Genomic DNA, 72,089 nt, shown 5'->3' with positions numbered 1-72,089 from the left:
AGATTTAACATCGAATTTTCTATTTCTTTGGAAATTAACAAGAACATCACGGGACGAACGTCTGACGGAGTTGACGAACATCTGACGGAGTTGACAAGTTTAACTGATTTAGGTTCTAGACCACCTAGGATCTTGATTCTGGTGACTAATCATACATTTTCAAGGATGTGGGATACATTGGTACTATTTAGATTTGTCCTGTGACCATGGTAGACATTTTTCAAAATGGCCACCAACTTTCTGTTATTTCCCAATAACTCAAGTTCTACACCACCTAGGATCTTGATTCTGGTGACTAATCCTACATTTTCAAGGAGGAGGAATACAGTTGTACTATTTAGATTTATCCTGTGACAATGGCAGCCATTTTCAAAAATGGTGGACCTGCTATTATTTTACCAATTTAGTCAGGGAATATGATCAGAATAATGTTAAATCTGTGAATACATTTCTTACCAAGAATTTTTTCACCAATGTGTTTGTAAACGTGTCTACTAACATATCCCACATTGGTTTCTATTGAACATTTTTGACAGCTGCTGAAAGTTGGGTACCATACCAAGTGGCTATGGCCAAACTAGGGAGTCTATATGGCCAAACTAGGGGTCAAATCCCTTGGGCTAAATTCGGCCATATATCCACTTGCCCAAATGTGCTGACCTCATTTTGTGATGACGGCTATGGCCGTTTTCAGCTCAAGGAGTGTTCTTCGTGCATAGCTAATGTTTTGAATGCATTCAGAATCATGAAAACTCCCTAGTTTGACATGTCACATGCTACTTAAAGCATAATGAACATTTTGCCTTATATAGGTTGTTGATGGTACCCCAACTTTCAGCAGCTGTCAAAAGTTCCCCTAGGGTGGTTGAATATAAAGCAATGTGGGATATGTTAGTAGACACCCTTCCAAACACATTGGTGAAGAAAATTCTTGATAAGGAATGTATTACCAGATTGTATTAATATCCCCTGACTAACTCATCTTCTAGACCACCAAGACCCGACTTCACCAACAGAGACCCGATTGACAACTAAACAACAAGTTTGGACAGCCCCACCAATTAGTGTTACGGAAAATAGCAAGTGTCTACCCTAGGCCCAGAGGGAGACACAGAACTTAGATGCGGCTCACATGTTGCACGACTCCTCAACAAGCTGCCACCAGAGATGAGAGCTGAATTCTGCCGCACAATGCTCTGCGGCCCAGGAGCAACCAACACCATGTTGGAGTTCTCTGAGTGGTTGAAGCACGAGTCCTAGCCATATAGCCTGTGCAAAGGCAAACACCTTGAAGACCTGCTTGAGGTGAACAGTGAGCAGTGAACAGTGAGCGAAAGACTGAAGACAGAAGACAGAAGATCTGCCTTCAGGACTATCAGGCAGGATGTGCAGACACTGAAGGCATCAGTGTCGTTCTGTGTCCCCAGCATGTCAACCAAAGCAATGTTACCAAATCAAAGGAGCCTTCACCTCAAGTCACCTGGGGCTGGGTGAGAAATCGTATCCTGTATCTAGCCTCACAACTAAATACAGACACTTGGCCAGACTGCCGTTTGAAAGGGTTAAACCCTTCATCCTGATTGGGGAAGACCACCCCACCTAATCACACCAACCGAACAAGTGAGGTTGGGGCCTCCAGGTGGGCCAGCAGCCATCTGCACAAGACTGGGCTGGACCCTGCAGGAAAGCAATCTCCAGCCAAGACAATGCAAGTTGACTATAACAGAGCCCCAGAACACAGAGGTCATGAGAAGGATGGAGAAACACTGGCAGGAGGCCACCAAGATCAACGCCACACTGCAGTGGCCAGTGAAGTCAAACTGTGCATCTGTACCTGAAAGGGACAAGTCAAAGGCCAGAAAGCCCACCTCCTTTTAATGTCCTGTCAGTAGCAACTCAACCTGCACCTGAAATAAGCCCTGACCCCTCCCAGAGAAAGTTCATCCTTGAAAATGTAATGATTAGTCACCAGAATCAAGATCCTTGGTGGTCTAAAACTTGAGTTATTGGTAAAATAACAGCAGGTTGGTGGTCATTTTGAAAAACAATTGCTGCCATGGTCACAGGACAAATCTAAATAGTACCACTGTATTCCTCATCTTTTAAAATGTATTATTAGTCGCCAGAATCAACATCCTAGGTGGTCTAAAACTTGAGTTATTGTAAAATAACAGCAGGTGGCGGCCATTTTGAAAAACAATGGCTGCCATAGTCACAGGACAAATCTAAATAGTACCAATGTATCCCACATCCTTGAAAATGTATGATTAGTCACCAGAATCAAGATCCTAGGTGGTCTAGAACTTGAGTTATTGTAAAATAACATCAGGTGGCTGCAATTTTGGAAAATGGCTGCCATGGTCACCACGAGACAAATCTGTGATGGCCCTATAGCCAAAAATGTTCCTTAAGGCATGCTCTAACTGTGTGCCAAATTAGAATACGTCCCATTATTCAAAAACTATAATTTTATTGTTTTAGGAACACTTTTGTCAACTCCGTCAGATACATGTCAACTCCGTCAGACACAAAACCTGACGGAGTTGACGTCTGACGGAGTTGACAAAATGTCATTTGTTTTCATCTTAACCCTCTGTAGTACAATGTAGCCATTTTGTTTTTGCTTCATTTGTTAGCTAAACCTAACCCTAAACTTTTATAATAAACATTATTTTGGAATTCTTAACAAAGATCATAATAATGTCCTGACGGAGTTGACATGTAAAAGCTGTGACCACCCTGATATCAACATTGTTTGTTTAAAATATCAAACAATTGACTGCTTGTCAGACCAGGTGCTCCACTGTTGCAACAAATACAAACGGGTCTTGGAAAAGGAGTCTTCAGGCTAAATCTGTCGACAATATTTTCTGATTAATTTAAGACTTTTAAAAAACCTGACGGAGTTGACGGGAGACGTGGGACACACATTTGATATGAGATATCTAATGGAAAATATAAATTAAAATTATTGTGTATATTGTTTGCTATGTTGTTGACAATCTACTTTAATTTAGTATGTATATTTATGTGATTGTGACAGTATTAGACACTTTTTTAGCAGTTTGAAATTATGACCACTTGCTGGGGACAGGCTAAATACAGGCGTTTTTGGGTACAGTGCCTGCTTTTAACTAATTCAGATGGCATATGAAAACAATTATAATGAAATTAATGGCATAATAATACACAACTGTATTACATTTAACTTTGCAAGTGCTTTTATTTTTATTAAATTAATTTATTTTTAACAATAATAAGGCTCTTATGTGTGGGACATGTTTTTTCCACTTTTGTCCCTCATCTCAAGAATGAGTGACATACATTAGGCTCAGTGTTGGGCAATATTGCTTAGGAGAGTAATATGTTTACTTTACTTAATAGTCCTTAAAAAAGTAATAATATTACATTACTTTAATTACTTGGAATCAAGAGTAATATACAGTAGTTACATATTAGGCCTACTTTATATTACTTTTCACCCGGGCCCCTTCCACCCGCAAAAGAACACAATCTGTTTAGCCAGCTCCTTTTACAACTGAATCCAATGCATTAGAATAAGAAGTCTCCAATCAGCCAAACTGAATAATTGCAGGATATAAAACAAAAATTGTCAACAGTCTCTCATCAGTCTTTTTCTGCTGCATATTCCACATTTTGAATTCAACAATCTGAACTGCACACACATGGCTGCAGCATCTCAAAACGGACAGTATATATTGTATACATATAACAAACAATAAAATAAAGCAACAGTCTCTGACCTTTTTGAGGCAGCCTAGTCTCTCAAGACAGACTTGATATTATATAATATTACATATTACTCCCCCCCCACCCACCCACAAAAAAGGAATGTACAACAACACAATCTGTTAAGTCAGCTTCTTTTAGAACTGAATCCAATTGTTTTGAATACCAATATTAAGAAGAGTCACCAATCCGCCAAAAAGGCTATAAAATAATAAAGCAGCAATCTCTCTCTACCTGTTTTCAAACAGCAGCCAACAAAACAAAAAAGTAATGTGCCAATCTTTTGGTTTGTTTCTTTGGGGAAAATAAGATCTTGTAGGAGAAGGAGGGAGACCCGCACACTGCCACTTGCTGGTTCAAGAGCTTAAAACGTAGCCTGCGTTATTCTTCGGGAAGCGACGCTGCCACAATACGTAGGCCAGGGTTCCCCAATTAGCGGCCCGCGGGCCATCTGCGGCCCGCGGGGGGGGGGGGGTCAAAACTACGTTTGTTGCACGGAGCCTAGCGGTCGCAGTAATGGCGCCAGCCTGTACTTCTCCTCGGCTTGTGAAATAATAACAATCAATCCGACAATACACACACACCATTAAGCTGACACAACATCCGGTCGCTGTGTTTTGGATCTTCAAAATAAGGCAATATCCTATCTTGCTACACTAATTGAAAGGGGGGTCGACTGTTTACACGTCCGCCTTTGTTCGCCTTGTCCTACCAAACCACACTCTGTTCGCACAAAATCTCTCCATGCACAACACCAACTGCATGCCTGTCCAGACATAACGCAATGTTGCATCCATGCAACTGTCATAATTACCCTACAGTACAGTTTGTATTTGCATGAAATACCATGTTGCGTAACATTTCACTGTGATGCAAATTACATCATATTTTAGGACACTCCCCTTTCCACTGTGCGCACGCACGCGCACACACACACACTGGTCACCTGGATGGCGTGGCGTGGCGCTAGAGTGAGACCGGTCAAAGGACGGTCGAATTGTACTGTTAAAGTGCAATGTTTCGGTCATTGGACCTTCAGGCAGTGTGCGGGTCTCCGTCCTTCTCCACGTTGCTTTGACTCCTATGCACCTGCAAGTAAGTCGAGTGTGCGGAAGTCTTCTCTTCAATGGGAAAATAACATCAAAATGAGATCCAATTAATTTATTATAATCATGCTCACTCCAATGCTCACACGAGAAAGATGTCAATGTGGATTTGGAGGGGTATGACTATGAACTGTTCGCTTTGAACAGGACTAACAAAACTGGAGGAGGAGTTGCCTTGTATGTGGACACATCTTTAACAATGTGTTGCATAAAGGTCTAGAAGGAGTCGGATTAGTTTGTTCTGGGAGGTTTGAAGCTTAGTTCTTCGTGACATTGAGATGCTAGAGAACCAGGAGGTACAGGCGTAGTCAAATATGGGCTGAATAAGAGCTCCAGCTAATGTCCTGAGAGCCCTCTTGTTAACAAAGGAGGAGATTCTCCCCAAGAATCTTGTCCTTTGATTTAATTTTTTGATCGCCCTTGTTGCCATGCCTTCACCTGTCAGCTTGTTGTCCAGGATACAGCCCAGATATGAAATCTCTACTTTGCTAGCGATTACAATGTCGTCAATTCTGACATTGAAATCATTTACCCTACTAAGGGAGTGGTTAGACCCAAAAAGAATGGATTCTGTTTTACCAAGAAGCAATGAGAGTTTGTTAAGCCAAGTTCAGATTTTGGTGAGTAACGACACAGAACACTCGAAGCCATTGCTGCCCTCAAGACGGACCTTAATAGACAATCTTGGAATGAGGTATAGGCCTACAATACTAACGACCCAAACAAATCATATGATGTCTTCTTGACAACACTCCTAGAACTATATAACAAACATTGTCCTCTAAGAAAAACCCTTAATAAACACAACCACAAACAGGATACCCCGTGGATAACGAAAGGCATCTGAAATGCCTGCAAAAAGAAAAACGCATTATATAGAAAATATATCAAACAAAGAACTAAAGAAGCAGAGACCCGATATAAGACATAAATAAGGGGGACGGCTTTATACAACATAAGACCTAGAAGTACTGACACAAAAGGCAGATGCCTATCCGTAAAGGGGGTTAAATTATGGAATAATCTAGACAAATAATAAAAAATCACACCCGTGTGAACTGAGTGGTGCAACTCCCCTCTCGCGATTTCATTTTACCAGCTGCCTCGTAGAGGCTGAGTGTTGCCAAGCCTGCATATTTCCAGCCTAACGTGGATTCATTCACAGTTGCTTGCCTGGTTTGGTTTTTGGAGGCTGCTTAGCTTATTTCTGTCACGACAGTTGGCAACACTGGCAACCATACTGCCGAGTACTTTTGATTGCTGATTGGCTGCCTCGTCTCCAGCAAAGAAACATACTGCCGAGTGACGAGTACTTCTGATTGCTGATTGGCTGCCTCGTCTCCAGCAAAAAGTCACAAACACGCACGCACGCCTGGAAGCCACCGCTCACTCCACAAAGTATCATCTCTACTCTCGCCTACTCATGCAGGAGACACAGTGTACTGGAGGAGGAATTGCGGCATCACGCTTTTGCTTATTCCTTCTAAATCTCTGTAGGCCTATATAAAATATAGCTCACTCAGCGAATCTCTTAGTTACATCAATATTGTTCTTCGACAATAGTTGGTTTGTGCCCAAGTATTAGACAGTTCGCATTGGCTATTTTGCCTGCCATGCACTGTGACGCACCTTCCCAGCCATTATCCATGATTGCAGTGGTTTCAACCAGTCCCAGAGCCAACTAATAGAACAGTTACGACATTGAGGGGGCAAATAACAGCGGAGCGCCGCTAAAACGGGGCAACAGACTCGCTGATTTAATGGGTAACAGACAGTAACACATTTGAGTCTCAGTGACTGTACTCGCGGACTCCCACGCATACTACCGCGGACCCCCTCCGCCCCGCGCCAAACTCCTCTGGGACCTCCACAGCCCACAGCCTCTACCCGCGGACCCCCACGCAGGCTACCGCGGGACTTCTTTAGACCTGCCAAGCCTGTCAACACTACCGACAGCCTGTGCGTGCGGAGCGATGCGAATCATGTGATATATGATGGTTTGGAGAATGGGCGACCTGAGCGTGTACAAATACAACCAAATGGACCCATAACTCTACAAAATTTTAGACTCTCGTTTTACAACAGATTGACATGTCAATATGTTCGGGTGTCAATCAAACCAAGTGGAAACCTGAATACTCATAGTAGCCAATTTGAATGCAATCTGGTCAAACTGACTGATACTGACCGAGGCGAGACCGAGTCAAGACCAAGACCAGATTATTTTTCGTTCCCTCTTATTTGATACAGGTACAGAAAACAATATTGATCTGAAACACTGCAAATAGATTTTACTGACTTTGGAAAAGCTCAAAATTAGGTATAGCCTGTACAGCATGATTCATTAAAATATTTATTTTAAATATCAAGCATAATAATCCGCATACAACTGTCCCCCAACATTTAAAAAAGAAAAAAAAGAAACAACAACATTAAGGGCTCTAATTTGGTCCGAGCTTTCTAAAGCCACTATTTGGAGATTTAGCATTGGGGAAGGGCGGTTCCCCCACTAAAGTAGCTATTTTGGTCACCTGCCTAAATACCTAAAATACCTGGTGCTTTGTGCGTTACAATAATGAAACCAATCAAGTGCCACATGCCATTGTCTTTAAGAGTTCCATTATCCATTGCCCGTTATGCCCAGTGCTATATTGCCTGAGTCATATAGGCATATATTAGTGATGCAACGTTACTCAACGTTACTCAGTTTCAAATTATCTAAATTCCAATAAAAAAGGCTGTAGACATAAACTCATGGGACCTTAAGAAATGGCTTATTTAATGGTTACAAAATGGGACCACGTGATATGAATATGAACAGCAAATGAACATGGATAAAAGCAGATACAGTACGAGCTGTTATCTTGCGAATCACTCCATACGTCCCAACAAGAGTCCTGACATCGGCTAATCAGTCTCTCCTGATTGTGCCTGAGCCACATTTCAGGACCAGAGGAGATCGCTTCAAGGGGGGGCGCCCGTTGAAGCGGTCCTGAAATGTGTCTCAGGCACAATCACGAGAGACTGATTAGCCGATCAGGGCCTGCGCTGTCATTGTCTGTCCTGGAGAGCTCAGACATGTTTTTACTTTTTCAGTATAGGCTATAGAAATATTTCTGTCTCTCTGTGACCTTGATAAGCACAGCTAATGTGCACACTCTTAAAAGTAATGGTAAATGCTTTAAAGGTCTACTTTATCTCATCAATAGCCCATGGAAGAGCGATGTGTTGCTGCCTTGAAGTATCACTTGTGCTTGTGTCTTTTGTGGCCAGAATGTACTATAGTATAAATCAATCCCGGCCCCCCTGTCAAAAATAGCTAAAATCCCTAAAACGAAAGAAAGCAGCAAATGAAAAACAATCACGCTCATCTTTTACTTTCTCTAACAACAACGTATGTATGTATGTATGTATGTATGTATGTATGTATGTATGTATGTATGTATGTATTTGGTTAAAATGGGTAGGGTTTAAAAAAAGGCAAGAGTTTGCTCTGGTGCACTGGCCTAAAAGTGGGTCCTTAAAAACTGCTAAAACTTCTGAAATGTATGTATGTAGGTATGTATGTGTGTATGTATTTTAAAAGGGGAGGCTTTTTTGTAAAAATCCCTGCCCGCAATACCTTCATATATTTAAAATGAGTCCAAAATAGGGTTACCAGTGAAGGGCAAACTGCCTATTCACTGGGGACTATGCAAGGCAGAGGCGTCCACCCCCCTGAGTCCAAGTTTAAGCTAGACCGCATACCTAAAATTAAGTATGTATGTATGTATGTATGTATGTATGTATGTATGTATGTATGTATGTATACATGTATGTATAAATGCACCGAATAAAGTTTACCATACCTTACCAAGGTTACACATCACATAATTCCCTGCAAAACTTTAAATGGCTTCTGCGTGCGTTCAGGGTTATGGACAGGGTTAGTATTAGTATTCAGCGCGTTGGAATGTCATTGCGTCGGAATATAGCGGGTTTCGACAAGCAAGATGAAAAATTCACAATACAGCCTCCATCTGGGATCGCTCAGGGATTGGCGTTGAACCGTCTTGCGCCCGGGTCGAACCAATCAGCGGCAGCTATGGGTGGGATCTTGGGGAGGCCCGGTGTGATGCCATCGAGAAGCGCCTGTTGCCATTGTATGTCCTTATTTTCCTATAGCGCATTAAAATTGGAAAATCGTCTTCTATTTTTGAAAGCAAGCAAAGACATGACCTGTCCTACACATCCGACGCGATAGTGATGGGGGGCTTTGGGGTGTTCAATTATCTAAAAGTCCAGGAAGAGGTTGTAGACAAAGGTTCAATGGAACCTAAGACATGGCAATTTAATGAATACAAGGGAACGGGTCCCAGTGTTAAACCTAATGCTATCAGGTGTTCGTTTTGGTTTGTTTATTTTCCTGCTGGCGTAGCTACAGCTACGACATGACATCCTGATGGCCCCATCCTGCCAAGTAGCTTAGGGGTGGCCTTCTTCAGTGATTGGGCTACAAAGATCCCTGATGCAAGTAGCTTGTGAAACAAGTGTGCAATGAGGTGCTTTTTTGTCTTCTTGAAAACAAGTTATGAAGAGTGTCAGTGACACAGTCTTAGTGTGCTCTATGCAGGACACTCATTGATGGTTGTGACTGTTGCCATAAAACAACGCTGGAACAGACGGTCAGGTTCTGGTGGCTGGTTGTCACAGTCCAATTTTCCCCTCAAGAAGTGTTTCCGAAACCCTTGGGGACCGCCATGCTTGCTGGGTTGACTTGGTCCTTCTAGTGGGTTGGATTCAGTTCCTAGAAGACAGACACTGATTGTTAAAGTCACAATGTATAACTTTTCCTTTGTGTTTTGTGACACCGCTTGTAGATATTTGTAATTACATTCTGGAGGAGGGGATTCAAGAAAAAACTGCTTTTATATATACACACAGAACTGTACAACTCCGGATACTTCCACCTTTGCAAATACTTTAATGTAATTTAATAACTTTAAATAATTTCTGCTGCCTGTGAGGAACTTTTGGGAGCCCTCCCCTTTCAGGAGCCGTCACATCCCCCCTTCACAGAGGACGATGTCAGACAGCTGCTGGCTAGGTGTAAGCCTGGCAAGGTGTCAGGGCCGAATGGCATCACAAAGTGGCATCACAAAAGTGCTCAAGCTCTGCGCCATGGAGCTCTCCCCCCATCCTTCACTCCATCTTCTGGGAGTCCTACAGGACAGCAGCCGTACCCACCCTCTGGAAAACATCCACCATCATACCGGTACCCAAGAAACCCCGTCACTGCCTGGAAAGACTGATTCTGAACATCATTCTGCCAGCTGTCAGGTCACAGCTGGACCCTTTCCAGTTCGCCTATAGGGCCAAGAGGGGGACAGAGGATGCTGTGGCATGCCTCCTTCATTCCCTTCAACACACATTTATCTTCGGACAATGTTGCCACTATTCTTTTTGTTGATTTTAGTTCTGCTTTCAACACTATTCAACGCCATCATATGATCAAGAAACTGCACCTCCTCAACATTCCTCCACTCCTCATCCACTGGACTTTTTGAGTATAGACCACAAACAGAGTGAAACTTCACCCTTTTTGCAAAACAATATATGTTAATGACGTTTAGAAGATTTCCACTTTCCTGAAGGTCTTTATGTGTGTAATATGTGGTTTTAGATATTTTAGATTTTAGCAGTGAGCCCAGTGTCTCTGATGTCATGGACACTGGGCTCACTTACTTCCTGGACTACATGTTGTCTCAGTAAAGGCCTATTTGTCATGATCTGTCACTCCACAGACCATGTCTCCTCCCTGGTCAGTCCCTCATTCCATTCCCTCACACTGCACACCTGTCCCCAACTCTCATCAGCCCTGCAGTGCTTCCCATTACACACCTGTGAACCCTTTGCCATTATCCTGCTGCCTATAAATACTGGACTCATTGCACACACAAACTGTCAGTACATAAAATCATTGTCCGGTGCTCCTCTTGGTGTTCCTCTGTCCCTGGAAATCCTTGTTCTCCTTCAGTAAGGCTTTTGCATTTCTGGACTTCCTGTGTTTGCCTTGTGCTTTGTTTTGTTTTGTATTTAGTCGTGTTTAGTTTTGCCTTTTGGATTTTTGTTTGTACTTTTGACGTTTTGGACTTTGGGCTTCCCTGAGCAGATGCTTGCTTTCCTATTTTTGTTTGTAAGCTAAATCTGCCATTTTTCTGCTTTAAAGGTATATTCAGTGATTTCTCTCAAAAAACCTTAGGTTTCGTTTTTGGCTGTGGGACCAATAAGTGATATTTGAATTAAGTGAAATCACTGAATATACCTTTAATAAAACAGTTCTTGAAACTACTTTGCTTGTGGCTCTGCATTTTTGGGTTCAGACATTCTGCTACCGTGACAGTATGTACTGACCAAAAATGAACCCAGCAGAGCTAAACATTTTCCGCCATAGGGTGGTGGACTTTGAGTTTTTGGTTACTCGTTTCATGGCCTCTCCCCCCAATCTGCGTGCTGAACTCCAAGTGGAGATGTCTACCCAGCAGCAGTGGTTAAAGGAGAGGCCATGGGTCAGCCATTTTGTCCCCCACCTGGATGTGGTGCGGGGAAGGCTTAAAGACTTTTTGGACACCAGCACGTTTCCCTGTGCTTCCCAGCCAGCTCACTCCATTAGGGTTGGAGTGTTCAGCCTGTGTCCCACTAGCCCTGATTCTAGCCGGAAGAAGACCCAGTATATGGATTTATTTCCCGATCTTCCCAGTGGTGATGAAGTTCCGTTTTATTCAGAACAACTTCACACTCAAAATCCATTTTATGGCACCCGTCTGGCTCGGGGAGGTCCCCGTTGTGTCAATAGGCAGGGGGGTGTCTCCCTGGGTCTCCCAGCCACCAAGCCCACCCGCCCAGCCTGTCCGGACAGTTTGGGGAACCGTGGGCCTTGTAGGAGAAGGCATGGTCGCCATGGTGGCCAACACCACCAGGAACCTCCGCCTCCCAGTTCTCCACGGCCCAGCCAGCCCAGCTCTCTCCTGCCTGGCACCCCGCTGCCTGGCATCCAGAGCACTGCACTGCCCAGAGTCCATAAACCCTTGCCAGCTCTCTGCAGCACCCTCCTCATCCCCTGGGTGTGCAGTGTTCTCTGGGGTCGCAGCACCCTCCTCGTCTCCTGGGTGTGCAGCGTCCTCTGGGGTTCCGTCTCCAGAGTCTGCAGCATCCTCCTCATCTCCTGGGTGTGCAGCGTCCTCTGGGATCCCGTCTCCAGAGTCTGCAGCATCCTCCTCCTGTTCTCCGCCTGCAGTCCCGCCTGCAGCTCCGCCTCCTCCGCCTGCAGTTCCACCTGCAGCTCTGGCTCCTCCGCCTGCAGTTCCGCCTGCAGCTCTGCCTGCAGTCCCGCCTGCAGTCCCGCCTGCAGCATCTCCGGCGTTGCCTTCCGAGCCTGCAGCATCTCCGGCGTCACCTTCCGAGCCTGCAGCATCCCCGGCGTCGCCTCTGCCTGCAGCACCTCTGGCCTCGTCTCTGCCTGCAGCATCCTCTGGGGTCCCGTCTCCTGAGTCTCCAGCGTCGTCTGCAGCGTCTTCTGGGGTCCTGTCTCCAGCGTCGTCTGCAGCGTCTTCTGGGGTCCCGTCTCCTGAGTCTGCAGTGTCGCCTCCCGAGTCTGCAGCTCTGCCTGCAGCCCTCCCTCCTGAGTCTGCAACTCCGCTTGCAGCACTCCCTCCTGTATCTGCAGCAATGACTCCTTCAGCTCCAAAGCCTGCAGCATCCCCTGTGGCTCCGCCTGCAGCACCCCTGGCGTCACCTGCAGCATCACGTGCAGCATCCCCGGCGCCGCTTCCACGGTCCTCGGCCCCGTCCCGGCCTTCTGGCTGCCCTCCTGACGGCACCTCCGCTGCCCCGTCCCGGCCTCCAGGCCGCCCTCCTGACGGCGCCTCTGCTGCCCCAGGCCGCCCTCCTGACGGCGCCTCCGCTGCCCCTTCGCAGCCTCCGGGCCGTCCTCCTGACGAAACCTCTACGTCTCAGCCTCCAGGCCGCCCTCCTGACGACGCCACCGCTGCCTCGTCTCGGCCTCCAGGCCGCCCTCCGGATGACGTCACAGCCTCGTCTCGGCCACCGGGCCTGCCCCCAGACGACAACTCTACTGCTTTGTCCCAGTGTCCAGGCCGTCCCCCAGACAGCACCTACTCAACTCGGGACCATCATTCAGGCCGCCCTCCTGAATTCCTGTGCCCAGCCATGGGCACATATCCACAAGGAGGAGTAGTGCACCAAAGCATTATGGGAATTGTAGTCCAGGAAGGAAGTGAGCCCAGTGTCAATGAAATGCGAGACGCGTTATTATGGATCCCACTGCAGTTCTAGGCAAACCCCGCCCTCGCTGCTCTGAAGCCCCAATGACAGGAAAACCCCACCTGTATGTTTTGATATCTCAAGGAAAGAAGGAATCTCCTGTAATATCGTGAATTTACCGTGATGAAGTGAATCTTGATCCATTTAACTAAAAAAGACGTTAGTCTTGCAAAAGAAAGAAAGACAAAGAAAAACAGACGTTAGTCTTTTCTAGAGGCCAATAATGATATGCCTTATGGCTTATGCCACCCAACTTGTAAATAGGAGTAGTCTATGTACAGTAATTAGCCTATATGACAGCCACATTTATTATATAATTTATATGGAGCAGATTGATGGTCTAACATTGCACTGGAATAAGGTAAAATTTTATATTTTGTCCATAAAGTAATACAGCATACAAATATTTAGACAGGTACATGGGTATCTTGGTGGTGTATCGAATCTTGTGGACCAGACCCATTGCAAGATGCTGTACTCTGTTGTCGAACCCTAAGCCATTCTAGCCTTTCAAAGTGGGTAGTGGTGAGGTGGGTTCGGGGGGTGAGGCCAAGTAGGAGCCTGACCAGTTTGTTGTTTGTTTTAAGGGCCTTTGAGGTGCTGTGGTACCAGACGAAGAAACCTTGCACGAGGGCGCCTGTTAAGGTCTTCAAGGTGTTTTTGTTGACCAGATCCTGTAAAGGAATCTTGTTCTTTGATTGACTTTTTTGATTACGTTGGTGGCCATTTTATCACCGGAAAGATTAGCCTCCAGGATGTAACCTAGGTAGGTAATTTGATCTTTTTGTGTGATACTATTGTCACCCACTCTAACCAAGAAGCCATCTGCCTTGCTGAGATTACTATTTGATCCGAAGAGAATGGATTCAGTTTTTCCCAGGTGTAAGGATAGTTTGTTATCAGCGAGCCAGGTGCAGGCTTAGGCTATATCAGCTGTTCTGTGCACATGCCGCAATGCTCACATAGCGTGCGAGTGCATGTGCGTGCGTGTGTGCGTGTGACAGGACGTACCGGGTGTCACGTTCTGGTGGTGTGGTGAGGACCCAAATGCAGGACAGCAAGGCAGGCATAGTTCAAGATCCAATATTGGGGATTTATTACAAAAACTGAGAAAACATCACAATCACAAACTAACACTGAACATGAAGTGACACCAAACAATGACTCGAGGACTGACTGGGGAACAAGACTAATATACACAAGAGGGCTGATTACACATGAGAAACACCTGGGGAAGACAACTAGAACACAACATAGAAATACAACACCTAGACAAGCAAAGTCTGTGACGATTCTGTGTAATTAAAACATTTTATAAACAACTCTGTGACATTTTTTTTAAACGTGTGGTCTTAGTACCTGCTTCCCTGAGAGTCAACCCATTGTCCAGTCCTTTGGGTTTGGTGACGATGAACAAGTAGCACAGGACACAAAGTGTGATGATGAATGCAAGGAGAACCACAGCTGCTATAGAGAGGCCCACAAATGCTCCCACACTAAAACAAAAGTCAGAAGGTCCAAACAGAAGAAATATCATTATTATAAATCAGTGGTTCTCAAACTTCTCAACTTGATATTTGGCTCCAGAGTAGACCCCCTTCTGAATACCACGGACCCGGACACAAGATTGTTGTTGTTCAAATGTATTCAAAAATACTTTAAAAAAAAATAGTAGATCTACAAGCTCACATTTCAGATATAACTGTGTTTAAAGTGGTTAAACTGATTATTATGCTATAATTACAAATTTCCCTGGGGTCCCCCTGGAACCCCATCATAGACACTGAGGACCCTTGGGACGGACCCCACTTTGAGAACCACTGGCATAGATGAACAAAATAACATGTATTTTTTAGTTAGTTAAACAAACTTGAATAACTCAAACATGTGCCTGAGCTTAAATGTGTTTTAGAAGAGAATTTCTTCCACCACTGGATATGAACAAGGCAAATCCAAGATGGCTGACACTCTGAAACACTACACAAAACGTGCGTGCGTGAGTGCGTGTATGTGTGTGTGTGTGTGTGTGTGTGTGTGTGTGTGTGCTTGCGCGCAGCCGTCCGTGTGTGCTTGCGTGCGTGGATTGTGTGCCTCCACTCATGACACGCTCCATATATGGCTGTCTCCATATGTCGATCAGACATCATCAAACCCTCTACACTCAAGACACATACTGTATGGAGCGTGTCATGAGACAAATTAACCAATTTGGTACAACACATAGATCTCCTATATGTGGAGCTGACTATCATCACCTGGATCTCAATGAAGATCACAACACTGACCTCATCAAACCCTGGATAGCCATAGCCTGGGTAAACCCCTTCCCCCTCACCAGATTTGCATTCAGCCTGAGGAGAGATGAAATGTTGTCCAGCAGGGGGAGTGGGTTTACCCAGGCTAGGAATGAGCTGCCTGTGCAGTCTGCACAATAAGACAAGCCCCCACCCTGCAGGTGTTTAAATTACGCCTCAAGACGAATCTTTAGCATTTCCAAGCTGTTGAAAGTGACACTGTGTAAGTTGTTTGTTTTTAAATTAAGTTGTGGTTTTTATAATTTAATTGTAAAGCACTTTGCTACAACGTCGTTATTTAAATGTGCTATATAAATAAAGATGGTATGGTATATGGTAAAATGGTGCAGCAGTATTTATTTTAACCTTTATTTAACCAGTAAAAGCACATTGAGACGGAGTCTCTTTTACAAGTGTGAACTGGCCAAGAGGCAGAAACACTTCAATGCGTACATGTCAAATTTCACAACAGCCAAATAATACATCCATCCATGATACCTCAAGAAACCTATGAAAAGTATACAACGAATCTCTACTCTAACAATGCATTAACAATGACCGGGAGCAAGACATTGTGCTCATGCAGAGTAAATACACAATGTACATTTTAAAACAGGAAAAAATAAATATAAGGGCTTATGCAAAGACTAGTACACATCAGAACATGTGCAGGTGTTGGCAGTATAGATTATGTAAACGAGGTAAATTTCAATTAAAATAGGTAGGCCTATATTGGCAATGGAAGATTTGCAGTACATTATCTCTTAAATTATGCAAAGACTAGTACACATCAGAACATGTGCAGGTGTTGGCAGTATAGATTATGTAAACGAGGTAAATTTCAATTAAAATAGGTAGGCCTATATTGGCAATGGAAGATTTGCAGTACATTATCTCTTAAATTATTCAATTTGGTTATGTCCAAGCAAATTCTTTCAAGGTGACATGCTCTATAATTGATGTGTAACATTAACAACATCAGAAAAATGTGACTGTTAAAAGCCTATTTGCCTGAAATGTCTTGCCAATTGCTTTATTCTATTACATCGATTAAATTGAATTCCCAACTTATGATGAATTGAATACACACTGCAGTGTTTTTTGTTTTTTTTGTTTTTTCAAACTGTTAATTCAAAAGTATATTGAATCAATCGATCAGTACCCTCTATGTATTCATTTTATGTTTTTCTTTATAGCCCAGCAAAAATATCTCCTTTATAACAACTGAAAGAGTTGTTATAGTACTATAGTTTGTACAAATGCATTCATTCAATCAACAGGTATGACCTTACCTCAGCCACCACATGTATCCATATTCATAGGGAAAGAAACTGTTGACATCATCACAGCAATACTTGCGGTCATTAAAGCCACAACAGTAGAGTGCCGTACTGTCACTGCCCGACTTAGGACATCCGAAGCCTTCCACAAACTCTTTCTCTGTGGTGTAATAACTCTGGCAAACTGAACTAAACATGTTTTTCCTCCTATAGGAATACGCAAATTGTGAGCTAAAACGTACGTGAACGGTCTTAGATTAATTGAAATATCAAGCAAACTGAAATGATCTTCTCTCTCTCTCTCTCTCTCTCTCTCTAAGCGGGTCTCCCCTCAGCTGCTTCCTAATGCCGATTGGCATTAATCAAATCACGCTTGACTGACATTGGCTGGCCGAGAGGCACGTGCCCCCCCCCCCCCCCCCCCCCCCCCCCCAAAAAAAGGAAGAAGCGACACAAAAGAAGAAGAAGCAATCTCCTGAAATGGGTCAGAAAGGCCTGCAGGCTTTTTCTCTTGAGAGGGCACACTGACCCCCGGACAGCCCATGGAATCTCTCTCTCTCTCTCTCTCTCTCTCTCTCTCTCTCTCTCTCTCTCTCTCTCTCTCTCTCTCTCTCTCTCTCTCTCTCTCTCTCTCTCTCTCTCTCTCTCTCTCTCTCTCTCTCTCTCTCTCTCTCTCTCTCTCTCTCTCTCTCTCTCCTCTCGGAGCTCTCATGGTCCTGAAGAAGCATCCCTCCAGGCTATGGGTCCTATAGGGCCCATGCACGCTGTGGTTTGTTACAGTCCTGAAGAAGCATCCCTCCAGGCTATGGGTCCTGTAGGTCCCATGCACGCTGTGGTTTGTTAACAAATTGACAGAAAAGCCAAGGGATTTTTTTTCTAACCTGTACACAACCTTTATACATATTTTAGCGTGATGATTAAGTTGAAAACGAGTAATACACTGTCTGGATGTCATCTTGAATTGGATTAAAAACGGAGGATTTTTGACACATGTATTTTTCATTTCACTACACCTTTAACAATCCAGTGTCTATACACGTTGCACGCACGCAACACACACATGCACGCGGGCGCGCGCTCGTGCACACACACACACACACACACACACACACACACACACACACACACACACACACACACACAGTTTGATTAGAAAAGAAATAGGATTAAACAAAATATTGGCAAAGCTAAATTGGTCATGCAATTTCTGTGACTACCCCCTAGCTGTGTGTCGGGATGACCAGTTGTGAGCGACTGGATTGCTCAAAACTTGGTGGAAAGAGTACATTGTCTCCCTCTCCTGACAGAGAGAAGTAATTGCAACCCACTGCAAGTGTGCTGGTAATTCATATGGGGTTAAATTATTTATTTTTATTCTCAGTTAATAGCCCTAGAATGTCTGTGATCTAATATACATGATTTCATGTATTCCAAATCCACAGCCATAGATTGTTTCTATCCACACACGGTTAGCAGACTGACCTCGTCTGCATTTAAACACTCACCCAATAATTAATTCCTAAGGCTTGGAGTCGTTTTGGGGACTAGTTTCATATTAAATAGTAGTAGTAAAATACGGACGACATTCTCTCCAGCGAGGGGCCCGGAATGAATGCAGGGCTGAACATATCAAAACTTCCTTTAGGAAGCAAAACTGTATGGGCCACATAAAAATTAGGTGGTGTGATCAATTACCACCTGTCAATTGTGTGCCCCATATACGTTTGTGCTTCCCAAACATCAACTTTTCCCAAAGTGTCCTCATGTAAAAGTGGCGATATTTTTTACTTAAAACACGTTTTCTGCAAGAACTTTCAAATGGATATGAAACTATAGAGCACAATATCTGACTCCAAGTCTTAGGAATTAATTACTGCGTGGATAGCTAGGATCAATTTATTGCTCTGTATTTGGAATACATGAAATGTATGTAAGATCACAGACATTCTAGGGCTATTGTTATTGTTATATTGCTATTGTATTATTATATTGGAAAGTTGATTATTTGGAAAGCCACACAATAATGTGGCTGCTATAGAAGCGTAGCAGAAAAAGTTAAACCAAGAGTCACTTGTCCAACGGACAAGTAAGATTTTGATGCACTTGTCCGGAAATATTTATTCATTGTTCTGGACAAGCGGACAAGCCTTAATGACAAGCCCTGCTCGGGGTAAGTATAGCAGAATAGAGTTCTGAGGCTTGGTAAGTTGCTATACCACTCTATTGTAGAATATCACCCACAACATCGCCAGAAACACACAACAATGCTGTTCACTTGACAAATACCCATCAACTATGATTAATTTCCAGCACTTTATAGTGAATATCACTGCCTCACTTGTAGGTACAAAACTACCCATTTTCATATATATATATATATATATATACATACACATACTCTCCAATTACAGGCCCATTTCCAACTTGCCCTTCCTCTCCAAGGTACTGGAAAAAGTGGTTGCCGCTCAACTCCAACAACACCTCAAACACAATAACCTCTTCGATAAATTTCAGTCAGGATTTCGCACAGCCCACAGCACAGAAACAGCACTGGGCAGAGTCACTAATGACCTCCTGATGGCAGCTGACAATGGCTCCCCCTCCCTCCTCATCCTCCTCTTGGACTTGTCCGCAACATTTGACACAGTAGACCACACCATCCTCCTCAACCGTCTCCACTCCTGATCACAGAAACTGTCAACGCACATCTCTCCATTTGTCCTTAATACTAAACGTGCTTTAGCATGCAAGCAGAACATGTCTCCACTAGACCAACACATGAGCAAGAGAGATCAAGGTGAAGACAATGTGTGGCTCAAGCCTTGAGCTTTGACCAGGTCTCTCCATTGACCTTTCAACTTCTCCACCATGCAAGAGGGTCCTCTTTCAGCACGTCAAAAGAGTTAACGTCCAGGTATGCATCCGGAAGAGGGCTCATGAGAACAAGACCATGGGTTGCATTTGAACTCTTTGAATTTTAAACTCTTTGAATGGTAAACTAGAGCCTCTATGGTTTGAAGGTGACCTGGTAAGACGTAGGAGGGGCCCGGACAGGAGTCCACCCACATAGCCTGTAGAAGTCCTTCCACGCGCCAAAATAGTACCTCCCAGTCCCGGCAGAGTAGTTCGGGAGGAATGGATTGTGTGGCCCTGGTTTTTCCCTAATGGGACTGATCGAGGGTATAGCTACTGGGACGTAAGTCGGGACTTGATCACCCCATGGCAAATGTCACACTTTGTTGGAATATGATCTTTATTGTATGTATATATATTTTATTATTGAGTACTCTTATTGTGAAGTAACCCAGACCGGAAGTGCCTATCAACTATCTGTGTATATAACCGGTGTAAATAAATATGTCAGTGATGTGTGTCGTACTGAACCAGGGGCCTGTTTCACGAAACTTGGATTAGAGATTAAGCCGGGATTTAACACATATCCTGGCTTAATATATCCTGGATCAGCGATTAACCGGTTTCATGAAAGCTGGTTAATCTTGCCAGATTAATTTAACCAGTTAACCTGGATATGTTGAGGCTTGATTCGGTTTCATGAAAGTGATGCTACATTAGTTACCATGGAAACTAATGCTTTGGACTTAGTAGACATTTATAGGCAGATAGTGGCATGTCAAAAAATCACTTTCACCTAGAAACTCCATTCACACTTTGTAAAATTCAGTTTACTGTGGAAACAGATGCTGGAACTTTTTACTTTGAAATGTTTTGTAGTTTCTGAGTTATTTAACTTAAGCAGTCAAACTGATCACAAACCAATGATGTTTTCCAGATTTATTCAATTATTCTGGGTTTATGTTGCCTTATTTGTATCGGTCTGCATTAAAGGACTAATTTAAGCACTATATAAAATCAAATAACCAAAATATATAGGCTGCACAACATCATGACAGCTTGTGAGCTTGTAGATCAGCTGCTTTTGGTGAATGTTCCCCAGAATAGGTTTGATGTCGTGCAAGTGCACGGTTAAGAAGAATTATTATATTATATTATACTTTTTTTGTAAAAGTGAAAACCACTAAATATTACCATTACTCATTGTATTACAACATATTACCATTGTAACGTTTCACCCACTATTGAACCCATGACCCACAGTTAACCAGTCTGGCCCCTGTCTGGACAACAACCCCCTTCCCCAAAGGTAGCTCCCTCAGAGGAGGGATTTATGGCCAAATATCACAATGCGACAATATCATTATGCTTACAATATTAAGAATTCTGTTTTAAGTTAATAGTAGTGGTAAAATGTAAACTATATTTTTGGGGTAGTTAATCATTCAGTCTATCCACTATTGAGAGTATGTTCTCTCTTTAATTACAGCAGCAGTATTTATTTTAGAAGCTTAAGTCTTGAATAGATTAGTAAAGAATAAAGATACTGAGATATACAAAAGGGGGCAGTAATGCAACTATTAAGGATGCAAACTGCCATAATACCGCATGAAGAAGAAGGATCAGTAAATCTGTGTTCTACAGAATGGGTCTAGAGACAAAAAATCAGGCTATCTATTCAGCCAGGCTTGCTGATCCCGGCTCGCCAAATCCGCCAATTCTGAGCCTCGCTTGGCTTTAGTGGAACGGAAAAAACCAGGCTGTAAAGACCAGGATTGAAAAAGCCTGGTTTTGGCCTAAATCATGGATTAGTTCATCCAAGTTTCGTGAAACGGGCCCCAGGGGCCCGTTCCACGAAACTTGGATTAGAGATTAAGCCAGGCTTTAACACATATCCTGGCTTAATATATCCTGGATCAGTGATTAACCGGTTTCATGAAAGCTGGTTGATCTTGCCAGATTAATTTAACCAGTTAACCTGGATATGTTGAGGCTTGATTCGGTTTCATGAAAGTGATGCTACATTAGTTACCATGGAAACTAATGCTTTGGATTTAGCCTGCTCTGGACCAGGCTAACAGCCAGGTTTAACCTAATCCTGATGTCTTTACTGTTCATTAAGCAGTCAAACTGATCACAAACCAATGATGTTTTCCAGATTTATTCAATTATTATGGGTTTATGTTGCCTTATTTGTATCGGTCTGCATTAAAGGACTAATTTAAGCACTATATAAAATCAAATAACCAAAATAGAGAGGCTGCACAACATCATGACAGCTTGTGAGCTTGTAGATCAGCTGCTTTTGGTGAATGTTTCCCATGAATAGGTTTGCTGTCGTGCAAGTGCAGTGCACGGTTAAGAAGAATTATTATATTAAATTATTATTATTATTCTTTGTAAAAGTGAAAACCACTAAATATCACCATTACTCATTGTTTTACAACATATTACCATTGTAACGTTTCACCCACTACTAGTCCTACATACTTACACCTAGAAACCCCATTCAAACCTATTTAGGTTCATCCTACGGTGGACATGTGTGCCTGAAAAGGAATCTTTGAAATGTTTCATAGTTTTAGAAATATAGTGCTTTCAAATTTGAGACATTTATAGGCAGATAGTGGCACTACACTTATATCAGTGAAGCATGGCATACAACATCCTGGCTGGATCACTGTATATCGACAGCCGACGCTCATGACAGTATAGAGAAGGTTGAGATCTTGTATGATCTGGCCACAGCAGATCACATGCCTTTCTCTATGACTATAAATATTAAGGGTCTACCTGAGTTGGCCATCAATGATAGTCCAGAACAAGCAGTCAAACTGGACTGGGCAAAACTCACTGAGGAGGACCTACACCAGTACAAATCACTGACTGATGGTTACTTAAATAATATTACTATACCTGTTGAAGCTACTACATGTGGAAACATTAACTGTAAGGATGTAAGCCATTGTAGAGCCCTGTGTAATATGTATGACTCTATCGTCAAGTGTTTAATTAATGGAAGCAATCCTTTTAAAAGAAAAAAGAGTAAACATCATAACATGAGACCCGGATGGAATGTCCATGTCCATGATCTACATGTAGAGGCTAAAAGAGCTCTTAAATGCTGGGTCTTAGCTGGTAAACCTAGGCATGGCCCTGAGTGTGACCACAAGAAGCAAGCTAATGCTAGATTTAAATATGCTATACGCTATATTAAAAGAAATGAACAGGCCATGAGGGCAAATGCTATGGCTGAAAAGCTACAGAAAAATAATGTGTATGAGTTCTGGAAGGAAGTTAAGGTGGTAAATAACAGTAAGATGCCAATGCCTTCTAGCATTGATGGTACTACAGGGTCAGAAAATATTGCTGAGCTGTGGAGAAGACATTATGAACGTATCTTTAATTGTATCAAGAGCAATGTTTTTAATATTGGTGAGGTTACACACACTGATGGGGTGACTGTCACATATGACAAGGTGAACTATGCTATAGAAAAATTAGTTCTTAATAAAGCATGTGGCAATGATCAGATCTCAGCAGAACATCTGAAGCATGCTGGTCATCGAGTATCAGTACTACTTGCAATATGTTTTTCAGGGTTGTTGTTGCATGGCATACTGCCTGATTCTATGTTATCTGTCCTGTTGGTGCCAGTAGTCAAAAATAAAACTGGAAAGTTAACATCCATAGACAATTATAGGCCAATCGCACTGGCGAGCATAATGTCTAAGGTGCTAGAAGTCATCCTCCTGGACAGGCTCAAGGAATATATAGCATCCACCGACAATCAATTCGGTTTTAAGAAAAATCATGGCACTGATCTATGTATTTATGCACTTAAGGAAATTGTAAGTCAGTATAGTAGATGCAACAGTACAGTATTTATGTGTTTCCTGGATGCGTCGCAAGCCTTTGACCGTATCCATCATGGTAAACTTTTTCTAAAGCTACAAGAGCGAGGTGTCCCCTTATATCTGAGGATCCTGCAGTTTTGGTACTCACACCAAACCATGCAGGCTAGGTGGGGAACTAGTATATCCACACCCTTCCTAGTGTCCAATGGCGTGCGCCAGGGGGGAATTTTATCGCCTATATTATTTAATTTGTATTTGGATGACTTATCGAAACAGTTAAAAGAGTGTAAAACTGGCTGCATGGTGGGGGATCACCTTATTAATCACATGATTTATGCAGATGATTTGGTTGTACTCTCACCTTACAGTGCTGGCTTACAGCAGCTACTTAGGGTCTGTTCAAAATATGGCTTTTTGTACGATATCAAGTTCAACTCTAAAAAGAGTGTTGTTATGATCAGTAGATCAAAGGGCGACCAAAAGCTCACCTTTCCCTCCTTCTATCTGGCAGGTGAAGTCTTAGAGGTGGTAACAAAGTTTAAATACTTGGGGCACATAATCAGAGAAGATCTATGTGATGATGATGATGTGCAGCGCCAGTGCTGTAAACTTTATGGTCAAGCCAACATGCTGGCACGAAAGTTTCATATGTGTACAGACAATGTCAAAATAGCACTTTTTAAAACCTACTGTACTCCACTCTATACAGCTCACTTGTGGTGCCGATACAGCAAAGTGAAAATGAAAAAACTTCAGGTGGCATATAATGATGCTTTTCGTATATTCCTGAGACTCCCAAGATGGACCAGTGCAAGTGAAATGTTTGTGACCAGTAATGTACCTACCTTTCATGCTGTACTAAGGAATTTTATGTTTAAATTCATGTGTAGACTGAGGGAATCAAAGAATGTATTAATTATGGCCTTAACAGGGATCTCACAGAGTGATACAGTCTTCTCCTCATGTTTCTGGAAACACTGGAGGCAATGTTTATATATTTTTAATTGACAAGGACTGCCTGGAGTTTAAATAGCCTGTTACATAGGCTATCTCTGTGTTGTTGTTTTTGTATTTACTGTTATGTTTTTACATGTTGTTTGTATATGGACCCATTGTGTCTGAAATAAAGTTTTTAATCAAAAACTTAAAAAAATCACTTTCACCTAGAAACTCCATTCACACTTTGCTGGAACTTTTTACTTTGAAATGTTTTGTAGTTTCTGAGTTATTTAACTTAAACGCCCAATGCATTCTCAATGGCAATAGCACAAACTTTGGCATGCTACATGAACCCATGACCCTCACCAGTCTGGCCCCTGTCTGGACAACAACCCCCTTCCCCAAAGGTAGCTCCCTCAGAGGAGGGAGTTATGGCCAAATATCACAATGCGACAATATCATTATGCTTACAATATTAAGAATTCTGTTTTAAGTTAATAGTAGTGGTAAAATGTAAACTATATTTTTGGGGTAGTTAATCATTCAGTCCATCCACTATTGAGAGTATGTTCTCTCTTTAATTACAGCAGCAGTATTTATTTTAGAAGCTTAAGTCCTTGTATCAGTAAGTCTTAAATAGATTAGTAAAGATAATGAGATATACAGAAGGGGGCTGTAATGCAACTATTAAGGATGCAAACTGCCTTAATACCCCATGAAGAAGGATCAGTAAATCTGTGTTCTACAGAATGGGTCTAGAGACAAAAAGCCAGACTGTCTATTAAGCCAGGCTTGCTGATCCCGGCTCGCCAAATCCACCAATTCTGAGCCTCGCTTGGCTTTAGTGGAACGGAATAAACCAGGCTGTAAAGATCAGGATTTAAAAAGCCTGGCTTTGGCCTAAATCCTGGATTAGTTAATCCAAGTTTCGTGAAACAGGCCCCTGGTGTGTTATTTATTTACTCTTCAGTGTTATTCCTCCGTCTAGTATATCTTCACTTCTTATTTCTGGTACAACACGCTATTACAGCTGTGAAACTCAACACACTTCCATGTGTATGTAATTTTAGTGAAGTAATATTTGCCTTTACACAATTACGCCAGAGACATATAGGTATAGGCTACCAAAAAAGGTATATTCCAACAGGAACTAATAGTGGAAATAAATAAAATATTATGAGGGCTGGGTCTAGCTCCCAGAGTATTAATGCAAGATGCATAAAATAATTTCCTGAATAATGAATAATAATAGCTAGGCACTCTTGATTCCAGGCTAAAAAGCATGAGCAGGCGCATACGCGCCGTTCCTGCCGTTGCCTTCTCGCTGGTGCACCCTTAAGAAATGATGCGGGTCAAATTTACATTACATTAATTTGACAGCTCACTGAAGTTAAAGTAGAACTGTCACCCATAATAATTGGCTTTTAACAATCCAATGTGAGAGAGACGTTACAATTCATGAGAGAGAGACCAATAAATAAGAATGCAAAAACGTTACAGTTCATGGTAAATAAATAGCAATTTCATCGTTCATCGTTCTTACAAAGCAGCTTCACACTGTAAAGTGCGAGTGAAAAGAGGGTCAGCATTCAGGAGAACAGCCTCGGGATAAAGTGCTATTCTAAAAGCGGGAGGTATTGCACTTTAGAGTGCACTTTTAGAGTTCATAACTACATGGTTAGTCATAAATGTACATTTTAACTTCTGCAAGCCATTTCTCCCTGCATCTCCCTCCAGTGTCTCACCAAAGTGCCTAGAACTGAAGGTCTATTTGCATATCAATTCTCTGGCTGAGAAATTGGCCAAATTGTAGGTTTACTCTTTGATCTCTTGATCTTTGATCCCTTCCTGTTTGACTGATAAGTGATAGAGAGAGAACGGAGGAGACCATGGCGGACAGGCAGCATGGCCTGGCCTTAATGTGCTATACTATGGAAAGATGACTTTGTTATGCTGGTAACCTGATGTAACTATATGGAAGATGCCTTGTTTGAATAAATGATGGACTTTGCCTGGGATTTCTCTCGACTCATTTCAACTGCTAAATTAGGAAAATAAGGAAATAATCCACGGACCCCTGTAAGAAAAGAGACATCAAGAGACCGAAGTCTTTTACCTGAGGGCAGGGGTGCAAAAAGAGAGCTGGCAGGGTGAGAGGGGTCGGCAATCACCTTCTGCATCCTACGTCACTACGACCACAAATGTCCCAAGAAACTAGCTAGCCTAGCCAGTGCCACAGAGTCTGCTGCGCTCTGAGAGAAAAGCACGGCTGAATTGTTTGTTTTGATTAGGCGTTGAAATAATGTGGTTTGAAGCACGGCTAGAAAGGTGTTCAACCAATCAGATTGCTTCCTCAAAACGACCTGTTGTATGCTATTGACACTTGGAAGCTTTGTAAAGCTTTGTAGTTTAGGTGTGAAGTGGTGTGTTTACGCACAGTGCACAACTGCACATCTATACTGTACAGTACATGTCATAGATAGCCAATCCATGATAGATAGATAGCATGGACCAACTCGAGGGAGTGGAGAGGAACAGTCACCAAGAGAGAGAGGGCACGAGCGAGGGAGGGAAAAAAACTCCTTCTGGCATACTTTTTGAGTGGTACTCCTCGTAAAAAGCCAATCGAGTTGTGACAAATCATGACAACAAACACAATTTGTTTTTGTCTTAGAACAAATAATTAGAAAGAATAAGAAAACGGCAGGTTACAACACTTTTTTTGTGTTTGATTGGCTGAGCAAAGTACATACAGTATTCAAGATAAAAGTGAGGGCAGAAAAGTGAAGACGCCAAAAGTGATTGCCCTGAATGACTTTTGTGGTGGCAGCAGTGGCTCAGGGGTAGAGTAAGAAAACCGTGAGGTTCCCAGTTCGATCCCACCGAGTTAGTGTGTGTGTGTGTGTGTGTGTGTGTGTGTCCTTGAGCAAGACTCTGAACCCTAATTGCTCCCCATGAACAGGTTGGTGCCTTCATGCATGGTTTCTTCTGCCATCAGTGTGTGAATGGGTGATGCACAATCTATGTAAAGCGCTTTGGATAAAAACGCTATCGATAAATGCACTTTACCATTTGCACGGAATGTGATGCATGATGATGTATGATGATAAGAGCGCCCCTCACTTCACACAAGTGTGAACATTGCGTAACACAAACATTGATGACGAAGGTGAGGACGCAAATTCTGATTGGCCGGAATGAGATGATGATGTACGATAAAGAGTTATTCATAGTCTGGATTTTCGGTGGTGAGGTGACCACTGAACTACAACATGACGTCACGAGCCGCGGTGAAGTGCAAACCACCACCACTGCCCTAGCCCTTCTCTCTGTTTTTACTCACCACTGCTCAACGTTGTTTCAGCTCCGGTAGTCAGCTCACCACCGGAGCGGTGGTCACCTCACCATCAAAAATGCAGACTACGAATGAGCCTCAAGAGCACCCCTCACTTCACAGCCAGGTATAGGCTACCAAAAAAGGTATATTCCAACAGGAACTAATAGTGGAAATAAATAAAATATTATGAGGGCTGTGTCTAGCTCCCAGAGTATTAATGCAAGATGCATAAAATAATTTCCTGAATAATGAATAATAATAGCTAGGCACTCTTGATTCCAGGCTAAAAAGCATGAGCAGGCGCATACGCGCCGTTCCTGCCGTTGCCTTCTCGCTGGTGCACCCTTAAGAAATGATGCGGGTCAAATTTACATTACATTAATTTGACAGCTCACTGAAGTTAAAGTAGAACTGTCACCCATAATAATTGGCTTTTAACAATCCAATGTGAGAGAGACGTTACAATTCATGAGAGAGAGACCAATAAATAAGAATGCAAAAACGTTACAGTTCATGGTAAATAAATAGCAATTTCATCGTTCATCGTTCTTACAAAGCAGCTTCACACTGTAAAGTGCGAGTGAAAAGAGGGTCAGCATTCAGGAGAACAGCCTCGGGATAAAGTGCTATTCTAAAAGCGGGAGGTATTGCACTTTAGAGTGCACTTTTAGAGTTCATAACTACATGGTTAGTCATAAATGTACATTTTAACTTCTGCAAGCCATTTCTCCCTGCATCTCCCTCCAGTGTCTCACCAAAGTGCCTAGAACTGAAGGTCTATTTGCATATCAATTCTCTGGCTGAGAAATTGGCCAAATTGTAGGTTTACTCTTTGATCTCTTGATCTTTGATCCCTTCCTGTTTGACTGATAAGTGATAGAGAGAGAACGGAGGAGACCATGGCGGACAGGCAGCATGGCCTGGCCTTAATGTGCTGTACTATGGAAAGATGACTTTGTTATGCTGGTAACCTGATGTAACTATATGGAAGATGCCTTGTTTGAATAAATGATGGACTTTGCCTGGGATTTCTCTCGACTCATTTCAACTGCTAAATTAGGAAAATAAGGAAATAATCCACGGACCCCTGTAAGAAAAGAGACATCAAGAGACCGAAGTCTTTTACCTGAGGGCAGGGGTGCAAAAAGAGAGCTGGCAGGGTGAGAGGGGTCGGCAATCACCTTCTGCATCCTACGTCACTACGACCACAAATGTCCCAAGAAACTAGCTAGCCTAGCCAGTGCCACAGAGTCTGCTGCGCTCTGAGAGAAAAGCACGGCTGAATTGTTTGTTTTGATTAGGCGTTGAAATAATGTGGTTTGAAGCACGGCTAGAAAGGTGTTCAACCAATCAGATTGCTTCCTCAAAACGACCTGTTGTATGCTATTGACACTTGGAAGCTTTGTAAAGCTTTGTAGTTTAGGTGTGAAGTGGTGTGTTTACGCACAGTGCACAACTGCACATCTATACTGTACAGTACATGTCATAGATAGCCAATCCATGATAGATAGATAGCATGGACCAACTCGAGGGAGTGGAGAGGAACAGTCACCAAGAGAGAGAGGGCACGAGCGAGGGAGGGAAAAAAACTCCTTCTGGCATACTTTTTGAGTGGTACTCCTCGTAAAAAGCCAATCGAGTTGTGACAAATCATGACAACAAACACAATTTGTTTTTGTCTTAGAACAAATAATTAGAAAGAAGAAGAAAACGGCAGGTTACAACACTTTTTTTGTGTTTGATTGGCTGAGCAAAGTACATACAGTATTCAAGATAAAAGTGAGGGCAGAAAAGTGAAGACGCCAAAAGTGATTGCCCTGAATGACTTTTGTGGTGGCAGCAGTGGCTCAGGGGTAGAGTAAGAAAACCGTGAGGTTCCCAGTTCGATCCCACCGAGTTAGTGTGTGTGTGTGTGTGTGTGTGTGTGTGTGTGTGTCCTTGAGCAAGACTCTGAACCATAATTGCTCCCCATGAACAGGTTGGTGCCTTCATGCATGGTTTCTTCTGCCATCAGTGTGTGAATGGGTGATGCACAATCTATGTAAAGCGCTTTGGATAAAAACGCTATCGATAAATGCACTTTACCATTTGCACGGAATGTGATGCATGATGATGTATGATGATAAGAGCGCCCCTCACTTCACACAAGTGTGATGAGGGTCGATAGTTTCTCCTATGGCCAGCTTTTAGTGTATGTAACCCTTGTCCTAACACAAACATTAAATGCTATTGACAATGAATGGACAATTTTGAGTGTACAAAAACATTGCGTAACACAAACATTGATGACGAAGGTGAGGACGCAAATTCTGATTGGCCGGAATGAGATGATGATGTACGATAAAGAGTTATTCATAGTCTGGATTTTCGGTGGTGAGGTGACCACTGAACTACAACATGACGTCACGATCCGCGGTGAAGTGCAAACCACCACCACTGCCCTAGCCCTTCTCTCTGTTTTTACTCACCACTGCTCAACGTTGTTTCAGCTCCGGTAGTCAGCTCACCACCGGAGCGGTGGTCACCTCACCATCAAAAATGCAGACTACGAATGAGCCTCAAGAGCACCCCTCACTTCACGGGTGTGATTTTTTTGAGGGGCGATAGCCCCTCCCATGTTGTCCAGCTTTTGTTTTTTTCTCCCTGGAAATAAAAACGTCTGGGTTTCCGAGGCTATAGCTTTTGGTGCATATAATCCAATTTTTGTCCCAACGCAAACATTAAATGCCATTGACAATGAATGGACAATTTTGAGTGTTTATGTAAACACAAACATTGCTTAACCCATTCTGAATGGGAACCCCTTTCAGTGTCTTAAGCATTATGTTATACTTTAGCTATTGAAAAATAGCAGGGTGTGTAGAGCCAAGGATCACATTAGATAATTTACACAGGGGTGAAAAATGGGTTACAAAATCGTGGGATAAAAAAATATAGGAAAAAAAAGTCAGCGCTTCAGTGCCACTGAAATTTTCTGATTGACTGACTACAGCGGTATTTCCTCATGAAGTCATCCCAGCTTAAAGGTCAATTTGTCGGCCGTGAAGCCAAGGAAACACCAGTAGTTTGGAAGAGTCACAACTCACAAGCCATTGAAGCCAACTTACAAATATTTGTGGCCGGGAGGTGAGCTCCACAGAGTGGGCAGTAATAAGTATAGCTGCCTCACGGCTGGCCGTGCGATCTGGCTGCAGTGTTGTTGTCAGACCTGCTATACTCTCCTCTCCTCTCCTCCTCAACAATAAAACAAATACTGTCTAAAATAATTACAAATCTATACTAGGCTACACAAATAAAATAAATAATCATTGACCGGCCACAAAACATATTCATGTCAAGGACCTCCAATATTTGCAAGTGACTTCACCGACTTCGGCACTAGCTGTGAGGGAGTATGAATTGATTTTATAGGGCCTTTCCCCCTCCCCCCAAAAATGCCAGGCTGTAAAATAAAATACCAGTATTGTGTAATTTTCTTATTTTACTGTCCAATGACATGGGCCAAGTATATTGTGGAGCATCTTGCGCCATTAGCATAAGACATCCATAGAATGGCACGAGGGTCGGACCTGAAAAATCTGGTTTTCTGATCCCTTTTCTTGGGTTTGGGCCCCTGCCCCCTCAATGTTCTCTGCACGGCCCTGCATGTGCACAAGACATTTAGTGCCGATTTGGTCAAGTGGTCTAAACCCGACGGCTCTTGCAGTGCCGTCTCGAGGCACACATCAGCAGGGGGGCATACTTTCTTCAAAAGGGGGCACGTAATAGTCAAATAGTCGCCTATTAACAAAGTGATGCTTGAAAAAGGTTACAAGTAGGCTACAATTGTGCAGCAGCACCAACAACAAACAAAGAAATACATGATGTTGAGCATTATGTCTTCTGCATGCATATATTACCTTGTATTTCTATTAACTATTAAATTAAATTGAACATGTATATATTTACATTACAATAATCATGAAGAACTTATAGATTTAACATTTGTAAAACATTAAAATATTGGTACAGTAACAGTAGTGTAGGGTAGTCCTACTACTGGCCAATCTGGACTGGAGGGGCACAAAATCCAATCTGGGGGGGCAATGCCCCCCAATGCCCCCCTGTAGAGACGACATTCATTAAAATACATTGAAGTCAAAGCTTACGGAAAGAGGTGTGAAGCACTTTTTAATGAATGAATGAATGAATGAATGTCAGCTGCTGGTTGGTTGTCTAATCCACTGTAATCCCTGCCTGTCAGTGCCTGATGAAACCAGATAGAGGAAATATTGGCAAAAGAGAAGGATTAGTGCCTACGGAGTCTGGCGCAACATGTGAGCTCAGCTTAAGCAGCAGATATGTACTTAAACACATGTAACTCTGCCCTGGCACACACAGAGTAAAAGAGATTTAGTGTCATTCATGATTTTAGTGTAGGAAATACAAAAGGTTGGACGATGATGTAGATTACTTGGTGTTATTATTGTGAGTGATAGGATGTTGGTTCAATGCTGTACATTACAACAATGTAAAACACGCAGGCACGCATACTCGCGCTCGCTCACACACACACACACACACACACACACACACACACACACACACACACACACACACACACACAGTCTGTAGCAGGCTAGTAGCAGAACCAGAAAAAAGACAAGAAGAAAACAGCATTACGGACATTAACAGGGAACATGGAAATTAAGAATATACAGGTATCTACAGTACACAGGGAGGATCAAAAAGGTCATGCACAAAGTCCCCAATTAATCTGTCACTGTTATACAGTCTACGCTGATGAAAAGTATCATTGTAATACAGACATTCATGCTTTTTTGTGTTCAGACTCTGGGTTTATAAAACAATTGAAAACGTTTCAAGCCTAATCTCTTTGCACAATTTGTATTTATGAATTATTGAATTAATAATAGAATCAGATCAATATGCAGACAGCATTGGTATAAAATCTCATCAATTCCCATCCCTAGTTATACTGTCCACAATATAGGAATGATTATGTGGTACGTCTCACATGAGTCATGACAAGCTGTTTCTCTATAATATCTCAGATACCGCACGTCAGTCAGCTGAATTTCTGCTAATGCCCTGTATGGTTCTCAAAAGGCTTTTAACGGCATTATTGAATGGAAAGCCACAATGCACGCCACTACTGCCATTAGAGCAGAAGACACAATGTTATGAATGTACATCCATCTTCAATGGACAAATTCACATTAATATCATAGTGATAAAAAACCTTTCTCCTTTACATTTAACTTGGCATAATCACTAAATTTTAACATTTTGTAATATTGCTCATGTCATAAAATCACAGGGTGACCTTGACACGTCAATCAGTGTGCTAGTGCTCTGAATATGATATCACGTGCCCTAAATTATAGTCCACTAAAGTGTGCAGAGCGTGTCTTTACATGTCAGATTTTCCAGGGTTAGGGTTACTATTACGGTTAGGGTCGGATAGTTTGCAGGGCTGTAGCCATGACGACAGATGATCCCATAGGCCAAACTCGGAATCTCCGGTGTTTACAAAAAACAGTATAAACAGCTTACTTTTTGGGAAAGTGAAAAACAGGCGTTGTGGTTGTGTGCATTTGATAATGGTAATATGATAATTGTTGTTTGCTAAAAGAATCAATGTTCCACCGTTGAAAAAGTTGGTATATTCAAATGAATACAGGTTGACGAAATGTGTGCACTGTACAGAGCTCAATCCGAAGTCACGCAAGACGAGATTTGGAAGAAAGACCTCATATAAACAATACAGCAATACATTTGGGACAAATAACACTGTTAACTGTTAGCAGGGATGCTAATGATCATATATTGACGGAACATTTTGGAGTATTTTGGAGCGGATTTAATAGGCGAACTAGCCTATGGCCCAAGACTTTGAGGAGATTGGGGGAGATGACCAAGATTGGCCACTCTCCTGGCATGAGCAATTGATCTGAACAGGCATGTTCAGATCAATTGCTCAAGCCAGTGAGGAGAAGCATGCAGAACTGAGAGTGTGACGGACAGAGGCTTGGTTATAGGTAGGAATATGACTCCAAATGTGGGCAAGGTTCAAGCTCCTTGTTTTCCGTGGAGGTAAGAAGTCGGCCATTGTGGTAGTGTGCACACGAAATTTGGCACTGATCAGTTCAGCGGTTTGTGGGATTTACAGCTCAAATCCTGCTGCTGTTTGCACATTTCTGTAGGCCTACAGTTGGCAGTGCAGCATGGTTTCCAGCTCATGTCCAGTGGGTGTACAGTCTGCCTGACCTGAGACAGCTCATGTCTAGTGGGTGTACAGTCTGCCTGACCTGAGACATACAGTAAGTCCACTAATTATGATCACAATGAACTTCACTGGCTTCATTGTACACTGTGTTCCCTGTGTGTTCAATAATTGTGAAGTCGAAATAATGATAGGCAAAAATTGAGAGGACACAAACATGGCCCGGCAAGGCTTACTTACAGCCACTCTAGACTTGTTTGAAAATCAGAAAACAAAATGCTGTGTTTTTTGTAGCCTCGGAAACCCAGACGTTTTATTTCCTAGTTTTTTGTGACAATGTTATTAATCATATATTCACAGCCACACGTTAAGATAAAGATTTGGTTAGTCGCATCATCATGATTTCTGCTTACATTTAACCAACAATGGTGTTAGCCCTCCCATCCATCCCCCCCTTGTGACCTTTGTCCAATCACTTGTGGGTCTTTAATCCGGAAGCAGGCCTCTTTAATACAGGCCCACTCTAACAGGATTGGTGATGTTCACCCAGGGGACGTGGCCAACAGCTGTCACAACCCCCCTGGTGGTCGGGTGTGGCGAACATGGGAAGTTAGGCTCCAGTGGGTGGAGATAGGTGGGAGGGGACAGGCGGGAAACTATGCTGATCTTCATAGCTGAGCGCAGATTGCCACGGTGAAAGGACAAGAGGGATGCTCAGTCCAAATGTGCATTAAAACATGGAAGGGGACACATCCCCACCATTCCTGATTATTTTCTAGGTTTCTTTTTCTATAGCCGGCTTGAGTTTTCCTTTCTTCCCCTTCTTTTCATCCTCGCTCCTCAACCTCATATGTATATATATGCATGGGTTGCTGATACAGCAGGGATACGTGACTCGCGATGGTTGAGGCTTTGGACGCCGTGTGGGCGAGGGCGAAGAATGTGTGTAAACAGAATGGACTCCTCATCTTGTCTGTGCTGGCTGTGGTCATAGGGTGTCTTCTGGGCTTCTTCTTGAGGACACGGCGGCTAACCGAACAGGTCAGTCCCTCAAACCTGTTATCCACTTTGAAGCAGCTGCAGGTGACCGTTTAGGGTTGGGGATGGGTGTGTAGGCCAGTGGTTCCCAAAGTGGGGTCCGGGGACCCCTAGGGGTCCTTGAGGGAGTTCCAGGGGGTCCCCAGCTAAATGATAGTTATAGGAACCAAATGGACCCTTATGGGTCTGTAACTCAGAGAGTCTGCAAATGGAACCAAATGGACCCGTTAGGGTCCATTTGGTTCCATTTAAATTAACATTGATTTTACAATATACATTGGGGTCCCAGAGATAGAAATACCATTAAATAGGGGACCATAGCCTAATTTAGTTTAAACTGGGGGTCCTTGAAATTAAAATGTTTGAGAATCACTGCATCACCTGGCATATCTTTTCAAATGGGGTGATTATTATTATTATTATTTATTGGTGATATTTGCCCATCCCTAACACCTGTGGAGTTCAGGGCTTGCTATAATCTTCTCTGTATCCCTGGCATTAAGCTCCCTCCTCAATGTTCAACCTAATGAACATTGGAACAGAGCAACTGTTCACAATCGTGCTTACATTTGAAGATTGAATTGAAAAGTCTAGCTGAAATATAGTCTCTGGAGAACATATATTACAATCGCTCCATGACTTATAAATCGTCCATGGATGTTAACCAACACTGTCATTCAGCTAAGTTGAAGACAACTATACAGTTCACATTTTGTTATTTATTGATTTAATGTTTGCCTGTATATGTATATTATATATCTTGTTGCAATGTTTGTCCCAGACCAAGGACCACAATGAAAATAAGTCTGTAGACTATTTTGCGTGTTTTATCCTTGGCGCTTCTTACATGAACATTGTTATTCTTGCTTGACTTCCAAATACTGCTACCCTTTAAGGACAACCATGGAAATATGTTGCCGATTTGTGTTTTATCCTTGACATTTCTGCATGAATGCTGAAAATGCTGGATGGTGAAAAGCATGTATTCAGTTTGGATCAGACCAAAGACAATTGTTATACTCTAGCTGCTAGAAGGACAAACTTCAGTATAGCCATTCTGAAAGTAACAACATGTACTGTATAAGCATGCAGGACAAGTATTAGTTTATGAATTTCAAAAAGTCTGCATCAAAAAGTCTGCATGGAGGCCTTCTCTTTTCTTTTTAATTGCAAGTTCAGCTGTATTATTTCTGGTGAAACAGATCACTCTGATTGGACATTTCCTTTGTTTACATCTCTCTTGTTAGAATAAGCTAACTCTCTCAAACATGCGGCTAAAAACAGAGTGAGGGATTACCAACCAATCACACAAATGCTTGTTGTAATTGTGCATTAACGAAGATGGCCTGCAATCTGATATGTTAAAAGTTTCTCTGTAGGGCGTCTGTGCGTGTATGTAAGAATTAATAGAATAGATGAATCGATCCTTCACATTCAAATTAATCATTGTTCGCAAAATGGTATGATTTGAGTTGCAACCTGGCCGAGTGTTTTTTTTTAAACTTAAAAACCTTTTTACTTTGGCAACCTGGCTGGCTGGCGGTTGGAGCTTGTGTTCCACAACGTGTGTGTGGTGTTGTCGTGATCAGTGGCGGCCTTATATAATATTATGTTTCATGTGCATGTTGCCTGCAGTGGCAGCCAGCAGCGATGTAAGATGAGCCTGTGCATTTCACCCTGTATAACTTGAACGCATAGGCAATCAAGTCAAGACCATTAATTAATGACAGCTGTGTAGGGGTGAGGATCGCGTGTTGATTCTAATGTACAGGATTCTATAGGTCACTTTTGGTGTGACACACACGGCTTCTGTTTCTGTTTACAATGCGTTGTCAACACGTGCTGAGTTGACAAAGATTGACAGATTTCGGAGAAGACATAGTTTATCCTTTAGTAATTAGGCTGTGGAAATGTTCACACTACTTTTGGATTTATTGGGATTGGCAATTTGGGGAAAGGAGGAGGAGCTGGTGATCAAGCTCCACAAGACCAAAACATTGGTAGGCTCAAGGCTGCATTTATTTTCCTTTTTTCTCTCAGGGTGCATGGGATGATGGGAGCCCCTCCAGCAGGCATAGGGAGCCCCGCTCAGGTTAACGGAAAATGACCACGGGGCGCGGGTTGCCAGGTTTTTTTATAGGTAAAGTAACTAAATAAAAATAAAAATAACAAAATATATTTTATTTTATTTTAATATAATTATTAATTATTAAAATTATGACGTCATGAACGGGGCCTCCCGATCCTTAAGGCCGCCCCTGCGTGATGGGTAATGTAAAAGCAAACAAAACGCAAGGCAAAGACGCAGTTTGGAATGTTGGATATGTGGTGCAGGCACCATGGCATGTGAAGCAGCTAGGTGCGAAAGTATACTAATGTTATTAGTCCATGTACAGTACATCTTCAACTTGAGATACAGTGTACTTGATATGTATTGTGTACTGACTGAACTGTAGCATACTTTATAGATAGGCTACGAGAGACATCTCAGTGGCAGCAAGGTCAGCCTTGCTGCAGTAGGCACGTTATTATGTCTCATATCTTATTGCACGCCATTATGATCCAGCACTATATATGTTCCCGTTTGTGTAATAAACTTTGTGAACCTTTAGCGTGATACTGTCTCGTGTCACGTTATTGTTCTCCCGGGCCTGCCGCCGCAGTCGCCGTACCAAAGGAATACTTCAACCGGATTATCACACACCACCCAGCCTGCACACTACCTGTCTGTCAGAACCAGACGAGGGTCCAGTAATACTATGTAGACTTGAACGGGAGTGACGTGTGTGTGTGTGTGTGTGTGTGTGGCCTCATTCACACATAAAGAACATGTTCTGTACTCTGCCTGTGTTTGATGGCCGCCTCAATGCTTTTCCAATGGGAGTCACATGGTTTGACCAGACATTTGTGTTTGATGGCCGTGTTCTGCCCCCCTCCCCTACATCAACAGGCGTTGTTGCGACACATTGAGTATACAGTTTAAGGTGGATGTCGTCCAGAGGGAGTAGTGTGGGGTCCCGGACTGACTCATGTGCGATGTGACAAGGCTGGTCAGAAGTTAAGGCAAAGACTCTGGCGGCGGAAGAGTGGTGTAGGGTGGGACTATCATGATGAGGGTTGATTTCACCCAACACCTGATTCTGAGCAGCAATGCACGCTGTTGACGGTGCCAGGAGTGTAGGTGTCACAGTACTTTGTTTAGACTAGTCATTTGGTTAGACCAGTCATTAGTCCTACAACTACAACCTATCTCAAACCCTCACCCTAACCCTAACCTGCAAAGCCATTATGTTTCATCAACCTTTTTGGTTGCAACTTGGAATAGGCAAGTTATATAAACGTTGTGTGTGTGTGTGTGTGTGATCACTGATCAGCGGGCTGACGGCATTGCGTCCTCTCCACCACTGTCTTTCTGTAACTCCCCCGCTGCACTGTACAGTAGCAGTTCAGATACATAGGCTAGCATATCAAACATGTTTGAAAAATATAGTGGCCGCATGTGAGCAGAATGTTACTTAAAAGGGTAAAGTGGGATGGAGGCATGGGGCTGCTAACATCCAGTGTCCTGCCTTTTGGAATCATTTCTACCATAAAGGGGCATTCATTAACATGGTGTGATTCACCATGGTTTTTTTCAGACCTCCAGTTCTAACACAGAATGGGGGGACCTTTTTATTATTTCCACATAACAGCTCTAAGGTATATTAATGATAGGCATGTAACGATACACTCAACTCACAATACGATTTTTCAACACAATTATTTTCCAGACAAATTATTTATCTTCCCCCAAGCTTTTTTCACAATTTTTATTTAACTACATTGCAAAAGTAGCATTACTTTTCATGTAAAATTACTTAATTTCTGTGCAAAAAGTGTAAACATGCTTTCATGTTTAAACCTAGCTCGAGTTAACATTTCTTCTTTTCTTTGATGGCATCTTAGGATAGATGTAGACCTATTTGATAGTGCAGAAACATAATTGCCTTCCTTGATGTATTAATGAGCATCAATAACGACCATCACCTGTGTCACAGACACATACAGCTCCCCTCTGCAGCCTCTACTATTGAAAGTGACTGCATGGAGTCTGTCATTGCTCTCCAAAAGCACGTGAATATGATGGAATATGATTACAGCTCACATTTCATATCACACACTAGCCCCCCTAAAAAAAGAAAAAATAAGTTTTCTTCCCCCCCGTTTTTTTTTAATCGATATTCATTTTTAATAAATCGATACATATCGTCGGGATATAATATCGATATATATCGATATACGATATATCGTTACATGCCTAATTAATGACATAGTAAAATGTTGAAAATTAGTGGTATTCCCCTTTGCCCAGAATGGACATCTCTGGCGCTAAAGTCGTGCAGGGATCTATCGCTTCCAGCTGTTCTTAGTACACTGCTTGGTGCCTGATTCAATAACTAACCCGGTGGTGCGTCATACGCTGAGAGTGTGGGCCCAGTTCAGGAGAAATTATAGAGACCTAGCTCTCCCTGGTCAGTCTTGTCGCTTCCAACCACCTTTTTGTTCCATCAATGCAAGACATGACCTTTCAGAGTTGGCATGGGAAGGTTTAAAGACCTATTTATAGAGGGGAGCTTTGCATCCTTTGATAACATTTCAAAGAAATATAGTCTACCTAGATCACACTTCTATATATTGCAGGCCCGACATTATGTGAGCTCTAAACCTATTGATGAATCTCTGTCTTTTGATCCAACGATTAATGGCGCCATTTCAATATTATATGATATCATTTCAAATTCGAGGCCAGCGCCCTTAGATAAGATAAAGGCCGACTGGGAACATGATCTGGGGCTCACACTGTCTGATGAAGTATGGGATTCTATTTGTTATTCTATACACAAGTCCTCTCTTTGCTTAGTGCAGTTTAAAATAGCCCATAGAGCTCATATGTCTAAGGTCCCCCTAAAGCAATCAATCAGAGCTCTCTTCAGGCAATCAAGGCAGCTTCCCAATTACAACATCTGCATAGATAAACACAAGTATGTTAGATTCACATGTCAAAGCAGAATGTGCACCTTCTGTGGGACTGAGAATCAACCTGTTACAAATACAATACAGCAACAATACAATGAATGTGTATTGTTGAACAGCTTACATTACTCTGACAGAGGCTGCTCTGTCACAGGGGGAACTATTAAATCATAATGTAGAAACTAATACAGCGGCAGACGGCAGTCAATGTCTACAAAAGAAACAAATCATAAGAATTAATGCATGCACTGTATACAAACCTATCCATTATGTAAAATAACATACTAATGACATTTTCTATTGTATAACCCATGTGGGAGGCTCAGCACGAGGCAGGGTCACTACTCACTATCTAGGGAGCAGGGCCTAAGGTGTGACAAAAAAAAGCAGGCAGAGACGTGCTGGCCATTGGGAAATTCGAGACAACTCCCGAACGGCCGGTCCGGGCCGTTTCTTTCTTGTTTAAAAAAGAAAAAAAGAAAACATATATTTAATTTAATAAAGATACACAATTATCTTTTAACAAGGTAACAGCCTATATAATCATGTTGCTTTGTGACATAATGTTGTGCACAGCATGCAGCCGCTCTCAGCCATCCTGGCTGCAGCGCAGCCTGTTAGGTCACTGTAGGACCTAAAGTGACTTAAAATGTGTTCGCACACCCTTGATTCGTCGGTGTTTCGTCGGCGCCTAGAGGGCCTTCATCCAGCACATACACATATTCACCTACCCGGGGCATTGCACAGCTGGCAACCTGTCACATTGTCACCACCATGAAGTCCTATAAAACCCTAGCTAGTTGGTTTTTATCATAGAACCAACCATAAAACATTATGCCTCAGCCATGTGTGTTGACGGGAGGGCGGAAGAATTTACACTGGTACGCCGGAAGAGTGGACGGCACACTATGTCACGCTGCCACTCAAGTGACTACTGGCCAATCACAGCGCATCTTTTCCAGGACTTATCAGACTCGAACATGCACTCTGTGACGCACACTCATTCTTCCGTGGGGCTTCGCAAAAGAATCTCAGGAATTTTTTGCCCTCCCTTGAGCACATACAGTAAGCTTCACAGCCGAAAGGGGCTCTACCTTTATATATCTATGTTTTTTATAGTGAGCCAAACAATTTAGGAAGCAGGAAGTGGGAGGAGCCCTAGGAGGGACATTTCCGACTGGCTAATTGTCCAATATTTTTCCAATCGCATTCAACATCGGAATAATCCGGTCAGTTACATCTGAATGGTTTTTAAATGGCATTGAGCATTTTCATTCGGATTTAAGTTTTTGTAGGTGTTTACATGACAACTTTTAATAGGATTGAACTTTTAATAGGAATTAAAAGGGGATTAAAAGGGGATTTAAGGGTGTCCGGCTTCCATCGTTGCGGTCATTCTATAGTCATTAAAGGAGCATTTCACAGCTGGAAGAAAGTCCAGTCACTCAATGTTAATGATATTTGTAGTAGATAACAGTAGCACAATTTGAAGCACCCTCTGACCAGAAAAATAATGAAGCCTATGTATTTTACTAGGGTTTGACTGGATTTCTGAATTCCTACAATGCCCATGATGCTTTGCTGCGCTGATCCTCTTTGTGGACAGGGGGAGGCTGTGTATGTGTGACTTTATCCTCCCATTTCTACAAGGTTTCTACAACAACAAATGCACATGTCGGTGACCTTGTGTTGCCATGTCTGCTTATTATAAGCACATTTTGGCTTGTTTTTGTTGCTTGTAAATATTGGTGGCTCTGGTTCACTGGTTGATGTTTCTTTTCTTTTTTTTCCGTCTTGTTTCTAAAATGTAGTTAAATGTAGATATTTGGGCTTTCTTCCAAATGTTTTTTAAACCAGTGGTTCTCCATGGACATTTTCATGTCAAGGTTTCTACATTATACTTTTTATTTATTTTCTCCTTGGTGCTAGAGCGAGACAACTATAGGGTTCCTATGCTGGAGGGAGAGATATTCATTCATGCCACCCGGATAAAAAAAAAAGAAAAATAAATCCATCTAGATTCATCATGATGCTAAGGGATTGTATTAAGCCTCTGAATTAGTTATGGCATGTTTTTTGGGCATTCATCATAGCGCAGTTAATTAAATGACGGATTTGTAAGAGACGGGTGGTTGGCATGAATAAAGATCTCTCCCTCCAGGAACCCTATAGTTGTCTCGCTCTAGCGCCAAGGAAAAAATAAATAAAAAGTGTAATGCAGAAACCTGTGGCCTGTTTGATGACGACGTTTGGTGTTTGTTTGTTTTTTTTGTTTTTTTTCTATAATTTTTATCCCACAATTTTGCAACCCAGTTTTTTCACCCAGTGCCAATTATCTAATGTAATCCTGGGCGCTACACTTCCTCTGCCAACCTCATGCCTCCTTCTATGCATGAGGAGTCCAAGCTGCTTCTTTTCATCTGACAGGGGGGAGTTTCCCCGGCCGGACGTAGCGCGTGGAAGGAACATGTTATTACGACCAGTTCCTTCCGCCTCCATCAGGCGCCCCGGCTGGCCAGGGGGAGGTAGTTTTAGAGACCAGGATTACGGCATGTTTTTGTGAGGGTACCTACCCTAGGGGACACGGGGAGAACATGCAAACCCCCTTTTGGTGTTGCGTAGAGTGGTCCTAATGGGCAACAGAGGTGGCTGAAATGTGCCTGAATAATGCATTTCATATTATCTGTACAATATGTGAAGATATTGAGGGCGGGATAATAATCTTAGAACCTTGGCAGAGTACTTATGAATAGTCTGTGGAAGTGTGGAGGCAAGTGGAGTGCTGGTAAGCTCGGCAACCAAACACCACATCGACCCTATTCTGGTGCTGGTAGTGGGATAATAATAATGACCTGTAAGAAGCGTGCAGGCATCAGCCTGGGTGAAGGAGACTGCTGGGCGAGCGCTGGCACTTTGGCATTGGGGGTCAGATCAACATATGGAATGAATTCTGTACTGGCCATACAGTATATGGAGCATGCATTGAGTGTACAGGGTTTGATGAGATCAGACGAACATATGGAATGTCAGAACAGGTCTGCTCCATATATGGAGATCTAAGGGTGGCAGCGGGGGCAGTGTCTTGAGTGTACAGGGTTTGATTAGGTCTGGGCATATATGGAGCGTGTCTTGAGTGCACAGAGTTTGATGAGGTCAGATCAACATAATGGAATATCAGAATAGGTCAGCTCCATATATGGAGATCTAAGGGTGGTAGCGGGGGCAGTGTCTTGAGTGTACAGGGTTTGATGAGGGCCCAGGTATGGCCAGGCCTTCATTTTCGGGCCTGTTGAGAACCAGCTGCCGGGTGCAGCTGCAATAACTACACTGATATCCAGGCTGTACACTGACTACTTTACATTGTATCAAAGTGTCATTTCTTCATTTTTGTCACATGAAGAGATTTATTTTTTTCTTTTTGCAGAAATGCGAGGGGTGTACTCACTTTTGTGAGATACTACAATGCACACACCTACTTATTACACACAAAAATACTGTATACAATGTTAAAATAAATTAAGGCTCAAATAAAATAAGCCAGGGAGAATAAGTTGGTTTAAGTAACTTAATTTACTTCTTTAGTTTTAGTATATGTCACATCTCAGGTGTCAACAATGGGAAGTTAGAACAGTCTTTTCTTTCCCCCTGCTATAAAGTCCCAATTCATTGTTTCAACATTGTAACTCATACATTCAATGGGATTCTGCATGACTCTCTGGGTCACATCACACTTGGCTGCAAAAAAGCTGTCAAACTCTGCTTGCCCTGCTTACTTGTCCTTTGACAACAGCTGCACTTACGCCCTTTGACACACATGCACACAGAAACACTCACACAGGCATTCTCTAAAATGGGATCCTGCTCTTATAGAGCAAACTAAGCTCTCTCTCTCTCTCTCTCTCTGCTTAACAGAAAAGCTCTTTAGCTGTCATTACTGTATGTATGTACCAGCCTCACTCTGTTGCCTTTCAAATTTCAATCCATGTTTCTCTGTTATTTCTCCTCACACTCCCAATCTTGTATTTATATTGTTTTTGTACCAAACATTACATCTTCAATCATCGGAGTAATGACTGCTATTTTCATATCTACTCTCGCCTGTATATAATATAAACCAGTACATCTAGGGTACTTTACTTTTCTGTATTGTCAAATGGTTTATTTAGTTTCTTTATAACCCGCAGCCAACTAATTTAACAGTATTTCACAATGTTATTTTATATATACTGTACTGTACTGTATGCACACACACACACACACAATAATAATACTCTGCCATGCATACGTACTAGTAGCGCACAGCCAGACACACACACACACACACACACACACACACACACACACACACACACACACACACACACACACACACACACACACACACACACAGAGAGAGATTCTGAGAATTATATTATAGATTGTTAAATGATTATGATGCAAATGATTAATTTACTGTAGCCTAGGCCTATAGAGTGTCTTTATCCAAAGCCCTTTACAATGTGCATTACATTCCCATACACCAGAGAAGTTAGGGGTTCAGTCAGTGTCTGCTCAAGAATGCACAACTAACCCTGGGCCCTGGGGAACCGGGAACCTAGTTCTAATTCCCAAGTGGTCACTCTTCCTCCTGAACTTGACTGACTCATACTAAAGTAATGCGTGCGTGCGTGGGGTCGTTAGTGGGGGGCAGAGGGTTTGTACAGGGAAAGCTGTTCAAGTGGCATCGTAGAGGACTTGATGCCCGGTATTTCTTACCAGATAGGAAGAGGTATAGTGTCAAGGGTGAGACAGATATGGTCTTTCCTGCTCGTGTCATGGTCCTGGAGTGGTACAGGTCTTGAAGAGATGGCAGGTTGTGACCGATGAGCGATGACCCTCTCGGCTGACCGAATGATGTGACCTCGACCTTAGAGGCAGTGAACCAGATGGTGATGGATGTTGAGAGGATGGGCCTAATGGGAACAGGACAACAAGACATGCATCAATAAAACCAAAGATTGGATAGACTTTCTTTTATTCAGTGAAGAAAAAGCAGCAAAACATGAAATAAATGCATCTGGTCCTAAAATGTTTTGACTTGATTTAATTTATTAGAAAGTAATAACCACAAACAAAGAAGCGTACTGGTTAAAACATAAGGATAACTTTCACACACCTTCCAATTCCCTCCGCTATTTGTGAACAAACGTTGGAGAAATATAAGGAGATTCTCTCGTTCAAGCTAAGAGACAAAATAAAGTAACCTTGAACCTAGCCCTGGTCCAGAGGCAGGGTGTTAGAGACTCTAACACCCTGCCAGGCGCTCTTCTGCTGCACATGGAAAGAACAATCTACTGCCCTGCGTGGGCTCCCGACATTAGTCAAAATAAAACTACTTCGCTACCCGCTCACCGAAACAAAGGCTGTTTTGTGTTGTTGAAAGTCTATTCTCCAGGGTGGGGGTCTATTCTCAGGACCCCACCTTCTCTGTAGGCTAAAATATACTTTGTTGGGGCTTTTTGGGTTTAACATACAGTAGTTTTACGGAGGTCAGTGTTACGGTTAAGGCTAGGTTTAGGTATAGTTTTACTGAGGTTAGGTTAGGGTCATCTATTTAAAATGTTAATTTGTAAATTGTATATCATGGTCTTCTTTCTCTCAACTTCAGTGTTCTAATGTTTCTATGGCTTATCATGCATATACTGTATATTGGCCCCTATTATCGCAGCTTGCAGCTATATTTCTAGTTCTCTTTGAAATTTAGGCTAGTGGAGTGAAAGTATCCAAAAATACAAATACTCAAGTAAAGTACATACTCAAAACATGTGCCTAAGTTAAATGTCCGTTATTACTGTCCACCACTGTGTAGCTCCCCACCTCATCTCTACAGTCATATTTATTTTTCTCCTCACTCTACAGGAAGTGAAGTATTTCCAGTTCCCTGGAGAGTTGCTTATGCGGATGTTGAAGATGTTGATCCTACCCTTGGTCGTGTCCAGGTACTGTTCTCTACCTGGCCTATACTGTTCTCTGCTTCAGAAGGCATGACAGAACCCTAACCCTTGGTCGTGTCCAGCTGTCCTCCGTTTCAGAAGGCAAGAACTTCAGAGCAGACCCGGATATATTACTACTTGCAAAAAAGAGATTTCAACCCTACTACTACTTTGTAATTCTAGGACTTATGTTAAAAAATATATGTAAAAAAAGAAAGAAAATATTTTTTTTATGAAAGTTTTAAATAATTATTAAAATAATAATAAATTAATAATTTACATTCGGTGGATATCTTTCACAATAATACATAATACATGTTCTAGACATCCTAATGATCACACAAATGTATGTATTACATGCATTTTAGTTACTTTTATCAGGGTTAAAGATTAAGGTAATAGGTCAATTTTGATTAAAAATTGTCCAGAGATTTTGAAGTAGTGTAAATTTGTGCCTCTGTGGGGGGTATTTATATGCAAATATCATGACCAATGGCATTGCAAGACTAAACAATGATCAAGAATGATGTTTAGGTGAAAAAAGAACAGAAGAAATAATAATAATTAAGTAATTAATTAAATTAAAAATGTTACAGAGAAGCATCGCTGGGTCTTACAGGGTAATGGGAGCTTGAATGCAAATAGCATGCTGACTGAATTTCTCAGCTTTTCAATAGACGTTGATGCTCTTGCCATGTCCTGTAATGGAGAGAAAATAATTCTGCACGCATTGGGCTACATCATGTCAAATTTGGTCCAAGTGCATGTTTACAATTTAGGCATTTAGATTTTAGAAGATGCTAAATGTTAGATGTAGAATAAGACCTTTAAGACCTTTATAAATCCTGCAGGGGAAATTTAATTCCAGCTTCACCCAGCTGATGGCTGCTCAGATAATCATGTTGAGCACAGTGTAACTTTATATTGCTCTTATTGGCCCTCTCTTGATGAAATTACCAGCGTAGCCCAACAGAACACCCTTTGTTTTAATTAGGAAGATGAATGTACGTGAATTAATTTTATATCATTACAATTTACAATTTAGGCATTTAGCAGACACTCTTAATCCAGAGTGATTTATGTTAAGCAAGAACAAAAAGCATGGCAATACATACAGTAGTTTTCATGAATCATACGTAAGCTAAGAACGTAACAGTGGAATATCTAGATATAATGAAACTATGCATATATACTATTTAGTGGAACAGAAAAAACAATGTAGGTATTATTCATGATTGAATTCCACAGTTGATGTGGTTTAATTTAATTGTGATGCCATGCAATAGAGCGCTGTATTCATTGTTGTATTGTATTTTGAAGATTTGAAGGTTATCCGCTTCAGCTCATTTAGCTGTTGTGGTTTTCACAGAATTAATAAGTGTTGTTGGAGTGTTCATATTTTTTCAAAGGGGCGCCGCTTAATCTGACATACAATTTTACATTACAGTTCAAAAATGTTAAAGGACCACTTCACCACTTTTCAACATGTCTTCATAATTGGTCCTCACTAATCTTTATGATACAAAATAAATCTGTGTCTCATTGGATGGCTGTGACATCATTAGGCAGAATACTTTTCTTTTTTTTTTCAACCATGGTTAATGTTTTAGGTTGTTAATAGAGAAAGTAAAAGATTTTAGCTATTTTTGTACAACATTTTATAGCGATTTATTTTTTATTATTTACTATAGTCTTACCTAGTGTTGTAGTCGAGACCACCAAAAGCGAGACCAAGACAAGACCTAGGGGGGTCGAGACTCGAGACCGAGACGAGAACGAGACGAGATATTTCGTTCCCTCTTATTTGATACAGGAAAACAATATTGATCTGAAACACTGCAAATAGATTTTACTGCCTTTGGAAAAGCTCAAAATTAGGTAGGCCTATACTACAGCATGATTCATTAAAATATTTATTTTAAATATCAAGCATAATAATCCGAATCAATACAACTGTCATCTCAACCAACATTTAAAAAAACAAATAGCAACATTAAGGGCTCTAATTTGGTCTGAGCTTTCTAAAGCCACTATTTGGCATTGGGGAAGGGCCGTTCCCCCACTAAAGTAGCTATTTTGGTCACCTGCCTAAATACCTAAAATACCTGGTGCTTTGTGCGTTACAAAGTGCCACATGCCATTGTCTTTAAGAGTTCCATTATCCATTGCCCGTTATACCCAGTGCTATATTGCCTGAGTCATATAGTATTAGTGATGCAACGTTACTCAGGTTCAAATTATCTAAAGTCCAATAAAAAGGCTGTAGACATAAACTCATGGAACCTTAAGAAATGGCATATTTAATGGTTACAAAATGGGACCACGTGATATGAATATGAATAGCAAATGAACATAAAAGCAGATACGAGCTGTTATCCTGTGAATCTATTATTCGCTCCATATGAGTCCGTTGGTCAATGACATGGCCCTGTGCTTCAAGGGGCGCCCCCCTTGAAGCTCAGGGCCAGCACTGTCATTGTCTGTCCTGGAGAGCTCAGACATGTCTTTACTTTTTCAGACACTATATAGAAATATTTCTGTCTCTCTGTGACCTTGATAAAAATGCTTTAAAGTTCTACTTTATCTCATCAATAGCCCATGGAAGAGTGATGTGTTGCTGCCTTGAAGTATCACTGGCCACATGTCTTTTGTGGCCAGATGTACTATAGTATAAATCAATACCGGCCCCCCCTGTCAAAAATAGCTAAAATCCGTGCGTTTGGGCCTTTCAGCGCACACACAAACAACGTTTTCGCCTTTTCAGCCACTCAAACGGAGGTTTTAAAGATTTCCAAAATATCCGGATCAGTGGATCTGTGTAGACAGTGTAGTCATGTGAAATGGAGCTTTTGAGAAACGATGACGTCACCGCTCACCGCGCATAGCCATGTGAAACTATTCTCGTGCGTAAAGTTCGTCTGACAGCTACACCAGCGCACGACACATGGACACGAGAATCAACATAAACATGATGAAACATGACACTCGTATTGTTTCAGACTAGAGCTATAAGACATTATAATGTTTTGTCACGGCCAAGCTACACCGGGCATGTGTGCGTTTGACGTAAGCGCACTGCGCGCACAAAGTATGTGTGCGAAATGCCCCGGCTACACCAGATCTGTGGCGCGCGGCAGATTTGTGCGGGACCTTCCGGGAAGATATATAGATACGCGGGCATGGGGGCATATGTAAAAAAAATAGAACCGATCCTATTTTTAGAGCACGTGTATCCGTGGAGTCTGGTGTAGCTGGTTTCATTGACAATTATTGGTCCTATCCAAACGCACTGTATGCGTGCAGTAAACGCATACGCACTGAGCGCATTAACACACGCGAAATCGCCTGGTGTAGCCCGGCCGGGGTAATACAGGGTGCATGCAACCTTGACTGCATTCCGTTGTGCCGACCATTTGCGCGTGTGAATGCTGTTCCCGAATATGTCCTTTATTAGCCTACATCAGCCGCGGAGAGTTCTTAAAACGGCAGGGGGTGCCAGTGTGTACATTTCTATAGGTCTGACTATTATTTTCTGTGCAGGACTTGCCAGAGCAATGATAAAGTGTAAGTGTTTATCATTGAGAGAAGATCGAGTGTCGGGATTTGGAGACGGTGACATGCTGACAGAAAATGCAAGAAACATGTTCTACTTACACAGTTCCACTCACAATTTATGTGATTTTTTTGATTGATTGATTGATTGATTGATTGATTGAAGAATTTATTAACAGATTGGCGAGTTACAGTATACATTTCAAGCACAACTCAATACAAAACTATTAGTGGACGACACCATAAAGCATTACACTTGTTTACAACTAGAATTTCGCGGCCGCTTTGCGAACGCTCATCCCAGAGTTACTTTGCCGCGCACTATGGGAAGAAGGAAATTGCGGGAGTTGACTCCACATGTTGGTTATTAGTTATTATTATGTGTCCTTATTAGTGTAGTGTAGTGTAGTCAACACGTTATGGCTCATACACACTGCCCGGTATTTGCACCGATTATGCTGTCGGGGAGCATTTTTGGCGCTGGCCGAGATCGTGATCTACCTTTTGGGCACCGCTTAACTCAACCTTTTTTGTCCCAGGGCACACTTTTCATAGCCTAAAAATCTGGGGGCACACCTAGATATACGGTTTGTGTACACTGTATATATACCGGTGTGTATATATAGTAAATATATATATTATATATAATATATATATATATATATATATATATATATATATATATAATATTAGTGGTCCATGACATGAAAATGTTTGAGAACCACTGCTCTAAAACAACATATGGACAATGATGTTTGACAGTCAGCAATATTGTTGCTTATTCTAGATTTATTTTCTGACTTTTTCGGATTTTCTGACTTGATCTGGCCTGTTAACATTTTCATAGACCTGGTTGCTTGTTTCCCTCTCAGTCAATGTGGCAACCCTGGTCAGAGCCGTGTTGACTGTTGTGGTTCTGTATGATGATTTAGCTTAGCACACAACAGCTAGGAGGATGCAGCAGGCTGATGCCGTCATGTGTATTTTGCGCAATTTATGTCCCCGAATTTATGGATATGGACTTATGGCTCCATCGCTGCCTCTTTCTTTAGTAGAAGTAGAAATTTAACGTGTTGCTGACTGTTTACCTCCCTCTCACGCGCGCACACACACACACACACACACACACACACACACACACAGCTGACGTCCTCTCCCACCGACGTCAGCTGTTCATTTATCTCCTTATTCATACACGCTTTGAGCTGAGAGAAGCTATAAAGCGCCTTTTAAATATGACAATGCTGTATATATATCAGCTGCACAGTTCAGGCAAGTGTCTGTGGCATATTTAACTGTAACAAAATAGGTTTGACAGCTTAAATCCACGCAGCAGTGTTGTGTGTGTGTGGGACACGGGGTAGTGTTGTGTGTGTGTGTGTGTGTGTGTGTGCGTGTGTGCGTGCAATCAGAAGTACTGGCAGTAGCAAAATAACAAACGCGATTGTAGTAGTTAGGCACAAACTTCTTCTTATAAAGTACTTTATAAGAACAATGTTAATGTAACTAAGACATTCGCTGAGCGAGCTATATTTTAAATTCAGAGATTTAGAAGGAATAAGCTAAATGGTGAGGCGACTATCCGTGAGGTAAGGTTTCTCTGCGGAGTGAGAGGGAGATCCATAGGGGAGATCACATTACAGCAGCCAAAGAGGGAGGGGGGTGGGGGGGTTGCGAACTGTTTTGCACACATCTTTTCATTGGCTAGTTTCACACAAGTCCAGGAGATGATGAGATAATCAGCAGCCTTAGATAGATGATGACCTATGTATGGCTGCATTCCACATGATATATAGTCAGGCCTATTGAACAGCAGTAAGCTTCTGAATTAAGGAGGCCATCTGTTTGCCATATCCATTCACTTCATCTGCCCTCTCTCTCTCTCTCTCTCTGTCTGTCCGGTAGGATACGGGACATGTGTTTTTATGCCTGCTCTTGTGTGTGCGTGCATGCGTGTTTTGTGTCCTGAATGCGAGCAGTGGGGGATTAGAGACTGATCTTTTGATCTTTACATTCACAATACACAGCCAGCACAAGCGCCACGCACACAGTATGCATGTATAGGGGCAGAAGAAAAAAAATCATAAAACTGCAATTTTTATTGACTCATAAAACCTTATTTTTTCACGTAAAAAAAGATTTACTCACAATTCTTTGTCGATATAGGACCAAAGTTCACGTGTAGACATTTTTGTGCATTTTGATCCCCAGATTAGATAGATTTGAACAGTTTTCATATAATTCAAAATGGTGGGAAAAGGTCAGAGGTCAAAAGTCAGAACACAAAATCTGTGTGTGTCTCGGAGTTTTATTGCTGACGGTCAAACGGTTCATGAGCTATTCCTACCGATCAGCCACAATTTGCAACACCAGATTTTTGTGAGGTGTAACCCCTGTGTTTATAGGTGTTTACCCTTATAAGTTAGACACCCTAGTAGTCCATACTGACCTGATTGGCTGCTTCTAGCCAATGGGACGACAAGCAACGGCAATGCTACCTCTAGGCAATGGGAACCAATGGGAAGGGGAGGGGCAAATATCAATGGCACTGATGGCAGCAAAGCAGGCTGCAGAGCAGCAGACAGACCGTGCAGAGCAACGTGCATACTACAGTTGTATGTTATTTGACACGTTTGCAATGTTCGCATGTCACTCGATATAATTTCAAACCAACCTCGGCTGAAGCTACGCAGCGCAGCCAATGCAAAGCCACAATTATATGATGAATTCCTGTTCTGTTATTTAGCTACATAGAAATGTCTATTTGTATGTCTCTAAATGTTTGTATGTCTTTAAATGTTTTGATGAATTGAACAATGTGGACCCTGTTGTAAACAAGTGTAATGCTTAATTGGGTCGTCCACTCACAGTTGACAGTCTTTGTATTGAGTTTGTGCTTAAAATGTACTGTAAATTCTACAAACTGTTAATAAATATTTCAATCAATCAATCAAAACAACAAAACACTGTCATTGAACCACGCACAGAATCAATGTATATAATGTATCGTGATTCGTGTCGAGTCTCCGTGTACCACCGCTGCACCGCGGGGACGGGCCAGCACTACTAGCAGCCTGTACAGCCAGCAGCAGCAAGAATCAACAGTGTGTGCCTGCAGCATACGCTCCAAATCAATACATATGCCTAGTTCAGTCTCCAAAGCCCGATAATACGCATCCAAATGGACTCGCCCAACGCAGAATAAGCCAGAAATAAGTAGCTCGATCATCAGTAGCTCATAAGATGTCTACGGTTGATTTTTAGGAAATAAATTGCGGCTATATTGCCAAGTTACGCGAAAACAGACGGAATAAGGAGAAAGACAAATACAATAAGGGACCAAAGTCCCTTTGGGCTTGGACCCTTATTCCTCACCTAACCTTCCAGTCAGGAGGCCACAGCAGGTTCCTCTTTGTCCAAAAGCCCTGAATGGATTCAGAGCTATTAAAGACTCAGAAATGTTCCGTGACCAAACTTTTCTTCTTCAGATCTCAAGGTTTTCCGGCCCCACTACTCTGTGGTTTATCATTTTCTGATTCGGGTTTAGCATTGGCCTTTAAAAGGAGTCTCTTTGACAAACCACCACCAAACACTCTTTTTGATACCTAAAATGAAACCCTGGCCGCCTCACTTCCTGGATCTATTGCTAGCATGCTTTTCACTTTTTTTCACATGCTATTTTACATTCACACATTCACTGAATGTGTCACTGCTAGTGAGCCAGTCAGCACAACATTGTCATCATGACATGCCGACCCATAATACCGCACACACACAATCAGTCGGTGCACATTCAGAGCGTTAATTGCTGTCAGGAGTGAGGTTTAGATTGAACCCAGGATGCAAAGCCACAGATTTAAGAATTTAATAACAGAAAATAGGCAAATCTTACAGTAACAACCAGGCAGGAGAACAGTAGTCCAAACATGCTAATCTACAGAGCAGAATGCAGGCAGAACAGCAGCAGTCTGAGTCCAACAAATACAATGCTTACTGTGTAGAAAAGCGGGCAGTAAAGCAGGATGTCCAAAAACACAGAGTCCAAGAACAAGCGACACCAAACACAAGGGTGCAGTGTTTCCTGCAGGAAAAAGCTTTGGCATGGTGCTGGGCGCGGGGGGGGGGGGCTTCTGGCGCGCGGCCTTGGGCCGCGCGTCGAACTTTTTGATTAATGAATTAATTAATAAATTAAGATTAATTTGTATTATTGCTCTTGTATTGCTATTGGAGACACTGGGGGGACACTGGGGGACACTGGGCAGGCACTGGGGAGTCACTGGGGAGGCACTCAGGGGAACACTGGGGAGGCCTTGGGGACACACTGGGGAGGCACTGAGGGGACACTGGGGAGGCACTGGGAAGGCACTGAGGGGACACTGGGGAGGCACTCAGGGAGGCACTGGGGAGACACTGGGGAGGCACTCAGGGGGACACTGGGAGACACTGGGGAGACACTGGGAGGCACTGGGGAGGCACTGGGGAGGCACTGGGGAGGCACTCGGGGGGACACTGGGGAGGCACTGGGCAGACACTGGGGACGCACTGGGGAGAAACTGCAGCCACTGGGGAGACATCGGGGAGGCACTGGGGAGACACTGGGGAGGCACTGGGCAGACACTGGGGAGGCACTCAGGGGAACACTGGGGAGGCCTTGGGGACACACTGGGGAGGCACTGAGGGAACACTGGGGAGGCACTGGGAAGGCACTGAGGGGACACTGGGGAGGCACTGGGGAGACACTGGGGAGGCACTCAGGGAGGCACTGGGGAGACACTGGGGAGGCACTCAGGGGGACACTGGGAGACACTGGGGAGACACTGGGGAGACACTGGGAGGCACTGGGAGACACTGGGGAGGCACTGGGGAGGCACTCGGGGGGGACACTCGGGGGGACACTGGGGAGGCACTGGGGAGAAACTGCAGCCACTGGGGAGACATTGGGGAGGCACTGGGGAGACACTGGGGAGGCACTGGGCAGACACTGGGGAGACACTGGGGAGGCACTCAGGGGGAACACTGGGGAGCCACTGGGCAGACACTGCAGGGCAGACACTGAGGTGGCACTTGGGGTGGCACTGGGGAGGTACTGGACATTTCCTATCACACACACCCCATGATTCACTAGCCCCCTCAGCTTGGCATGGCGTGATTTATTTCAAGCATGGCGCAGCGCCATACCAACAACATTGTGCAGGAAACCCTGGGGTGGGTGACAAGGTATAACCTGACATTGAGTGTGTGAAAGGAGTTCAGTCTTATAGGAGGTGGGTTGATTGGGGAAATGTTCTCAGGTTTGAAAGGGGAATGGCACTGTTGGGCTGATGAGGGAGTGTGAGCCAAAGGAAGCTGACTCCCAACGTCTTTTCCGGGTTTTTAGCAGGGGGACAGTCAGACAGATATTTCGTGAAGCCACTAAGGAAATCGGGACTTCCTGAAAGTTCATATAATGGCCTGTTGTGGCGCTGTCATTGGGCCCCAAAAAACCCATAGCTCCATAGAGTACCATGTATTTGGGCCCAACTTCACCTAGACTGTATTAACTTAATAAACATGGTCATGAATACTTTCCGCCTCGTTGTCTGGGCCAGCCAATGGCCCAAACGGATCTACAAAGATGGCGACTTACAGTTCAAGGACTGTCAGGCTTCATTTTACGTTTTGTCCATATTTTTTACAGTCTATGGTTTTTAGACAGCTGGTGGATGGAAAAGAAGCTCCACCCTCGCGGCAAGTTGCCGCTGGGGCAAGATTTTCCGGGAATCTGGCCGAAGCGGCAACCTGCAGCGTGGGTGGAGCTTCTTTTCCATCCACCAGCTATATGTTGTGAGACAAGCCATCGCTTTTGCTTTTGCTTTCACTTTCACATAGCGGCACAATTAACGTATGATTTCAAACCACAACCAGATGCAATTTTGTGGTAACATCAGGGGGAACGTGCTTGGTTGGGATGTGGGAGTATGTGGATCCAGTGACCGAGGCCTTAACCACTTTAATCCTGGCATACCAATGTTGGGCATGTCATTATAGGCGAAAAACATAAACAAGACTTTTGTGGTTAAGTTATGTGATTCAGTTGTCAATCTGAATGAGGTTTTTCTTTCTCTCTCTACCTCCTCCCCTTAACGGCCAAGCTACACCAGGCTTTTCAGCGCGCGTTTACGCGTTTACGCACACACGTGCATTTAGGTCCAGTCCTATTTTAAGCGTGCATATGCGGGGCTCGCGTGTGCGCGTAAAAAGTCTGGTGTAGCTCGGCCGTAAGGCCTATTTATTCATAGTCTGGATTTTCGGTGGCGAGTAAAAACAGAGAGGGCTGGGGAGAGCGGTGGTTTGCTCAGTGACGTCATGTTGTAGTTCGGTGGTCACCTCACCACCGAAAATATTAGACTATGAATAACGCTTGAGGCTCCATCGTGAAAAAATATGGCATCACCGTCCATTTTTATGCGGACCACTCCCAACTATATAAACCTCTGAAAAGAGATGACACCAATGCACTGAAGCCACTGCATGAATGTCTTGTGGACATCAAAGCCTGGATTAATTTTTCATTTTCTTTCAATACCAGGACAGGAAATACATTTCGAGTGCTACTGTATCTGATTAGCTGGATCCTGTATCCTAAGCAAGTGTAATAGCATAAACGTTTGACGTTTTCTCTATGCATTTTGCTGTTGAGCGTCATGTTGCTAAGCGTTCTGTTATAGCATCATGCCACTACTGGTATGAATTGAGGACCCCCTTGAAAACAAGACACCCTGCATCTCAAAGGGCTTATTCTCTAGTTTGTAGTGTTGGAGCTGGTCCCCGGGCAATGACTTCTCAGTACTCAGCCCGCCACTCCTAATGCCTGGGATGGGTCAAATTCAGTGATAGACAATCTACTCAACCCCAGTACTTGTATAGTAGTATAGATATTTCTGGTAAAATAGTACTACCACAAGTAAACGTTGTTCAGTCAATTATTATTCATATTATTAGTGTGGTTGCCCGGGGCAACCAGACTATTGTTATTGTGACACTTCTTTTTCCTCCGGAGGAATCAAGTAATCGAACAATCAAATCGAACTTCAGTTGTGATTGGCTGAGCTATGCATAACGTTTGTAGCAGCTAATTGGCTATTCCGGAGTAATCTAACTTCCGCTGTTATTGGCCGGGCTTTGCATAACGATTGTAGTAGCTAATTGGCTGTTGTTGGTTACGTAACCAATCTATGTTTTACAATCGTTTATAAAGACATGAGGGGGCAGAAGACCTAGAGAACTAGGGACCTAGAGAACTATTCAAGCGTTTTCAAGAGAGTCAAGGAGTCACGGAAAATTGGACAGATGTTGTAGCAAGACTTCACAATATTAGTGAAGACGCAATTTAAACAAAATTGCGTCTTTTCTAGTTATTATTATTATTATTATATAGGCCTGTTTTTTGTACAAAGAGTACTCCAAGAGTATTCCAAAACACCTTTATTCAAAAGTACATTATTTAAATTTTACAGGTTACAATGTACATTGTATGGATCCCCCTACCCCTCCTTATGTAGTGGAGACTGGAGTCAAAAGTAGAACATGTCTTTGAAGAGGAGTTTGAGGAGTGAAAGTATCAAAGTTATTAGTCCAATAATAGGCTGCAAATAGGCTCAAGTGAGTACAGTGTGCAAAGGATTTACTTACTGTATAACTACAGTAGTCAATTAAATGTACTTCATTACTGTCCACAACTGGTCCAATGAACATAATTATCACATAATTTTCACAGTCTATACTGGTCCTTCTCTTTTTGTTTGCAGTTTGATGTCAGGCCTCGCAGCACTGGATGCCAAGTGCTCCAGCCGGCTAGGCCTGATCACAGTGTCCTACTACCTGTGGACCACCTTTGTGGCCGTGGTGGTGGGCATCGTCATGGTGTCTATCATCCACCCGGGGGGAGCGGCACAGAAGGAGGACTCTGGGGACAGTGGCAAGCCAGTCATGAGCTCTGCTGACGCACTGCTGGACCTCATTCGGTAAGACCATTACCTGCGCACGCCAAAATAATTATGGTTCAAATAGCGCGCGCAGACACAGACACACACACACACACACACACACACACACACACACAGACACACATGCATGCACACACACACACACACACACACACCATTTAGTTCATATAATGTGTGTTTGTCACATTATATGTATATTAGTGAGCAGCCATTCCGGCAATAGAGCGTCGCAGTCCCACCCCCTTTCAGAACGACGAGTGGCCAAGGAAATTATTCTCCATTCATTTTCTCCATAGGCTTTTCAAAAAGTATTTATTTAAAGACGGTTAGTAAGAAGAAAAACTAAACAAATAGTGTTGTATCCTGCCTTTATTTTCTTCTTTCAAATTATTTGATCGGAACAAAATATTGTGTTTGTTGTCATGATTTGTCACGATCCGAGTTGGCTTTGTCCGCGGCGTAACAGTCTTTATATAAATACTTTTTGAAAAGCCTATGGAGAAAATGAATGGAGAATCATTTCCTGGGCCACTTCTGAAAGGGGGTGGGACTGCGACGCTCTATTCAGGGATAAGAGTCTTCTTGCTCAGAGACACACATCGACATTCGACACATTGCTGACCTGGCCTGGAATCATACCTGGGACAACCAGGGGCTCACTAACCACTAAGCTATCCACGTTTTTCCCCGCCAACGTACTGGGGCTCCTTGTGTGTGTGCTTTGCTTCCAGGGAGGCAGTGAAGCCAATAGTGTCTGAAGCCAGTAGGAAATCCTGCCTTCCTGAAAGTTCATAGAATGGCCTGTTGTGGCGCTGTCATTGGGCCCAAAAAACCCCATAGCTCCATAGAGGTCCATGTATTTGGGCCCAACTTCACCTAGACTGTATTACCTTAATAAACATGGTCATGAATACTTTCTGCTTCCAGTCACTATTTTAAAGTCTCATAATAGTCATAATATTCTTTTTGGAAAATTATGGTCCCATTTATAAAAAAAATTTCAAGTATGTTCTGAGGGTTGTGGCTACCTTTACAGTCTATGATCGGGATCCACCCCCCGCTCGAGTGAAAATAAAAACCAACGAAGAAGGGGGGAAGTCCCGCCTCGTTGTCTGGGCCAGCCAATGGCCAGCTGGGCCCAAACGGATCTAGAAAGATTCAAGGACTGACAGGCTTCATCTTACGTCCATATAAGACCCGGAGAACGCTTTGTCCATATTTTTTTTACAGTCTATGTTTGCTTCCTTCAGGCCGTATTGCCATGTCTGCTTATTATAAGCAACATTTGACTTGTTTTTTCTGTAAAGTCACTTGCAAATAAATTATTGGTAGTTGCTGGTTGATGTTTCTTTGGGCTTGATTCTAAAGTGTATAGTATTTGGGCTTGCTTCCACATTTCTTCACATCAAGGAACCTCAGATTAATATGCAATTGTTCACAGACATCCATCTGAACATATGTTGTGTCTTTTCTATTGAAATGTTTAAAAAATATTCAAAACATTTCGATTTATTCTCAATGTGTTTTTAAATAACGGATGTACAACCTCACAATGTGTCGCTGTGAACTTGTAGATCAGCTATTTGCATTCGTGCTCATTTTCATAGACCTGGCCACTTGTTTCTCTCGCAAAACTGGCAACACAGCAAGAGAAAGAGGAACTTATGCACACACAAACGCAATGCACTATGGGCTGTATGGAAAAGGTGAATAGGGCTGCCTGCATGTTGCTTGTGGCCTTTTCACTTTCACTTTTATGCTGTATATTGGCCGCTACCCCGCCCCGGAGTGACAGCCAGGCAGTAACAAGCACATTTTTCTTATTTGAACCACATAGTTTTTACCTTTTTTTGTCGAGCCACCTGACACGCTATGCATGCAGATTGCAGAATGAAAACAAAGCAATGCTGGATTGCAGACTCACGTCTTTTATTCCACCAGAATCACCTCTCCACCTGACCTCACACAGCCCAGTGGGCCCACCCACCTTGAACTACAGCCAATCACCTGACCTGACACAGCCCAGTGGGCCCACCCACCTTGAACAACAGCCAATCTAGTGCAATGTTGCTGCTTTACACACAATTGCACTTTTCAGCTGCATTCGCAAAAACAATAAAACACTATTCTTTTAAGACACAATTCATTTCATGTCGTGTATTAATCTAATTACTATTATACTAAAAAGGATAAAGGTGAAGGGAGAAGAGACCTTTTTACAGTACAATAATGTTTCACGTTTACACATACAAATAAATTACACAATAATCAACACAAAAACTTTATTTAGAACACACCCAAATCAAATCACATTACCGCATACATGCAAACGGCATAAACAATATTAGTTTGCCTCTTCTACAAAAATAAAACTTACAAGTTATAGGCAATTCTCTTGTATCATACCGATACCGTATACTTGTATTATTTGCAGCAGCAGAGATCAGACTATCCAGCATAGCTATATATCCACCTCAGTGGACAGTCAAGACAGCCAGTGTTGGTAGGCCAATCAGAGGCAGGCGGGGCGTTACCATGTCTATGCTCAGCCGCACATTAGATATACGCGTACAGACTACAGTATACATCATTGGCACAGTGTGTTGGGATTGGGAGGACATCTCTTTACTTTCTCCCTCACTGAGAAATTCTGAGATCTATTCAAATTGCACATATTGCAGGCATTGTGTCCCAGCATTGCTGCTCAAAGTGGTTTTAGTTCATGGCTAATTTGCATATTAGACCATGAAAAGGTTCACCTAGGATTGGTGACATCACACAACTGGCTCAGATTTTGAGGAAATACAGAGAAGCTCATCAACTTCCGGACTCCTTCTTTTGGCCGGGCGTGGTTAGATTTAGGCTAGCCTCGGAAACCCAGACGTTTTTATTTCTGGGTCCGAGTCGACTTCAATACTGCATAGAGTAGCGCAAACGTCGATCACTCTCTGCCGATTTCTGATCGTCTGCACCTTTGTTAAATTGACACACACGCGCACACAGTACACACACTCCTCTCTCTCTCTCTGTCGCTCTAATTAATTAGTCTCATGTCCAGCAGCTGCGCACAGTTTCTGCCGGCGGATCCTGCCGGGAGCTGCCTATGCCATAGAAAGCATAGGTGAGTTCCAGGCTAGCTCTGGTGCATGTTAGGATTTCTCCTTAACGCTATGCTATACTTTCAACTTCCTGCGCTCGCTTCACAGGCTGCACAGCCTGTCGACTGCTGCAAAAATAGAAAATAACGTAATACAAAATTCTTTGTTGTTGTTGTTGAGTTTATGGAGTAAAAATAAAATATTTCACCGGAAGAATTTTTTTTTTAGTTATCCACTGTGCCCTCTACCTCTACAGATCTTGTCAATCGATAATTCCCATTGACCAGATCTTTCCTTCTGGTAAAATATTTTCTTTTCTGGCCAAAAGGTGTATTTTAGACGTGTGGTGGGTGCGTCCACTAGGGAAAGTATAGGCTTTCAACTCCACAAAACAGTCTTTGCATTGGTGAGTACTACTGAGTAGCGAAAGTCACAATCGCTTCACAGGCTGTGCAGCCTGTGAAGTGATCGCAGGAAGTTGAAAGTCCCATAGCGTTAAGGAGACGTTCTTTTAACGCTATGGACCTGAGCTAGGTTTAAGCATAGTTTATGTGAGGTTAGTATTAGGGTAAATGGTGCATTTATATATCGCCTTGGGAGCTTTACAGATTGTGCATTACATTCACCCATTCACACACACATTCATACACCAATGGCGGTGGAAACCATGCAAGACACCAACCAGCTAAATGCAGTGTTTTGTCCCGAATGGGCTTCGGTAAAGACGTCTGGAGGAATTCACCTTTAATGTCACTCAATGTTATTCAGGACATGACTTCTGTATCCTGTCATTACTTTATACAGTACTTGCACTAACGAATACAAAGGAAGGGAAAGTCTGGCTACAATGGATGAGAGTGAATATAGGCATATGTGTTCTGCCTGACAGCAACAATTAAATGACTATAGACCTATGTGCTTGTCTTTTTACTTTTATGTCACATTCATGAATATTTCCCTCTGTCTTGCAGCAACATGTTTCCATCTAATCTGGTTCAGGCGACGTTTCAACAGGTGAGGGCGTTTCAGGCTACACAGCACACTGCACACGACAAATCACATAACACAAGTGATTTGTCATGACCAGGGGAGGCTAATGGTCCCCTTTTCTATTCCCTTCCATTAGTACCGGACAAGCAGTCAGATCATCGTTAAACCGAAACCCACTGTGAGTCAGAGCCTATCAGAGTCCAGCACACCGCGAGCGCTCATCTACGGCATCCGGGATGATAATGGAACTGGCATACAGAACTTCGCCCTCGACCTGACACCGCCTCCCGATGTAATCGTACGCACACGGCCAGGAAACAGCGATGGGATGAATGTGCTAGGAATAGTCATCTTTTCATCCACCATGGGTAAAGACCAGGCCAGTGGCTTCCATTGCCAACCTGCGGGCTGGGGCCCCTAAATAGTTGGCAAAACACTATGATTTTAATAATATAATTCAGTCAGATAACTCACGAATAGATTTAACCAATATTTATTATAGAATAAGAAGACACCTGTTGTGCGATTTGTGGACTGTGGCCACGATCAAGGATGTCTCCATAGCAACTTGCTATGTTATCGTACTTTCACCACAGACATTGAGATAACGTGACCTGGCACACAAATCCGAAATAAATCTGTGGCCCTACTCCCACATAAACACATGACTTTCATGAACTCAGACTCAATACACACTGTCGAGGCTTCTCCTTCTTTCCCTCTTTCCACATCATGCCTGCCTAACTGCAGGGATGACTGCAGACTGCAGAATGCAGTGTTTTTTTCTATGCTTGTAGAATAATGTACCATTTATGGCAAAGATAATTGATCTAAAGGGAAGAGGAGGGGGGCCTAGTAGAGACCCCAACGTTTATATAGTTGTTAAATATGTATATTAATTTTCCTCACAGGCATCATGCTGGGAAGGATGGGACCAAATGGCATTCCCTTGGTGAATTTCTGCCAGAGTTTGAATGAGGCTGTCCTGAGAATTGTGGCCATCGTTATATGGTATAGTTTGACTTTACATTTTTACGATGTATTAGTATTGTCTCGGCCAGGCCAAAGGCGTATCCAAGACTATGTTTCACCTGTGTGTGTGTGTGTGTGTGTGTGTATGTGTATGTGTATGTGTATGTGTATGTGTATGTGTATGTGTATGTGTATGTGTATGTGTGTGTGTGTGTGTGTGTGTGTGTGCGTGCAACTAATCTCTGGCAACTTTGCATGCACACTCTCTGGAGGCCAAGTAAAAGCCTCTACTTTCACATCGGCCTGTTTGAGGAACACATTGCAAAAACACATTGCAAAAACACATTAATTACACATTAATCATACACATTTTGTCCAAACATCATGCAAATCGATACACATTATCTCTATAGTCATGATCAAGATGGATCTCTCCAATTGTTCATATTCCATGTTTATTGGCTAACACTTTTTACTACTAACGCCTGTGCTACGAGGAGCACTTTTCTAGCTATTATTGTTGTTATTATTTGCATGCTGAGATGTGAGAATGACTCTCAGAATTTCTCATCACCCTTCTCACACCAAACACATTCTCATTCCCAACTCATTTCGATGCTTTGTCATGATTATGTATCTGTGGCACCCAGGATGCCCTTTCACGTACACCATGTTGATAACGACAGATCATAACCAATTCCCACCCTATCAGTATAGTTAGACCGCGCGTGCTCATTTGGCAGAAACGGGCTTCACAACGCTCGATGCGGGCTCTCACTCGATGCAATGTTTTAATGCCAACATCGCCTTGTTCTCAATCAATTCCACATTCCGTCGTCAGTCAATGGCATTTTTGGTAATACCCTGCACATTGAAAAATGGTCCTAAAGGTGTACTCATTTCATTGACCCAGTGACACCAACGGGTCCTGCATGGCCAAGCATCCATATGTGAAATTGGGAGTAAGAATATGTTGGCGCTGCTACGTTTGACCTTTGACCCTAACTGTGGTGAACCAGGTACTTCCCGTTTGGCATTGTGTTTCTGGTTGCTGGGAAGATCCTGGAGATGAGTGACCCGTCAGACATGGGGAAGAAGCTGGGCTTCTACGCATTCACCGTGGTGTTTGGCTTGATACTGCATGGCCTCTTCATCCTCCCAGCCATGTACTTCTTCATCACCAAGAAGAGCCCCATTGTTTACATTCGGGGGATCCTCCAGGCCCTGCTGATTGCCCTGGCCACCTCCTCCAGGTAAAGGGGCATGTCATTTACAAACATTTTATGTTTGCAAAGTAAATGTAGTAAACTAACGCAAATAATTCTAAGATGTGAGACAAGAGGAAAAATATTTTTTTGTTTAGTTTTTCTTCTTTTTTTTCAACTGGGCTGCATCCACAATCAGTAATTCATTCCCAGCAATGCACAAACAAAGAATATTTGCCAGGAATGTTTGCCTTTGTACTCCATCCAAATCTATCTACTATACTTTACTACTTCAATTTAACATCTGCTTTCTCTTTATTTTGTGTCAACAGTTCCATTTCACAGTATGGCACCTTCACTCTCTTTAGATTAATCTCATGTGTGCGCTCTGCATATAAATACTATAAAAATAAAAAATCCTTTTCACTGGAACAAGAATAACACTCAAAGGGCATAAAGGAGAACGGAAAAGGAAAAGCTCTGCTATTTGTTATTGAAAAAAGAATGTACTGGAAAACACTGTGACCTTTCCTGTGCTTCTGAGTGCAATACAATATGTCATCTGATTGGACTAGACTCTAGTCACTTGACTAGAGGATATTCATTTGCAATGCAACTTTCCTTAATGTGACTTTTTCATATTTATCAGCACTTTGAGTTCACTCTGTCTCTGTTCCAGCTCGGCCACTCTGCCTATCACCTTCAAGTGCCTCTTGGAGAACAACCACATCGACCGCCGCATCATCCGCTTTGTGCTCCCAGTGGGCGCCACCATCAACATGGATGGCACGGCTCTGTACGAGGCCGTGGCGGCCATATTCATCGCACAGGTCAATAATTACGAGCTGGACTTTGGCCAGATCATCACCATCAGGTTGGTAGTAAATCCGGATGACAGACTGCTGCGGTAGTGCGGTCGTATCGTGCCATCTGTGCATAGATGCTTATTAACATGCTAGAGATATGATGAGGCTTTAATGTCGCTCACTTCACATGATGATACCACCACATCAGACTAATCCAGTCCCCTCAGCATCGGGAGGGGGAGGGAAGGGGAGACCTTTGTTAATCCCATGGGGGAAATTCTGTTTCAGCTTCACCCAACTGATGCATCCCTGCTTGATTGATTAATTGATTGATTGATGTTTTTTTTTTACACAAATGCATGTACATGAACATAATATTTGTACATGTCTGGCAGAGATTGAGGTAGATAAATACATTCTTACAATATCCAACACACTGGACAACTAACAAACTGTTAATGGAACCTGCTACAACTCAACTGATTAGTGGTTAGATGCTGATTATGGTCATTATGAGCGCTCGGGGGGTTAAGACCAATGCATACTACACCAGCATAGACAAAAGTTTTTTTGGTTCGGCATTCAGTGCTCAGTTCAGTTTTATTTTCGGAATGGTGGACATACAGTTCATACATAACAAATAATTTCCTTTTATTTATTTTCTACGTCTTTTGAGTGTCCGTTGCTTATGTCCTGTCCAATATCTGAAAAAGAGCTAGGGAGGCTTGTCAGGCCCTACCCCTGGAGTCCATTGCATATTTAGGTGCATGTGTTGTGCATACATTCATTTTGTCCTTATATTAGATATAATACATATCTAAAGCATTCAAAGTCAAAGCTTCGGGTGGGCGCCTTCAGAACTTTGTCGGTTGTTCTGCGCCTCCGAGATGTTCTGAACTAGTTTGGCTACTGTGATTGGTCAGAAGTCAAGGTCAAACATTCAATTCGTTTTGTTTCCACATTCAGCCCAGCTTCATTCACTGCCAGCAGTGAAAAGAGAGTATAGCAGCAGTAGTTTGGAAGGGACATGACTGTAGTATCATGAGCCAACTTCCCAGACGTGCAAACTCCTCTTAAATCTCTCTCTTGTGACTACTCATATCGTAAGAATTTCACAAAGTCACAAATTCCGACCAGCGCGACACAATATCCAGGTATTAAAACCATCGGTTCCAGTGCTGTTGACTGTAGTGTAAACTGCTTCAGTCAGTGGCTTGCTCGAGTGAACAGTGTCATTGTGTCAACAATCACCAAGACCAGTAGTCGCGATGTAGTAGCAAACTTTTCATGATTGGCTGGGCAAGTGGGCAGCCTGTCACTCAAGATGCAACTGTGCCTTTGCGCCACTGAGACAAAAACAGTCCGTTTCATAATTTCCTGGCCTCCAAGCCAATAGAAAAAGCTAGGGCTGGCCTCTAAGCTAAACATGATCAGACACAGATGCACTTGTTTTCTTTATATTGCTAAGGCAACCACCTGCAAATGACATTTCATTTCTTGTTTTATTCAGTCTGCGGAGCCCTCCCGAACGGAACCGTTGTGGTGAACAATGCAGCTAACATTAGATAGCATTAGTTTTGCACGAAAAACACTCCTTGGGCTAAATTAGCCCATAGCCACTTGCCCAAATGTGCCCAAGTGTGATGACCTCATCACATTTGTGATGACCTCATCACATTTGTGATGACCTCATCACATTTGTGATGACGGCTATGGACGTTTTTACCCCAAGGAGTGTATTTCGTGCAAAACTAATGCTTGCAATGGATTTGGAATCATGAATAACCCCTAGTTTAACACGTCACATGCTACTTAAAGCATAATTAAAATGTATCAATCCATCAATTTTTAATATGTTATTTGGATGACCCTAAGGGCTGTATTTTGCGTGTCTTAAGTACCAGGTCTTATTCCCTAACTTGAGTAAACTAAAGACCTGGAGGCGTGATCAATGCCATTTGGCTATTCTGAGTGGCCAAAGAGCATTGACCACGCCTCCAGGTCTTTAGTTTACTCAAGTTAGGGAATAAGACCTGGTACTTAAGACACGCAAAATACAGCAAAGGATCATGAAAAACCTTGAACGATTACTATTGCAATTTATTTTGGGCCAAATCTTAGATTGACTGGCCTATCTGTTGAGTACTGACTTATCACTGACCAAGAAATCCAAACAAGGATGTGCGTTGTCGTCCAACCCTTGAGCTCTCTGTACTGTACAGTATGCGTTTGTAATATGAATCCATAACAAAGCAACAGCAGACTGAGATCTCCACTAATCTCTCTGTTTAAAGGAGCCACGTGATGTGGATAAAACGCCATCTCCTAGTCACGCCACCCAAGCCCCCATCCCCCGACAGGCCGACACACACATACAGTACACACACATGCCCACTACACTCTCACCATCAGGTTGTGTTTTGAAAACCTCTACGCTATACTGACTTCAGCAGCGTCCCAGCTCAAGGCCTATTCATAGTCTGGATTTTCGGTGGTGAGGTGACCACCGGAGCTGAAATAACGTTGAGCGGTGGTGAGTAAAAACAGAGAGAAGGGCTGGAGCGGTGGCAGTGGTTTGCTCTTCACCGCGGCTCGTGACGTCATGTTGTAGTTCGGTGGTCACCTAACCACCGAAAATCCAGACTATGTATGAGCCTTCACACTCACAAAACATCACACATGCCAAACTCTGTATATGGAATATAAAATGCCCCTAATTTCCATCTCCATATAATCAAAATGAATTATCAAAGCATCAACATTTGTTCGCGGTTTTCTTATCAAGTACTACTACCACGTGCCTCCAGGTCCCCAACAAACACTCAAATCAGGAATCTGGCCAAACATGAGGCCTCTTCTTCTTCTTTTAGTTTCCGGCAGGCTGTACACTGTTGTGGTTGCACTGTCACCTTGCTCTCGCTCGGGTTCTTCACTGCTTCTGTATAAGACATTCCCCTAGCTTTTTCCCTGACCCTATTCACCTTCATCTCTCTTCACTTTTCTTGGGCATTGCGCTGATCCGGCATATTGTTCACCTCTTCTTGTTCTTTACACTTCTCCTCGCAGGTGTCCCTCCCACACATAAGCATCTCACTGGTGCCCTCTCACAAGGCCTGACCCTGTAACTCACATAATCCTGGTATACTCTCTCCGGCAATACACTCCCATTAAATGTCAGTCGTACAGACTTTGTTTTCTCCCGATCCTCGAAATCGCGTTAACCTTTTTGCTTCACACACACCATCAACTTCCAGAAAAAGATTTTCCTTCAATGTCAGAGGCACTCCACTCTTTTCCCTTCCCAGGAGTTTAGAGCAACTCACCGGACAGATATTGAGGGTTTACAGACATATGTCTGCTCTTCGTTTTTACAATCGATGACGACCATTCCCGTTCTAGTGACCCGTGAATGTACCTTCCCGATCAACCTATCCACAAACTTTCCAAAAATGCCGTCTTTCAGACTTGTCAGCTGTCATCCCAACAACAAACATTTCTCTCCCATCTGCTGACCCACTCAAATCACTCCTCTTTCTATCCGCTCTCTTATTGTTGATATCATCCTCATCAGAACCTTGGCTTCCATTGTCCGCTTCCTCAAACGACGACATTTCCAACATGAGGCCTCAAACCTGGTCACCCCTTTTATGCACTACCCTTAAAAGGGGCCGTGCTAGTAATGACACAGCTTTTTCTCATGTGTCCACAGTAATTTATATGGGGCTATAGCTACTGTATCTCAATTTTTCTGTATTGTCAAGCTAAGGTTTAAGGAGCAGGGAGTTTTGGTTGCTGCAGAGAGAAGGAAGGATTAAGCTGAGTGTTGTTTGAAAACAGTACAAATGCCATGGACAAAATGTCCCAGGACTCAGGATGGTTGAAGAATCTATTATCTGTGTATGACAATGTCATAGGACGGTAGTACGGAAGTACAGTATAAATCAAATCAGTTGAACTGTTATTTTAATACTTGTATTTATTTACTTATTTACTATTTATTTAATGGATGTGATTCTCTCATCTCCATTTCATGTGAAATATCTTTGTCCTCTTTCAATGGCTCTGTACAATTTATTATCAGTAATTTCGTTTTCCCCAACCATGCAGCATCACAGCCACTGCAGCCAGTATCGGTGCAGCAGGGATTCCACAGGCCGGCCTCGTCACTATGGTGATTGTGTTGACATCAGTCGGTTTGCCAACTGATGACATCACGCTCATCATTGCAGTCGATTGGGCATTGTAAGTAATACACTTATACATGTTGTTCCGCTGTGTGATTGTGTGATACAGAGACATTTCATGCAGTGTCCTCCTTCTCAGGGACAGATTTCGTACTATGGTGAATGTAATGGGGGACGCTTTGGCCACAGGCATCATGGCACACATCTGCAGGAAAGACTTCATAAAAGAGGGAGATGGGGTGAGTTTTTGAGTAATAATGTTTTATTCTTAACCACTTAAATCCTATTACTACTACTAAAAATAAAAACATTTTCGAATCCTTGACATGCCCAGAATTGCTATGCCATTATAATACTATTCTATTCTTCGATATAAAAAGATGTGAACGCTTGTGCACTCTTACGGTCACTCCCTTTGATGAACTTGAAGAACAAATGAGGCAGTTGTTCTGTGTATGTACTGACGGCTTTATTGTAGCAAGCATCGCTTCCAAAGCCCACGTCTCAAAACTGACATAAAACACAAATAAATCATGATCAGAATGAGCAACATGAAACAAAGCACATAACGTAATATAAAGAAATTACTCGTGAACAAAACAAGTCTTTTACCTCACTGACTGCACGTAAGTCATCATAACCAGGACTGAAAGGAAACAAATAACGATCAATGAACCTCATCATGAAATGTAACATAGAACTTAAATATTGACAACTTAAACCATTGATACATAAATAACAAACGAACGTTTAACTTTGTATGCTCCATGTTCAATGTGACAAACTCCCGTCTGCCCAGCATGGACGGAAGCTGCAATAACCTGTGCGATCCTGAGCTTATTCCAAACTATATGGTCATGTTACCGGAAATGACACAATCAAACTTCCGGAACACACATTTTACCCAAATCATCAAATAAGTAAAATATCAAACAAAATAATGACAAAAACCATAATTATGGCATTCACACTTACAGTACTATTATTCTGTGCCCTAGTCATTTCCTTCCTCTCCTCCCCCATCGTACTCCCAGGTACCGTTGATCTGCGAGGCCAAACCCGTGCAGAGTCCCTCGCCGATGCCACTGATGAACTGTCGAAACAATAATGGCAGCTACCAACCGCCTCGCATGGATGTCAAGGGGGAGCTAATAACCCCTGATGTGGCCCGCCTCATGCAGCTGGAGGAGGGTGTCCGACCGCCAAACGAGAGAAAAAAGCCCCCTATACCCCCGAGGCACAGAAAAAAGGACAAATGGTACCACTGTACCATTGACATGGATGGCGTTGAGACAAATGTATAAGCCTCCCAGTACACACAGCTCATAACATTAGGATTAACGTCGGGCCGGAGATGGAAAGCCAGCATGACTCTTGTTCACCATTCTCCATCTGAATTACAGAGAAAGTATCTCAATGGGAATTGTTGCTATAGTAAGTCCTTCACTCCTGCACTGAACTGACCAGCAACAGGATACACAATGGTGAATTACTGTGATGCGCGACATCAATGATATCCAAATGAAACTGTGAGAGCTAGTGACAATTAATTCCAGGTGACCAAGGACAAAATTACTATACTCATATAACTCCCCTTAGTGGGAGTAGCAGTGACACACAGTAAAATCCTAGTGTTCATTTAACTGTACATTCACTTCTCAACTGATGTACATAGTGTGTGAATATTTGCATTACTTATAACTGATTTCTACATTTTATATGATTTCTTAATTATGGTACATTCTCATATTTGTCCCAGTGTGCAAAATATCCCTGTGAATGAACATCTGTTATTTTGTCACTTCTGTCATAACTTCATAAAGTAGAGAAGATGGGGTGGAGGACCATCGTCCTCCACCCCATCTTCTCTACTTTATGAAAAGTGTAGAGTAGACAAACAAAGTGACTCCTCTTCATTTTATTTTGCCTTAACAATGCTGGTGGTGCTAAGCTGCTGCTGCTGATGATGATGATGATGATGATGATGATGACAAAAGGGTACTGGGGCCAAATATAGTCGGTCTGAAACACCAACTTCTCTTGGGGCCACATTACGCCATTCGTACAGTAACTTGGCATATGGCTTCAACTTGAAAAGTGCAAAAACTACTTGTAATGTTATATAAACCAAGTGGTACATCATTTTGTTTCTATGTTCTGCTCAAGTTGTTTTGTCTCTGTTCTGGTTCTATTTTACCTACACTATCAGTAACTTATTTCAGGGAAATTAATGTCAAGGAGTGAGCTTATGCTGTGCTCTTCATCTAATGGCAAGGCTGGAGTAGACAACATATAATGGCAAGGCTGGAGTAGACAACATATAATGGCAAGGCTGGAGTAGACAACATATAATGGCAAGGCTGGAGTAGACAAAATAGTAGGTTCTGCACCCTAAAAGGTGACCACAAAAAGCTTTCTGTGCTAAAGTTATTGTTTGGCAGATTTGACACATGGAGTGAATGATCAGTATAGGCTAGGGAAGATGATACATGAGATGCATTATGTAATGAGCACATGATGCAAGATGTGCTAAATGCGCATAAAACTCCTATCCACTATAATTCACACCAGCAGAGTTAATCTGCTTCCGTTATGAGAAAGCGGTTTCCTTGCATCAGCCAGTACAAAGCGGAGCGGCAAGGTTGCTGCCCATTGCAGTGCGGCAAAACAAAACGGCAACCAATCAGAAGTGCACTGTGGTCTAAAATTGGCAAGAATTAGGTGTACGTACGCACTCGACATCAATTGAGATGGACAGAAATGGACTACTGTATGGAAGTGTAGAAAGTGTGAAGTGAGGGGCGCTCTTATCATTGTACATCATTACGCACCATAGACACTAGGGCGCCGCCCCTTACCCCTTATCCCTAAACTTATTTGCCATTTTTTACTATTTTGAAAAACATTTTAAAATAGTTCAACTTTCCGATCGGCATTGACACGTTATGTGATTGTAGATCGGCTATTTGAACTATTTTAAAGGGTTTTCAAAATAGTAAAAAAAGGCAAATAAATGTAGGGATAAGGGGTAAGGGGTGGCGGAAGATATATAGGCCAGTCAATCTAAGCTAAAAAGGGGCATGACCCAAGATAAATTTCAATAGTAATCGTTCAAGGTTTTTTATGATTAAAAATAGATTATATAAATTGTGGATCATGGTCCAAACATTAGTTTTGTACGAAAAACACTCCTTGGGCTAAATGAGGCCATAGCCACTTGTGTTGACCTCATCACATTTTGTGCTGACCTGATCACATTTGTGCTGACGGCTATGGCCGTTTTTAGCCCAAGGAGTGTTTTTCGTGCAAA

The 72,089-nt window shown here is 42.6% G+C and overlaps 2 protein-coding genes across 2 annotated transcripts; one reads left to right on the top strand and one right to left on the bottom strand.

The window, feature by feature from the left end:
- Positions 1-9,338: 9,338 nt before the first annotated feature.
- Positions 9,339-16,949, bottom strand: LOC310859913 (protein shisa-like-2A; the record flags this gene model as incomplete). The annotated part of the gene is made up of 3 exons (XM_083766679.1): positions 9,339-9,642; positions 14,538-14,674; positions 16,765-16,949. The coding sequence occupies 3 exons, from the start codon at positions 16,947-16,949 to the stop codon at positions 9,461-9,463; spliced, it is 504 nt and encodes a 167-aa protein (XP_083622805.1). The 3' UTR covers positions 9,339-9,460.
- A 17,915-nt stretch (positions 16,950-34,864) lies between these two features.
- Positions 34,865-70,527, top strand: slc1a7b (solute carrier family 1 member 7b; the record flags this gene model as incomplete). Its single annotated transcript, XM_083766362.1, has 11 exons — positions 34,865-35,005; positions 45,914-45,993; positions 57,327-57,542; positions 61,594-61,636; positions 61,749-61,980; positions 62,524-62,623; positions 63,604-63,837; positions 64,469-64,663; positions 68,703-68,837; positions 68,919-69,018; positions 69,814-70,527. The coding sequence occupies 11 exons, from the start codon at positions 34,865-34,867 to the stop codon at positions 70,081-70,083; spliced, it is 1,746 nt and encodes a 581-aa protein (XP_083622488.1). The 3' UTR covers positions 70,084-70,527.
- Between the last annotated feature and the right edge of the window lie 1,562 nt (positions 70,528-72,089).

This window comes from Protomyctophum parallelum (genome assembly GCF_964188405.1).
Source record: "Protomyctophum parallelum genome assembly, chromosome: 6".
NCBI classification, from domain to species: Eukaryota; Metazoa; Chordata; class Actinopteri; order Myctophiformes; family Myctophidae; genus Protomyctophum; species Protomyctophum parallelum.
Note: the sequence above shows the minus strand (reverse complement) of the source record. Positions and strands in the feature narration are given on the sequence as shown.